Here is a 64320-nt window from a genome sequence, read left to right as displayed (position 1 = left end):
ATATTATATTTTATATTTTTGACTAACTCGATACAAACCACTTCTTTTTAGTTTGATATTTTTTGGTTTTCAAACGTATTTTTTTGTTAAATATATTTATTTTATGAAATGTGTTTTTGGTGTTTAGTTTTTTTATATTTTTTTTAATCAACATATATTATATTTTATATTTTATAATTTTGACTAACGCAATACAAACCACTTCTTTTTTATTTGATATTTTTTTGTTTTCAAACGTAATTTTTTGTTAAATATATTTATTTTATGAACTTGTTTTTTGTGTTTAGTTTTTTTATATTTATTTTTAATCGACATATATTATATTTTATATTTTTGACTAAGTCGATACAAACTACTTCTTTTTTATTTGATATTTTTTTGTTTTCAAACGTATTTTTTTGTTTAATATATTTATTTTACGAACTTGTTTTTTGTGTTTAGTTTCGATACTGTACTGAGCTTAACTAATACCGACCGAATTCACTTCAAATATTCGTTGTTACGCACGGGTTTTACCAATGACTAGGTTTACCGATTTTTGTTATTTTCTTTAAAAAGGTTCAGTTTATGAATTTATATTTAAATTTAGTTCAAGCAGCTTAACCAACCTAACCGAACTTGTACGAATTGGCAAAAAAGTATTTAAACAAATTTGATGCAAATTATTTGATGCGTATGAAAAGGTAAAAGTATTTTCCTCCATATAAATGTCAACATCGAAATTAATTAGGCAATCAAAATTTTTGAGAACTTCATGTTATTTGTTTAATCATTTTTTTGGTTAAAAATTAGTGAACGCTTTCAAAAAAAAAAGAGGAAAAAAAAAAGAAAAAACTTTTATTTTTTTCCATGTTTGTCTAAGAAATCTACTGTGTTCAAGAGTGAAGTTTTTGCCTTTCCAGATGCACCGATATTATTTTCAATATTTTTTTGATCGGCCAGATTATAAGTTTTATTGTCAATGAAAATATCACATTTAATTGACCAATTTAAATAAGTAGGTTTAATATTATTAATATATAAAGTTATCCAATAAGATTAGGAGTGAGAAATACATTTTTTTCTATGAACACTCTTTTGGTAAATAGTTTTAAATCAACACTAAATTGGTAAATAATTTTTCCACCAACACTCTTTTGGGAAAAAAAACTCAAATAACAAGAGAGTGAGTTTTGTATGGAGTAGTTAACAAGATGCGACCATGTGTTTCTGCCCACTTCACTTGTCTAGGGTTTTATTTTTATCTATATTCACTATTAGCCCTTGGTCATGGGTTACGTAACACGAATCTGAATACAAAAATCGTGTTAGTCATGTCAGCTTGAAGATGACGTAAGTTTTTGTATGTGGACATGAATGACACAAGTTTAGCTTGAAAATTTATTTATTTTAATTTTTATGTATTATATGCTAGAACTTATGAATATATAACAAAAAAAAATGAATTTCGTTTAAAACACTACAAATGGTAAGAACTTATTTCAAAAATACTATTCAAATGCAACATTTACGTTATGTTAATAAATAATTAAATATTATTGTTACGATTCTATTATTATTATTATTATCAATAATATTATTATTTATGATACAATGTTACTTATTTTTTATTAGATCGAAAAAGACGTTTACAACTTAATTCGTTACGACATATATTATAGTGCATTATATGGTTGTTTAGGCTATGGCCTTTAGTTTGTAATAAACATGATAAATAATGACTTGTATGATGTGAATTTTGTGTAATAACTGATTCTATAACAACAAATCAAAATAACACTGTGTCTAAATTGTTTTACAAGAATATAAATTTTTATTAAAGATTAAATAAATTATTGTTAAGCAAATTTTTTAATTTCACGGATAACTTGGAGGAGCATTGAATGTGCATTTGTCAAAACCCTATTGGTAACGAATTTATTGCTTTGTCCCTTTATGTCTAGCCATAATAAGATGTTATTTTAAAAAATAGATTAAATCAATTCTAAATTTATAAAACTAGTTTCCAATTTACGTGTCCTATAGGTCAACTTCAAAATCTACACTAATATTTACAATAATAAATTATTAAGAATAAAACACTCAACTACTAAAAAGAAAAACATGTTTACTACTCTACCAAATTTTATATATAAAATTTTCAATTTTGACTGAGTTTGATACTTTGATCAAATAGCAATTAAAATCGATAAATAATTGGTGAGGTATGGACTAGCAATTAATCAGAGCCTAATCAGGATTTTACAATCGTGCCGCCAAACTACAATCTCTTTTTTACAAATGAAATTAAAACAATAAATAAAGAAAGAATAATCGCACTTAAACATCACTACAAGTGATGTTATGGTTAAGTAAACGTATCTATAAATAACTCGTATCATGCAAGTGATACATCAGTAGCAAAGTAACAAAACCGATAAAATATAATAATACCGGGATACACTTGTAGCTAGCCTATGCACAAGTTGTGCAATGAAGTGTGGACATTCAATTCACAGTTTTTAATATCGGATTGATCCATGTGTTTCTTTTAATATATTACGACGTATGTAATAGCGGGTACATGTATCGATCTAGAGACATCGGAATATAGAGTAACTATCAAGTTGTTTAAACATCATGTCACATGCGGGTTCAATCATTTTTCAACTTCTTAATGAACTTTATCGTGAACACACTACACTCATTAAGGAATCTAATTATATATAGTGTTGAAATATTTCTAAATTAATAATACATGCTTTGTGAATTCATCATAAATTCTACGAGGATTAAGAAAATATGACACTAAGGGCGAAAGGTGTGATCATTCAAGGTAACCATTTCCTCACTAATCCTATAATCCCATATCATTTACTTTATATATTACTTTAAAACCACTTAAATAATAAGCAACACTCTCCTCTCTCTCTCTCTCTCTCTCTCTCTCTCTCTCTCTCTCTCTCTCTCTCTCTCTACCAGGTAGTTGTCCAATAAATGTGGTACCTGAAATGCATGTTAAACCCACGACGACGGTGTTCCATTTTCGGGTATAGTACCTGAAATGCCTTTTTCGAGTACGCCTCTCTCCCCCTAAAGGACGTGTCTGGTTTGCCTTCTATTAATAGTTGAAGTTAACTGTTATAAGATACAAGATAGGGAAAAAATGTATATTTATAAGTAGAATTAGAGAGAATGTGTGAATTAGCCGTTCTAAAAAAACTACATGATGGATTAATGTTTTATCGATTCATCTTTTAACTTTTACAACCGGATATTATTCAAATAACATTTTAATTTTTTATAATCATCATTATTGAAGCCTAAAAGTTAACATGTTAATTTAATTTTATAAGTTTTTCTTTAAGCTTTTAAAGAAATTGTAGCCATGATTTTGCTAATTTTGGATGTTGTAATCGTTGAAGAACTATGGCACAGAAATGAAAGGATTAAAGAAGCAAGAAAGAAATTTTATTTCATCTGAATGAAAAATTACAAATACAAGAAACAAGAAATTATATATAGGCAAACATATGCGGCGCATATGTTATACGTTCACATCCCCCTCAAGTTGGATGTTGAGAAAACCCCAACTTGCATAACAAGAAGTGAAAATGAGGTCCTGGTAAGCTCTTAGTAAAAATGTCAGCAAGTTGATCCTTCGTGTTGGTATGCACCAAAGTCACAGTCCCTCTTGCAACTTCTCGCAAACAAAATGACAGTCAGTTTTAACGTGTTTAGTGTGCTCATGAGAAACAGGATTTTAGGCAATATAAATTGCAGCCTGACTATCACATTTAAGCGTGACGGGAGTAATGTTAGAAACATTGAACTCTGAGAGAAGTCTTGTCAGCCAAGCAAGTTCATAGTCACGCGTCGAAGAGATCGGTACTCGGCTTCAGCCGAGCTCAAAGAAAAAGTTGGTTGCTTTTTAGATTTCCAAGAAATCAGAGAGCCTCCAAGAGAAACATAAAAACCACTAACCGATCGGCGAGTATTAGGACATGTTGCCCAATTTGAATCATAGAAAGCTTGCAGATCAATGGAAGGATTATTATTGAAGAATGATCCTTGAGATAAAGTTTCTTTGACATAAAAGAGGGTATAAAGCACATCATTCCAGTGAGGAAACCTCGAATCTCGCATCAATTGACTTAAAAACTGAACAATAAAAGCAAGATCAGGTCTTGTGTGAGTAAGGTAATTAAGTTTCCCAACAAGCTTCTTGTATTGTAAAGGATCATTAAGAACAAGGCCCTCGTGAGCATCAAGTTGCAAATGATGAGGCAACGGAGAATTGTGATAGGAAGATTGGAAGTATCAAATTCAGAAAGCATGTCCTTAGTGAACTTCCTTTGGCACATGATAACACCTTTGGTAGTGTAAAGAACTTCCATTCCCAAAAAAATATCTGAGACTTCCCTGATCTTTGATTTGAAAGTTGAGTCCAAGAAAGTCTTGAGATTATCAATCTCTTCCAAATTGTTCTCAATAACTAATACGTCATCGACGATACAGTGACATAAACCAATGAGGATCCCATAGTCTTTGAAAACAAAAGATGATCATTCTGAGGACCAACATACCCTCTTGACTTTAATGCGGAAGACAATTTCTCATACCATTGTCTAGAAGCATGTTTTAAACCATATAAATGAAGTTTAAGCACTTTATTATCAGAAAGCTACATACCATGTGGTGGCATCATATAGATATCGTCAACTATATCCCCATGAAGAAAAACATTATTAACATCTGACTAAAATAGAGTCCAACTTCTTTTCGTAGCGACAGCTATAATGCTTTTGATAGTGGTCGTCTTGATAGCAGGAGAAAATGTTTCAGTGATGTCCAATTAAATAAATAAGAGACGAAAGAGATATCACTACACAAACAAGTAACATATGATGATTCGATGGATTGAATTCACATTACGTCCACTTTGTTTTCAATCAAAAGTTTTTCTCCACTACACCTCTCTTTAAATTATATAGATTATATGATCATCTCACTATTAAGAATTTAAGATAGTGGTTATTTCTTCACTTCTCAACAAGACAAGTAATGATCACTATACAATTTTATTCTTTTAAAATGACAGAGATTGAAGGGTTAATTATAAGTGTTTAGTTAATGGGCTAGATGGTTAAACCATAAAAAAAGATGGTCAAAGATAAAATTATGGGAAGAGATAAATCAAAAGAAAAGATATATAAGATACTAAAAATACAAAGATAACTGGTTATTTTAAATTTACTTATTTGGTTTCGTAGTTTGAGTCCGTGTGGTTTTAATCTTAATAAAACATAAAAGGGTTGCCTCCCTGAATTGGATCACAAAACTCGGTGATTATAGTGTGTGGTGGATCCAATTGATTCAACCAGATACCACATGTATTTGTATTTGTATTTGTCTAATAAATTAGAGATCACTAATTCTTCTCCCTAGCTAGTTATACTGTGAGGGAATGCACATTATCATAAAACTACTAATCTTAAGTTTTTATCAGATGTAGAAATGATGTAAAAGTTGTATACTCAAAAACTTGGAATATTGATTGTGGTCATTAAACAGAACCTTACTGACATCATGTTTGTGATCATTCTACGACCTCGATTGCCCTTGTCGAATAAAAGTGAATTCAAATTTCTATCGTGAACCAAATGATATTTCGGAAACCATTATAAAGTACAAATGATATTTCGGAAACCATTATAAAGTATCATGGACATGTATAAAGAAAAGTGAAATATCTTAGACGTATGTCGAAATAGTTGTGAAGTATATTGGAACCTCACGGTCATATTGTAACTTCTATATCGAAATGTATATAAAAATAGTAATCATAGTTTTATTAAGTAAACATAAATATCAACCCGAGAAAATATTATATATTAATTTTTGTTGATCATTATACAATTTGCTTATGTAACATTTTTATTTTTAACAACTTTTTTTTTAATTTAATTGCATACTTATTGCATAGAGATGTTATTAGTTTATTGAAAAGTATATGTGAATTGGTGTCACGATCTTATGGACTCTCCTCCCATAAACTTTCATTGTTGTAGTTTGATAAAATATTAAGTTGAATATACATTATAGTCTTCAAACAGAAAAAAAAACATGACGAAAACAATATTTATAGAACAAGTAACGGCCTGCTTTATTGACCATTGAAGTATTTTTAGTTTTATTTTGTAACCGTGACTCACACACCCATCTACTTTATAATCTTAAACAACATCTAAAGAATAAATATAAACATGGTCTTCTCCTCACACGGTAAGCCTACCCGGCAAAGTTGGAATCAATTTTACATGTTTTTAGTTGAATATTTAACATATAAAACTCACCTTGAATTGATGCTCCAAATGGCAATTGGCTTGATTAATTGGAAGTTTAAATGGCCGTATCCTCCTTCCAATCGGCGTTTGAAGCACCGTATCAAGCAACTCGCAAGTTTTGTGATCATTTCTTGACTCGAATTATACATTACAAAACATGTCCCATATTATTATGAGTTCTCGACCATACTAAGAATTTTGTTAACAAAAAATGTGCCATGTCATTATAAGTTTTCGACCATACTAACAATTTTGTTTAGTATTTATAGTTTTTTTTTACATAAAACTAATATTCGTAAATTTCTTATGAGATTCATTCAAGTCCGTTCAAAAAATTCTTATTGCTTGTTCGCCCAACGATTTTATATATGAAGATTGGTTCTAATCGTTGGTCACATTAACAGTTTCAGTAAACGATTCAATCTTACTCTTCTCCAAATAAAGCGTTTTTAAGGTTTTTTTTTGTGAGGAACTCGTAATCATAACATGGCCCGTTAGTCGTGGTAGGTTAGTGGATTGATGGGTTGCGGGTTAAATTGTTAAACCAAACACGGTCCATATTATATTTTGTAAAAATCATCAATCATAAGCGCACACACTTAAAATCATGTAATCACAACACAACCTGTAACATCATGTAATTTTCGGGCCAAAAATGTCAAGTTTTCAAAGTCGATGGACCAATTCTGTCATTTTCCAAACTCCAGGGGCTAAAATGAAAAATCTGATTTCTTGACCCGTCGCGCTACTCGACAGGTCAAGAAAGACAGCCATCGCGTACCGCGATGGGGTGTCTGACACAACGTGACACGTATGCCACGTGACACGTGTGCCACGTGGCATACGGTGGCAACGTTTGCCGCCACGCGTCACACGTGGCAAGCCTACTGTCTGACTCAGCAGACCTATATTGCGGTACGCGATAGGTCTGCCAAGTGACCCATCGCGTACCGCGATGGGGTCCAAAAATGGGTATAAATAGGGGGGTCACGGCATTGATCCTCTCACACCTCAAAAATCACATACATACTCTCTCACTACTCTCTCTCTACACCTCGAAATTCGTGCCATCGATCCACCCCGTTAAACGTGCCTCATTACCTCGTTTTCCGTGCCCGTTATCTTGATATGCGTACCACCTACCGACGACGTTCCAAGTAAGGAGGAAGTGTTGTCCCGACATCCCGAAGTTTACCTCGAATTACTTGCTGAGAAGTGTTGGCGCCTCGAAAAGCGTGCCAAGTGAGGAACAAGAGTTTTCTAGGAAGGAGTGTTGATTGAGCGGCGTCGAAGTGCTGCCCAAGTGTTTAGGGTATTTCTAAGCCGACCAAGGTAGGCATAATGCCCGACCAAAATAATAATAAAATATTGAAAGGGCTATTAACCCAAGTCGATATTATTCTCGATAAACAAAGAAATGAATAACAAAGAAAATAAAGAAAGAGAAATAATATATATATATATGAGTATATATATATTTATAAATATTCTTTGTTATAAAATATATTATTTAAGTGTAATGAGTATACTTAAATAATAAAGAAAGAAAATACGTTTCTTAATGAAGAAGAAACGTCGGGTTTTTATAAATAAACTAAAAGTTTATTAATATTATTTTTCAACTAAAGGTTTTAAAGTAAAAAGAAATTATGAACTAAAGGTTCATCGAGATAATTAAGAGTAGAGATCTTAAAGCCGGATCGTGTATCCGACTAATAAATGTTATACTCGTACTATAGGTGCGAGATAGCAAGAAGAGATCTACGGACGGTGTTGGAAGCCGATCCTATTGAAAAGGTGAATACGCCCCACTTTTACAAATTTGATTTCAAGCAAACAAACGTGTTATGTGTAAAACTTTACATGAGGCTTCGTGTCTCTAAAAACATTATAAATAAGAGTATAAGAAAGCCCTCAGGCTATTGTATACGTTTGTCTGGATCCTTACATATGTGGAATGCGGTGGGCACATCGCACCACGCTTGGTCACGACCTCCAGCCACGATGGGCCGGACCTAAGTTACGTCCGAGTGGGGAATGGCCATGTGTATATTTATGGTACCTAAGTTATGTCATAAACGCTGCGGTGTTTCGCTGAGGTGACCTAGTGCAGAGACTCAAGTTTATGATGATTGTTTTAACTTAATTATTCCTAAGCCAAGATGGGCCGAGACTTACGTAGTCTCGAGGGGTAGTTAAGTAAATAAAATATTTTTAGCGTCAGCATATTCACCAGCATTCGTTGCTGACGTATTTTATTAACATTTTGCAGGTAATCAAGATTAGAGCTTGAAGGACGAAGAAGCTCTAGAATCCGATGGCTCGGATAATTTTGTGTAAATATTAAAATATGATGGTTTTGTAAACTATAAACAAGTAAATATTAAACGAGACTTTTGTCTCGTCTTTTGTAATGTAAATATTTATAATATCGATCCTTATGTTTTTATAAAGACTCCCGTTATAACCCGCTACTCTGATTTATTTACAAACATGGTACCAACTATGGATCATACTCCTAAGCCTAGAATGGGGGTGTGACAGGTTGGTATCAGAGCCATCTATCTTAGCGAATTGGGTATCATAAGACAATACCCAAGCTTCGATTCAATCATAGGAAATATTTACTTGTTTATTTGAATAGGGATAAGATTGGTTGGTAACCTTTTCTTTCCATCTCCACAATCTAAACTACCTATCAAGATGTCTTATGAAGAATTAATGGAATATTATGACAAGGAAGTAAGAAGAGCAAAGAAGTATTACAAATTCCTACAAGGCATCATGAGCAAGGACTACTTTGAATCATTCTTCAACGAAGAACACAAACAAAACCCCAACCAAGTCCAATCTACCACCTAGACAACACTCCACATGAAGTATACCAACCCCCAAGGCATTCAAGCTATCATCCATCAAGCCTTCCAATGTACCAACCATCCGAAATACTGACGTATCATCCTACTGAGATTCCCACTTATCAGCCATCCGGAGGTTCAGTACATTACCCACCAAATCCACATCCTTCATACGCTTTCCTCTCCAACTTACCAATCAAGGAGGAACCGAAATCTTCTTCATCCGACTGGATGCAATGCCACTCCGATCAACGAAGGTGGCATACCGGCACTTCAACTATGGATACTGCTAATTCCCGTGTCAACAATGAAGGACCCTCTCACAAACCCAAGATGAGAATGACGATGCCTTATGAAAAGATACACATGCCGGCAATGACTGAAGAGAAACACGAAGAAGAACCAGAAGAAGAATCAGAAGAGGAACCGGAAGAGGAAACTGATCCCGAGGAAGAATACCCGGACAATCCAAATGAGGTAACCACACCGGAGGAAGAACAACACTCCACCCCAAGCTATGGTTCTGTCGATCCATACATGAAATTTCTCCATGAACTCAAGGGAAAAGCATCATCAAGTTTCCCACCATACCAAGGCAAGATTCCATCCATTGAAGAACAGGCCAATGAAATCCGTGAGCAAAATGAAGCAGCCAATGCATTCTTCAATTTTCTCTCTGATGAGACTGCAACTCCATACCCTGATCCCAAGAACCACTACGACATTGTGATGATGTGTTACCGTGACCCACCTCCAAGATACGGGTATCCGACTGACATGCCTCAGTCCCAGGAGGAGCATTTGGATCGAGCCTTGCACGAAACTGATGACCTTAGGAAGAAGATTGCTGTGAATGAGAAGAAAAATAAGAAGATAGGAGACAAGCTTCTTCGCAAGTGCAACAAATTGCCGAAAGTAGTGAAGAAATTCATGAAGGATTAAGAAGAATGATGATGGTGGCGTGTTTTCAAAAGAAAGAAGTTTATGTGTTAAATAGTTTGTATGATATGTGTGATATATGTATCATATGTACTAAGGATAGGACTTTATATATCGCTTAAACGATATATAAATATGCTGTAAAAATAATATACATATCGTTTATGATATGTATATGAATGTGAAATAAATAAAATTGTATATTAAAGAAAAGAAATATGTTAAATTTCAGATAAAAAAAGAATAAAAGATAAAAATATGTCTCGACAAAGTGATAATTGAGAGGTTTCCCGAAAGGAAGCTGAGAGACGCGAAGTGAAAGGGAAAGGTCCTGAAAAAGAACGAGATGAACCAATTCCCGATAATTACATGAATCAAATACAACAAATGATCAGAAAAGCTGTTCGAGAAGAATCTGAAAATAGATCACGGACTAGACAAACAAAACATACTTAATCTGAAAATCCTTCTCGAAAATCTGTTTCTAAACCCCGTACTCGACCTTCACATGAGGAAGAGAGTGAGCATGATTCAAACGCCGATGAGGGTGTTAGAAAAGAATTTAAGAAACTAAAGATAGGAGGATGTTCCTTTAAAGAGTTTAAGTACTACGGACCAAAAGAATTTCACGGTGACAAGGGAGCCATCAATACCGTAAGGTGGCTTGAAGAGATGGAGACGATTGTTATCACGATCAAATGTACGGAGGAGGAAAAGATTCAATATTCTGCTTTGATGTTCAAAGGCGAAGCGTTAGAGTGGTGGAACACGTTGATGATGAGTAGAGGAAGGGAGGTGATGTATAGTTTGTCATGGAACGAGTTCAAAGAATTGATGTTGTCAAAGTTCTGTCCGATGCACGAGACGGACCAAATCCAAACCAAGTTCTTGACTCACAAAGTTGTTGGAACAAACCTTCATGAGTATAACACGAAATTTCACGAGTATTGTCGCTTAGTTCCCAGCTGGTTACCCCAGAGTCCAGCAAGGTTACACGTTATATATGGGGACTACCTAGGGAAATTCGTGATATGGTGAGATCACACTTACCACAAACCGCTGACTCTGCAATGGAGTTGGCTGGGTACTTGATAGGCGGAATGATCCGCAATAAAGAGGAAGACAAAAAGGTGGTAACAACACATGACTCGAAGAAAGGTGGAGATACCCGCGTCAAGGGTAAAGGAATTGATCAACGAAGGTCTAATTCAAATCTTGGCATCCCTTAATGTAAAATTTGTAAGAAATACGATAGAAGTAGATGCAACTTTGCTTCTCGAGTCTGTGAATCATGTAACCAAACCGACCATGCCACGGCTGATTGCTGGAAGAAGAAGATGACATGTTATAACTGCAAAGAAATGGGGCATCTTAGCTTTGAGTGTCCCAAGAATAAACCCGCGACTGGTGCGGGTGGTAGCGGTCAAAAGGATGAGCCCAATAAGGGCAATGCAAGAGTCTTCGTTCTCGATACAAAGAAAGCGGCCGACACACCGGAAACTATCACCTGTACGTTCCTTGTTAATAACGGTTATGCTAGAGTCTTGTTTGATTTAGGTGCCAACTTAAGTTTTATTGATTATAAGTTTTATAGTCTATTAAACGAACCTTTAATCAAACTCAATAAAACTCTAAGCGTCAATACCGCTAACGGCGAAACTGTTAATGTCACACCCTCAAAATCCACTAACGGAGTTTTACCGTCAGAGGGTGTGAACTAACAGGATCGGAATCATTAGTTTTAATCAAACACCATAAATAAAGTTTTCAAACCACGAAACATTTAAGTTTAAATAAGTGCGGAAGCGTAAATTCATAAACCAAGTGTTGCGTCACGCAAGACGACTTAAAAACCAATTAATAACAGTTTAAAAAAACAAGTTTGCAAAAACGTTAGAGTTCAATGGAATGCATGTTCCTATACCGCGCGCCCGCCTCGGCTACCTGAGAATAACATACTAAAAGTGTCAACACGGGGTTGGTGAGTTCACATATATAAATAAAGAAAATGTTCGCATTTAAGTGTTTGCGTTTTGCGTTTGCGTTACCAGATGATGTTATGTCAATTATATATCGATAGGTAGCTAGCCTATAAAACAAGTATTACTAACTGTTCGACACCGAAGCTGACTGTTTATCAATTGCCTTGCCACCATGTCTACCACGACCATGGAAATGTGTTAGCCAAAATTACACCCACTCGACCTGCCGTCGAGTTTAGAGTTGGGTGGGGTTTGTCAAACCCAGTAGTACTACTCAACAGTGACTCGCTATTATACAAATACTAAACGGTTCGATGTTATGAAGGACTTTAGTTGGTTTGTTTTCCACTTAGCCTTACAAGTGATATATAATTAATAACAAAATCTAAAGCGTTTTGGAGTATGTATTCTCCCCCAAGTAAAAGCGTTTGAAAGAGTAAAAGGGGAACGTGAAACTCACTGTTTGCGAAGAATTCAAAAACAAGTCAACCGAGAGATGCGCGTCACAGAAAATCCTCACTAGCGTTCTAAAACAAGAATGAGATTTTCTAAGTTTTGGAACTATTATTGAGTCTCTAGACTCGGCACATAATACCTATGCATGAGATACGTTTCGTGTTTCGTTTGTGAATTATGTGTGACTCGACAAACACATTGGTGACACGTTTCATGTGTAAACAACTACATAAGTATCAAGTACTAACATTGTACATTACTAGCAATCATTCCCCACAAGGGCAATTTAGTCAAAAACATAGCAATTATCTAGCAACAAGCACGTTTCATGTATTTTCACATAGTTCAGCAGCTAGTTTTATCAAGACAGATTTCTACTTGAAAGATTACTCTATTCAACAGATCATAACATATCAATTAATTCACCAAAAATCGTCACAAAAGCACACATGAGTTAGGTTTCTAGAACTATTTTTATTGTATTTTTATTCCACATAGTTTTCTCACAAAGACCAAACCATTACAGTAAACTCACAGCAGTCAAAATCATGCGCAACAGAATGGTATTTATTATTCCCGTTAAATATTAAATTCAATTAATGTAAGACCAATTGGGTTAGATTCTTAACTCAATATGTTAACTTCCAGAAGTGGAACTAACCCATTTGGTCTTGTAGTTTATGAGATATGATAATTACAATACAGCCTACAGTAGACCTTACAATTCAGACTTGCACTTCAGTTTTGTAAAATAATAAAAGTTAACTTTTACACGTCCAAAAATTACAAAGTTGGACTTTATAGAAACTAGACTCAACCTAGTACACCTTAGTGTTAAGAATTTCGACCAATTACCACATTAACATTCAGTTACAGTCATCTAAACATAAACTTAACAATCTGTCCAGTACCAGTTTACATCAAACTCAACATAACAACAATCTATGAACCATAATCCATGCATATAACACTCTAGACACAATATTTACCAACCATGCATATCAATCTCACATTACACACATAGTTAGGGTTTTTCTTGAAAGTTTAAATCAAAGAACAAGTGATTATCAAACAACAATAACACAACTAGTTATCAATTTCATTAGCAAATCATCATCAAGCATGTAATCAAACCCTAACTCATCTTAATCATCAATTTCGTGAATTAGGGTTTTGGATTAACCCATTCAATATCAAAATTAAACATATAGAACGCATAGAGGAGTTGTTAATACCTTCCTAGCACCTTAATTCTTCAACAAAACTTGAAAGAAGGTTGTATGTATGTGTGTGTGTGATGTGACGGCAGCCAAGAAGAGAGGGAGGGGGGGCGATCGGGTTTGGGAGGGGGAAGGGAGGTTAGGGTTTTTGTTATTATTTAATAATAATATGTTACACAATAGCCCCTCTACTTTTAGTCATTACTTTTCTAGTGTAAACAATTAGTTCTTGCTTCTTGTGTTTAGCATTACACATAACATATCAAGTAACACATAAACCTAACACATAATTATCAATTACTTATTGTTTTGATGTTTGTCGTTTGTTCACCAATGGTTTGAGTCAACTCGTTTGCGTTTCGGTGCAATCCCGAAAGACTACATGCGTAGTGATTATCAAGCGTCATTTAAAACCCTAGTTTAAATGTAATGAGATATGCGTTATAGATCAAGTGATCTTAAGTTTGAATTGACGGAGTTTGAATTAACGGAGTTAACCTGAAATTGTCGAATGTCACATCATTCCCATGTAGAAAGAATTTTCGTCCCGAAAATTTGAGTCAAGTCGCGATGGGTGTCTGAAAAAGCAAGAAAAATTTTCAGTTTGTCATATCATCCCCTAGTAGAAAGAAATTTCGTCCCGAAATTTAATTCATACCTCTGGTGATTTCTGACGGTTTGACGGCTTTCGCGGTTTTCGGTGTTTGGTCAACCCTTCAAAAAGGTGAGGATACTTTTTCATCATTTGGTCCTCGCGTTCCCACGTGAACTCCGGTCCACGTCTCGAGTTCCAACGAACCTTAACGATTGGAATTTTGTTGTGCTTAAGTGTTTTGGTTTCCCAATCCAAAACTTCGACTGGTTCTCCGATGAATCGTAGCTGTTCATCAACTTGCAACTCGTCCAAAGGAACTGCTTGGGTTTCATCGGAAAGGCATTAATTCAAGTTGGATACATGGAATACATTGTGTACGCTACTGAGTTCCGTTGGTAAATCCAGTCGGTACGCTACCGGACCAACGCGCTCAGTTATCCGGTAAGGGCCAACGTATCGTGGATTGAGTTTGTTTCGCTTTCCGAAGCGAACCACACCTTTCCAAGGTGAGACTTTGAGTAATACTTGGTCGTTTACTTGAAATTCAAGAGGCTTTCGGCGCTTGTCGGCGTAACTCTTTTGGCGATCTCGTGCTGCTGCCATGCGGTTTCGGATTTGGACAATCTTTTCAGAGGTTTCAAGTACTAATTCTGGACCGGTGATTTGGCTATCACCCACCTCTGCCCAGCAGAGAGGTGATCGACACTTTCGTCCGTACAACGCTTCAAACGGCGCTGCTTTAATGCTTACGTGGTAAGTGTTATTATACGAAAACTCTACCAAAGGCAAGTGAGGTTCCCAACTTTTTTCCGAAATCCAACACGCATGCACGCAACATGTCCTCCAAGGTCTGAATGGTGCGCTCACTTTGCCCATCCGTCTGAGAATGGTATGCTGTGCTCAAATCAAGGCGGGTGCCTAATGCACTCTGTAGTGACTTCCAGAAGTGCAAAGTGAAACGGGAATCTCGATCAGATATGATTGAGACAGGCACTCCGTGTCTAGACACTACTTCTTTCATATAGATGCGAGTCAGTCTTTCCATTTTGTCCGATTCCTTGATTGCTAAGAAGTGCGCAGACTTAGTCAACTGGTCAACGATCACCCATATGGTATCGCATCCCGTTGGTGTTTTTGGTAATTCCGTGATGAAATCCATGGAAATGTGTTCCCATTTCCACGTTGGAAGTTCCGTTGAACTTCGGGCCCCTGATAAACGTACTATACGAATTGAAGTGGGATAAAGACGCTGGCCAAGTTACCCTAATCTCTATGATAAGGGCTAACAAATTTTTAAATCAAGGATGCTTAGCATTCATGGCCTACGTCACCGAAAAGTCTAAACCCAAAGAAATCAAAGACGTTCCTATTGTTTCTGACTATGTCGATGTATTTCCCGATGAACTTCCCGGCATTCCTCCCTGATCGTGAAGTAGAGTTTAGAATCGATCTTATTCCTGGTACTGCTCCGATCGCCAAAGCTCCATATCGCCTCGCGCCAACCGAGATGAAGGAACTGAAGAAACAATTGGACGAGCTTCTCGAGAAAGGTTTTATACGACTGAGTTCATCACCATGGGGAGCGCCAATATTATTCGTCAAGAAGAAAGATGGATCCATGCGGATGTGCATCGATTACCGAGCTCTTAACAAAGTTACAATCAAGAATCGATATCCACTTCCTCGAATCGACGACTTATTTGATCAACTTCAAGGTGCTAGCTATTTTTCAAAAATTGATCTTCGTTCCGGCTATCACCAACTTAAAGTTCAATCCGAAGATATTCCGAAAACAGCCTTTCGAACAAGGTATGGCCATTATGAGTTCACCGTTATGCCGTCTGGACTCACTAATGCGCCATCTGCGTTCATGGATATGATGAACCGAATATGTAAGCCTTACTTGGATAAATTTGTTATCGTCTTCATCGACGACATACTTATTTACTCTAAGTCTAAGGACGATCATAAAAATCATCTTCGAACCCTACTCGAAATCCTTAGAACCGAGAAGTTGTACGCCAATTTCTCGAAATGCGAGTTCTGGTTGCACGAGGTGCAATTTCTTGGTCATATCATTAACGTCAACGGTATTCAAGTGGACCCCGCTAAGATTGAAGCTATCTCTAAGTGGGAGGTTCCCAAGTCGCCAACCGAGATCCGAAGTTTCTTGGGATTGGCCGGCTACTATCGTAGGTTCATCGAAAACTTTTCACGAATAGTTGTTCCCCTAACTTCTTTGACTCGTAAAAACATTAAGTATGAATGGGGAACAAAGCAACAAGAGGCATTCGATATACTTAAACAAAAGCTTACCCAAGCTCCTATACTGGCTTTGCCAGAAGGTAACGGAGACTTCATTGTCTTTAGTGACGCGTCCCATTCCGGATTGGGATGTGTATTAATGCAACGAAATAAAGTAATCGCCTACGCCTCTCGTCAACTCAAGGTGCACGAAAAGAACTACACGACTCACGATCTAGAGTTAGGCGCCATAATCTTTTCACTTAAGATATGGAGGCACTATCTTTATGGAGTTAGATTTATAGTGTACACCGATCATAAAAGCTTAAAACACATCTTTGAACAAAAAGAGCCTAATATGCGCCAACGACGCTGGATGGAAACTCTTAACGACTACGACTGTGAAATCGTTTATCACGAAGGTAAAACCAACGTTGTGGCCGACGCCTTAAGTCGTAAAGAGCATGAAAAGCCAAAAAGAGTCTGAGCGTTAAGGCTAGAACTTCAAATCGATCTTATCGACCAAATAAAATCCGCTCAAATTCAAGCAATCAATGAAAACAAGATCTCCGATGAAAAACGTAACGGCACCATTGACTTGTTAGTCAAAGGTGACGATTGTATCCTTAGAATGGAAAACCGGATTTGGGTACCAAACATTGGGGACTTACGTGAGAAAATTCTAAACGAAGCCCACAAGACCAAGTACATGATGGACCCCAGTAGTGACAAAATGTATCAAAACCTTAAATCGAACTACTGGTGGAATGGGATGAAAAAAAACATCGCTTCGCATGTTGCGAAATGTCTAACCTGCTTGAAAGTCAAGGCTGAACACCAAAAGCTTTCGGGATTGCTTCAGCAACCCGAACTTCCCGTATGGAAGTGGGAGTTAATAACCATGGATTTTATAACCAAGCTCCCGAAGACGACTCGACAACATAATGTTATATGGGTGATTGTGGATCGTTTAACAAAATCCGCACACTTCATTCCTATCAACGAGTCATACTCAATGGATAGACTAGCGCGTATTTATGTAAACAACATTGTTGCTTTGTATGGAGTACCTTTGTCTATAATCTCTGATCGAGATAGCCGTTTTACATCTCACTTTTGGAAAAGCTTCCAACAAGCTGTTGGTACAAAATTAAACCTTAGCACTGCCTATCATCCACAAACCGATGGGCAAAGCGAAAGGACAATTCAAACGTTGGAAGATATGCTCTGCGCATGTGTGATAGACTTAGGTGGAAGTTGGGATGACCACTTACCCCTAATGGAATTCTCATATAACAATAGTTATCACTCGAGCATTCAAGCCGCACCATTTGAGGCGTTATATGGTCGAAAATGTAGAACGCCCGTGTGCTGTTCTGAAACCGGAGACAATCAATTGTCTGGACCCGATATAGTCCAAGAAACCACCGACAAAGTTCTTCAAATCCGCGAACGAATTAAGACGGCACGTGATAGCCAAAAGAGTTACGCCGATGTCCGTCGTAAGTCGTTAGAGTTTCGTGTCGGTGACAAAGTCTTATTAAAAGTCTCGCCATGGAAAGGCGTCGTACGTTTCGGCAAGAAAGGCAAACTAAGTCCTCGATTCGTTGGACCCTTTGAAGTACTCGAACGAATTGGTACCGTCGCATATCGTTTGCGACTACCCGAGGAAATGCAAGGGATACACGACGTATTCCACGTCTCGAATCTACGAAAATGTCTAGCTGATGAATCTCTTTCGATGCCCCTAAAAGATGTAGAAATTAACGAGAATTTAAAATTTATCGAGAGACCAATTCAAATTGAAGATTCGAAAATTAAAGAAACTTAAAAGACGAAAGTTGAAAATCGTGAAAGTAAGATGGGATTCCCGAAGAGGACCCGAGTACAGATGGGAACTCGAGTCCGAGATGAAAAAGAAATACCCCCACTTGTTCTCGTAAACAATCTCGAGGACGAGATTTATTTCAAGGTGGGGAGGATGTAACATCACGTAATTTTCGGGCCAAAAATGTCAAGTTTTCAAAGTCAAGGGACCAATTCTGTCATTTTCCAAACTCCAGGGGCTAAAATGAAAAATCTGATTTCTTGACCCGTCGCGCTACGCGACAGGTCAAGAAAGACACCCATCGCGTACCGCGATTGGGTGTCTGACACAACGTGACACGTGTGCCACGTGACACACGGTGGCAGCGTTTGCCGCCACGTGTCGCCACATGGCTCGGCGCCTGCCACGTGTCACACGTGGTAAGCCTACTGTCTTACTCAGCAGACCTATATCGCGGTACGCGATAGGTCTGCCAAGTGACTCATCACGTACCGCGATGGGGTCCAAAAATGGGTATAAATAGGGGGTCACGGCATTGATCCTCTCACACCTCAAAAATCACATACATACTCTCTCACTACTCTCTCTCTACACCTCGAAATTCGTGCCATCGATCCACCCCGTTAAACGTGCCCCATTACCTCGTTTTCCGTGCCCGTTATCTCGATATACGTACCACCTACCGACAACGTTCCAAGTAAGGAGGAAGTGTTGTCCCGACATCCCGAAGTTTACCTCGAAGTACGTGCTGAGAAGTGTTGGCGCCTCGAAAAGCGTGCCAAGTGAGGAACAAGAGTTTTCAAGGAAGGAGTGTTTATTGAGCGGCGTCGAAGTGCTGCCCAAGTGTTTAGGGTATTTCTAAGCCGACCAAGGTAGGCATAATGCCCGACCAAAATAATAATAAGATATTGAAAGGGCTTAATACCCGAGTAGATATTATTCTCGATAAACAAATAAATGAATAACAAAGAAAATAAATAAAGAGAAATAAAATATATATATATATATGAGTGTATATATATGTATAAATATTCTTTGTTATAAAATATATTATTTAAGTGTAATGAGTATACTTAAATAATAAATAAAGAAATACGTTTCTTAATGAAGAAGAAACGTCGGGTTTTTATAAATAAACTAAAAGTTTATTAATATTACTTTTCAACTAAAGGTTTTAAAGTAAAAAGAAATTATGAACTAAAGGTTCATCGAGATAATTAAGACTAGAGGTCTGAAAGCCGGATCGTGTATCCGACTAATAAATGTTATGCTCGAACTATAGGTGCGAGATAGCAAGAAGAGATCTATGGACGGTGTTGGAAGCCGATCCTATTGAAAAGGTGAATACGCCCCACTTTTACAAATTTGTTTTCAAGCAAACAAACGTGTTATGTGTAAAACTTTACATGAGGCTTCGTGTCTCTAAAAACATTATAAATAAGAGTATAAGTCAGCCCTCAGGCTATGGTATACGTTTGTCTGGATCCTTACATATGTGGAATGCGGTGGGCACATCGCACCACGCTTGGTCACGACCTCCAGCCACGATGGGCCGGACCTAAGTTACGTCCGAGTGGGGAATGGCCATGTGTATATTTATGGTACCTAAGTTATGTCATAAACGCTGCGGTGTTTCGCTGAGGTGACCTAGTGCAGAGACTCAAGTTTATGATGATTGTTTTAACTTAATTATTCCTAAGCCAAGATGGGCCGAGACTTACGTAGTCTCGAGGGGTAGTTAAGTAAATAAAATATTTTTAGCGTCAGCATATTCACCAGCATTCGTTGCTGACGTATTTTATTAACATTTTGCAGGTAATCAAGATTAGAGCTTGAAGGACGAAGAAGCTCTAGAATCCGATGGCTCAGATAATTTTGTGTAAATATTAAAATATGATGGTTTTGTAAACTATAAACAAGTAAATATTAAACGAGACTTTTGTCTCGTCTTTTGTAATGTAAATATTTATAATATCGATCCTTATTTTTTATAAAGACTTCCGTTATAACCCGCTACTCTGATTTATTTACAAACATGGTACCAACTATGGATCATACCCTTAGGCCTAGAATGGGGGTGTGACACAACCCATTACTTATATGGATCAATCCAAACATGACAAGTTTATCAAACAAGTTAGATATAACACTTCAAAACCTAATTATTTTTGTTTCGTGTTCACCACCTCTAAGTATTTGAATATTAATAGACTAACCTTTTAAATACATTGTCATAATCTACTCCCAAAAAAGGGTTTCAAATATATAGGTGTTGTCACTTACCATAGAAAGTATTTAGGCTCCAAAAGGTGTTTAAACAAAGAGGTGTTGTCACTTACAATAGAAAGCATTCAAGCACCAAAAGGGATAGAGCATAGATGAGGCCTAGTTAATTGGAGAACTGGCAATTGGGGTTTATCTTATTTATATTCTCGCATAACATGGGTGTTACATTTACAGGTAGTTGTGTCAACAATGTCAGGTTGACAAGTTATCGTGTTGTTATGCTCGAGTTAACTAGTTAAAATTACACAGTTAAAAGTAAAATAACGTCAAACCTATTTCACATATTAACAAGAAAGAGTGGCCCACATATGTATCTCCTAACAATACCATAGCGAGTTGAGTGCTTTAGTTGTGAAGAACATATATTATGTTGGGTTTTAAAACCTTTTTTAAGTGTTGATGGTTGACTAGTGGATTAGACCATTTATGATTTACCCCTGTTTATTTAACTGAATTGGTTTATTAAAAATGCGTATTATTTTTTATATTTTATAAAAAAAATCAAAACCAAAGATTTCAAAATAAAATTGTGAGACAAAAAAAAACACTCTTATCAAAAAAGAGTGAAAATGTGGATTTTATTAATTTTAAAACGAGTTTGAAAGTTTAAATTTCAAAAAATACAAGAATCAAATATGGGATCTTTGGTATTTATGCTTAATGGCATAAAAATAAACAAATATCCGTTTGTTTTGTATATAATCGGGGCCTGCCTATATGTCAGCGAAAATAAGTTAGGACTTTAGGCCCACATAATTAAGGCCTCCAAGTAAAAAAAAACGTTATATATAGATATATTATAATGTGTAAAGTAAATTCAAAGTAATGTATTGGTATGATGGTTGATTTGGTTGTTATTAAAGTATATGTTATGAGTTTAAAACTTGTAATTAGGAAAAAAATCTTAACAACTGTCATAAAGTCATGAAATTTTATTTTGATTTAGGCCTTCACATTCGTTGAGTCGGGACTGCATATAATTAGCTAACTGAACTCATATTTATTATATTGAAATCGTGAAACATGTCTTATACTATAACACGTACATCTATTTTTAAACGGATTAAAACCTTTTAAAATGAAAAAATTAAATCGAGAAAAGGGGGTAAAGTTGAAAAACATTAAAAATGAAATAAAGGGACAACGGAGATAGGATAGTATTTCACTTTTGTCACATTTTGACCATGCAAATCAAAACCACCAGGTGACCCCACATATTATTCCTACATATGCAATTAAAAGCTTTACCATGTCACATTTTCATGGATGGCCAACATAAAGCATTTTTGAAAATGAGATCCACTCACATTTAAATCTTTTAAAACTATTAAAAAAAACATGTTATTTAAATCTAGTCATTTGTGTGTGTGTAAAAATAAATCTCAAATAGTTCAAAATATTTTACTTTCTTAAACAAGTATGTTCTTGCAGAAAAAGGAATGGTTAGGAAATTAAATTATAATTCTTAAGCTCAAACTTGTTAAACAAATTATATTATTACTATTGGATGAGTCTAGTTATGGACTTAACGATGCTTATAAGAGTAGAAGGGTAAGTTTACAAAACTTAGTGATATGGAGGTTATTCATGCTGCGTTCAAGTTAGTATCACATATTCAAAATACATATACAACACGTATAATTAATAACTTCAAAAGAAAAAAAGTAATTCTAATTTGTCAAAATTAGCATATCTATTCATGTTCATGCTGACAGGTTAAACTTATACTTCATAATTTTTATGCTTTTAAATTTTAAATTCTGTTTACAATAATAAAATAAAATGATAACCATAACTCGTTTATTTGATCGTATGCATCATGTATACAATTACTTTTGATAACATTAACTTTCTTTTGAAATAATAATATCCATTTTCGATATGTTCTTCATCATTGACAGCAACCATGACCAAATACCAACCAACCTTCATAAATGTGTTTTGGTCACTTTATATTGTTTTAACCACCACAAGGATCACCAATAAAGACATAAAAATAGGAAGAAGATAAGGGGCATTTTGGTAACTTGAAGAACAGAGAATTAATCTGTCACAACAATGACACAAATTTATGAACCAACCAAACTACAACATTCAAAACAGTCTGGTTATTATTAAGTTATTTAATGCATTTTGCCTCAATTTTTTACAGTTTCTTTATTAAATAATCTTAGCAACCTAAAGTATAAAAGCAAGTGGCAAGGTTTTGTGAAGTGGGTTAACAGTCAAAGAGATTTGTAAGAAAAGACTTAACTAAAATAAAATTTGAATTATTAATCATTTTTGTTTCAATGTTCCCAATTCCTGTAATTTTTGGGTATAAAGATTGACACAACAATAAATTAACAACAGTAAGGAAATTGGATAATATTATAATAATCAAGGTAGTTTACAAGGAGCTGTATTGTCTTTAGGCTTGTAATTTCCGAGCAATTCAGCGACACTTCTGCAACGACATTGATTTCCAGGCCGTGTTACATCACCGTATACTGCCATTTCAATAACGTCGAGCTCTTTATCTGCAAGCCGAATAATGTCATATTTCAGCTGAGGGAATAGTATAATAAAGCCAGAGTTTATTGCCTCTATTAAACTAAGTTTCTATTAATATTTTTTTTTAAAAGCTTTTATTTTCATTTAACTGGTATCTTAGTTGAGCTCCACCTGAAACATTAATAGTTTTTAATGTTTAGTGCTGTCTTTGTCTGTTGAATATGCTAGTTTAATCAGCATATATTTGTAGTTGTTGACTTTATTATATTCAAGTAAAGTCCTTTCAACTGAGATCATCATCAATCATTACAATAATAATTTAGAAGGTCTTCAACCCATTTGGCCCGTTTAATTCAATCTTTTATGGGTTAAGTTATCCTACATAGTCTCCTAAATCTAGGAAGGGGACAAAAACACAATGGATCGCAAAATATAACACAATGCTAAGAAATATGACACAATGTTGTTGAGGAAAAAAGACACAATGACGGAAAAAAAAAACACAAGGAGCAATGATAAATAAAAAGACACAATGATCTGAATAAAAAATCTAAAATCTCTAAGCTAGAAATTGAAAAGCAAAAACCTAAAATTTAATATCATAGAGTTCGATGAGTCGGCTCCAAGCCGCTAGCTTGAGTTCAATCAGAGTTCGTTTGATACCCTTCCTACGACTTCCTGTTTTTTGAAGACTGTGTATTTTAACCTTTACCTTTTTAGCGAAACCTAGTTGACCTGACAGAGAAATAAAATACAACCAAATCGACCCACAGAAAGATGTGGAGAATGAACGAATGATCGATGTAAATAAGTTCATGCATCTTATCTGAACAAAGTTTCATTAGGCAGAAGGGATATTCTATATGATTTAAGACCTATGTAATGTTACCAAACCCATGATGTAGTATAAACTCAACTATCGAAGTGGACGTGGAACCACAAAATAAGAGGTAAAATTGGAAACGCGTCATATTTGAAAACTTTGACCTTAAACTAGCCTGCTTAAATGAAATAAAATGAGGGTAATCCTTACAAGACTCTAAATCTTCCCAGAATTTACATGTTTGATAACTTTGACCTTTGGGTTCCAAGAATTTGCTATTATCTTTCAGTAATTCATATAAAAATTGAATCACTGGATCCAAAACTTCCTTAGTTTTGAAAGCATGTTTACCGTAAATCAAATCCAAACAATATTCAAGATAAAATACTTCTCATACTCTGCAGTTTGCATTCATTGACAAAGCCATGAGTTTCTTTTCCTCGTCAACATTTAAACGCATGTGGTATGCTTACATGCATTTACAAGCTCAATACTAAACTGACCACCTTGAATTCAGTTATCAAACATCAACTAGGATCCCGTATGCCATTTCTATGAAACAAGCCTGATTGAGGCTCAAAGAATTCGGCCCATACTCAATGTGAAATCACCCCACAAATAATAATAAAGGCGCAACCCAATGTCTAACCAAACCCAGAGGACAACCCCATGACACTCACCACCCCATTTACTCACTAAAGAATTTGCACCTCAATACTAAATTGACCATCTTGAATTCAGTTGACACTCACAAAGAGCATGCGACCAATGAAAAAGGTAAAGTGTAATCGAAACTTGAACTGTGGCATGCATACGCATAATCTTAACAATTAAAACTAAGTTTATAGCGTTTTAATGCAATTAACAATTACCATTTATGATTTCAGGGCTGATCTTCTCTTAACAGTTTATTATGGTCTCAGAATCATATAAAAATGGTTTTAATAGGTTAAAAGCACTTGACATGATACTATCCAAGTGATTAGAGTTAGACCGTTAGACGTTAAAATCGCATTTATCGGGTAACTTAAGTCATTTTAACAAGTTAGGGACTACAATGGTTAAAACTGACAAAAACACGTGTCAGGACTGTTTTAGACCGAAAATAAATACATCTAAACTAGATTTTATAAAACCCAACTCTTACACGAGCTTGAACCACCCTTACTGTTCAAAACCATATCACCAAAACAGGATAACTGGATAAGCAATCATTTTATTATAAACCATCTCATAACTTACATAAAGTTTATATAATCATTAACTCTACGGAGCCACACACGTATGTGGGTTGTACTACTTGACATGGGTCATAAGTGCCCACCTCTACATGGTGCTTCCCTAAAGGGACCGAGGATACTAGACTTTTGGCCAACATATAATGGGCCACTTGCTGTTACTGTTGACATTGTATACACAGTGTTGACAGTCGTCGCATACACCACAATTCGTAACATATATGTGTAGATTAGTGATGTAATATTGACAGGATTAACATTTAGACATTTATTTACTACTGTTTGCACTTTGCGGCCTCGGGTGCGGCTTAACTGGTAAACACAAACTTTATCTGTATATATACACCCACTCTACTGTTTCATCATTGTTGACTTATGTATCCTGTTACAAACTCACTAATTTTTTAACTAATGCATATTATGAGCATGTATTTCAGAGCGTTGACTTTGGCAAGACTATGAGGTTAGAAAAAGCTAGAAGAACAGTGTTGTAAAAATTGGGATTAATTGCCGACTAATCAGTGATTAATCACTAATTGGTACTCTACCAATGCGATTTCATATAATCGGACCAACAAATCGATAGGCGGGCGAAACTGGACCATCAGTTGAGAAAACTTATAGACTTGAAATTCGACATGCAATGTTAATGATTGTGTTGATTTGACATTTGTGATTTGTTTATGGTTTGACGTGATCTCATGATTAGTACATTCATGGATTATTGTAATTTGAATTAGACATCAACACCTCCCATGATGACATTTTAACACTTTCCACTGCCTTAAGTTTGGTACCAACTGGTCACGTGAAGCCTTGGGGAACCAAGGTGTGAAAAATTGGTATCAAAGCCGAAAGTTTTAGCAAACTACATACTTTATATTTATCTAGGCTTTAAATGTAATACATTAGGGACCAAGACTAATAGGACTATGACAACACAAGGCTATGACTTTACTAAATGCTTGATGTCTTCTTAAGGGTTTGACTGCTAAGATTCTGGCCATTAAGTAGTAACCATGACCTGACTAGAGGACAACTATACGTTATAAGATGTTGACTTTTACACTGATGCAGATTATGACTAGAAGTCTGCAAACAACGACAGAGGTAAAGAGTTGTATCAGGGAGCTGGATCATCCAGCTTTAGGCGCCAAGTGCTCATAGGGAATGTATTTAGATTCCCACCTGCTGTTGCAAGATGCCTAAGGCTCCCATATCATTAACACACCAAGGAAGTCGGTTCGGCTGGCAACATCACTTACGGACACCATAAGCAAGCTCCCTATGCATGCACCTGCTGAGGTGGAGGATCTTGCCCAACGTAGCTTTCAAATCGGCCACTTGCAATGGTATGACCCATATCCCTCTAGCAGCCTGCGAGCTAGCTTCACCTATCATCCCACTGCGAAGGATCCATATCGCCGTCCAGGCCTTATCCCATGACACCTGATCAGTATGTTGGGTGTGCAATCCGAGAGGCAGGGGAGGTGCGACACCAACTAAATGAGAGAGAGTACAAGCTGTTGGGGACTCTGAGGATCATATCCAACAAGTAGTCAAAGTCAAGGGCTGAATATAGATAAGTCGAAGTCAAGAGGCGAGTTTAGTGAAGAAAATTCTGTGTGACCTTTTAGTATAAATAAAGCTAGATCATTGCTTATTGTCCATTGTGTAAGCTGTCAAACTTATTTATTCGTATCGTAATTTGGAGAGTAGGCCCACTCGAACAGGGCCAACCGCTATCATATTTCTAACAAAAATCTAGCCTATTTTAATCCTGTTAATCGAGTTTCTATCAGACTTATTACATGTGTTCCACAAATTACTGTCTACCATGTAATAAACACCAAGTGATTCCACTCGTGTCAGACCTTATGACATTGACTTTATTTCTGTATTGAACATCAAAACGTTGAGAAACTGAATAAAAACTATGTCGCAATATTTGATCCACGTTATTTTGGTCGAATATGTTAAATTGAGGTGAGTCCATTTTAGTTGAATGAATTGGTGCTGAATATGAAGATCTGGTTGATTCATCTCCCTGATGCTTTAAGTGCGTTTGAGTTTATGTAAATCCAATCCTGAGGTAATCACATTCATTATCATCTGCATTATTATTTTATTTTATTTTTTTGCAATGTGGTTTTATACTTGTTTTTTATCTGCAGGGAGACGAAGTTCCTAAGGTTTAAGCAATGCATATATACAAAGTAGTAAGGGTGATAACAACTAGGGCTCATAAACAACAACTGGTATATTTAATTAAAGTTAAAATGATAGTATGATGCAGAAAAGACAGACCAGTGAAATGAATATCACACGAGTAACCGCGCAGGTGAGTTTTACTTAAATGATTCCTATCCGCTTTGTATCTGTTAACCCTAGTTTGCAGAATCTGACAATTCTCAACCACCGATTCACCACCTACAAAATCAATCACACAATGATTAAATCCGATCCGGTTCAATTATTTACAAATTTACAAACACTGAACTGAAAACAAAATGTAAAGAGGACCTTTGGAGAAAGGAAGAATGTGATCGTACTCAAAGCAAAGGCAACCCTGGCAATTACAGAAGCGCTTGCAGACGACGTTGCCGGCCGCGTCTTTACGCCACCGTTCCGGATGCCGCCCGGGGACAATCTCGGCTTTCGCCCAGCAGAGCTTCTTTGCCATGGCGTCGAAGAATCTCGGCCTATCGTCCTTCCCACGGTGGGGTGATGACGGAGCAGGAGGATTAGAACTCATGATTAGAGGATTGGGGAAAAATGATAATAATGGAGTTGAAGCAAGGAAGAAGGTGTTTGGACAAAATGCCATACACTAACTAATGTTGGAATGGAAGTAATTTCCAACTTAATAGTCAGTAACGTGTAGGTGACTGGGTTGAACCTATTGGGCCTATGAGATTCATTATTATGTAATGGGTTTATGGGGTTACAATTAGAGTTTATTATATTTGGTAATAAGTTATGTTAGTCTATATAAACCGATGTATGGTTAGGCATTATAGAGTGTGGTGTGAGGTGTAACCGAGTTAGGGTTCATCTAGAGACACACACAAGATGTAACCGAGTTAGGGTTCATCTAAGGTGGAGTAGATGTAACTGAGTTAGGGTTCATCAAGAGTCAAACCGAGTTAGGGTTTGAGGGTTTGTAATCAGTTTTTTGAGTAATATTTTCTGATTAATATAAACGAGAGTTATTCGTTTAATTCGTGTGTTGATTATCGATACGGGACTTGACCGTATACTGCAGATACAGACAGACCGTATGATAACATCGGGGTATACGGGTACAAAATACGAGTTCGTGCATAACATCATGTAAAATGGTTACAAATTGTGAAAATGGTGTTTTGTGTGAAATTTATATTGTTCGTATCATCTCATACTGACTCATAACTTATATGATGGGGTGATATATATGACTCTACGGTTTTACCTTAATTAAACTTAAACTATTATTATACAGCGAAAATAACTGAGAAACTGATGACTCCATTTTGTTTTTGTCGATAATTATTGTGATGGTACGGGTATGATATGTGCATGAGCAACCAAATTAAATCAAATGAGTCAACATTAGAAATTAACCTTTTTTTAAATAACATTAACTAGTAATTAGCTTGTATTCATTTAAGTAGTTAACACAGAAAAATCTATTCTCCAAAGGTGGTCGTAATTTTTTTTAAACGACGACTATCTTTAGTATGACCGGTCGGCTTGCGGCCGATCCTGATTTGGAAACCCCCAGAGAGTTTCTCTCAAAGAGCATAACCCCTTGTTCCGGGTCCTTCCCACATCCTTAGAGAACTTTCTTTCATGATACTCACTTAACAGTTAACACCAGTTACGCCGCTGCAATGCCACAAGAGTCAAAACCTCCTATATGACTAGGATAAAACCTCCTACGCAGTTAACACCAGTTACGCTAATGTAATATTTAAAGAGATGGGTAAATTGAGTAAATTTGGATAAACAATGGTTCATTTTTTGTTTATTTTTTAACATATTTGAATGTGGTTGTGAGTGAAAGAGAGTATAAAGAATAATGATGTAAAAAAGGTATTATTTAATTCTATATGAGAGAAAAAATGTAATGCTTTTTAGTGTAATCATAGAGAAAAATAAAAAGACCGATGTGAATGCTCTAACACCATCATCACCATTCACCAACCATGAACACTCCACATCGCCACCATTGACAATAGCAATAAAATACAAACACAACCAAAAAACCCAAACACAACAAATCCATCATCACCATTCACCAACATGAACACTCCAACATCATCGCCGCCATTGACTTTAGCAAGAACTCACAAACGCAGCCGAAATACAAAATCTAATTCGACATACGACATAGTCGTGATAACATGTCCAAACCAAATGTCATAGCATATAATATGGAAGACATATAACCGAAACATAAGCCATTATTCTAGACATGTACATACTAAACACTATACGGAACAAGATTGCATACCATTCAAACCAACCTAAAGGACACATTTTTTAATCAACTGGGCTAAACCAAGCTTAACTTTCTATTACGCTCAAACTCAGTTAAACAATCATTAACGTATCTATACCATATATAAGGTCCGGCTTCGTCACCTCTACCAACCTTTGACTCCATACCTACATACCTAACTCTTAACGACCATAGAAACAACCTTTGTATTTCAATACCTTAAAAGAGTAGAAATTTTAAAAAACAAACACAACACACAGACACCATTATCATATTTGCAGCAGCCCTAACCCAATATCATAGCCGCTGCATGCTTTCAATAAAACAAATCCAGAGTACATCAAAAGGAAGTAAAACCTTAACATATCCAAACAGAATTACAACAGAAGCTTCTGCTGCTACTGTTGCCGGTGGCGGTTCAAGAGTTTACTTGGGACCGATGTCCTTGAGAGCACAAATCTGCTCCTCACCCATTGCTGACATCACACTCACCACCAGATCCTTTCCCTCTGCAAATCCATCCTTGATCTGCATTCATGATAACCAGTAGAAAGTCAGTAATACAATAGTTCATATGTAACAACACTCGTTTGTATTAATCTGATATAAATAACATAAGAAAGTTGTATGGCGTGACATTAACATACCTGTGTCAGGAGAGCATCATCAGTTGGGAGCTTCAGATCATCCTTGGTGTTACCATTTTCAGTCAACAAACTCACCTGAGACAGCATGATCATAAATGAAAAATCATAACCAAAATCCAAAATATTATTAAAGAAAATAAAGTCATGAATGAAAAGTACAAATCCATCCTCAGAAATATCAATTAGCTGGTAATCAGTACGGCTAACATGAGGAACCTGCAAACCACATACAGGAACAGACCGGTTAATTCATTATTCAAGAAACGGGATAAAATCATAAACAGACAAAAAAACAAGAAGTAATTACATCACAATTGTGGGAGGAGGGCACGATATCTTCAAGCTTCTTCCCATTGAAGATGTCGATAGCAACAAAATGACACTTAGCATGACCATGCTTGCCAGTCTTGGAGGTAGAAACTTCCACAACCTGTTACAATTTTGGTAATTTTATCCAACATCATAAAACCATAACTCTTTAACATGTTTAATACAAAATTAACAATGTTTACAAACAAAAAAAGTCAAGTCTGTCATGCGCGCGCTCGGATTTTAAGACCAAAGTTTTTATTAGAAATTCGAAGTTTAAAAGCATGGATCTTTTTCCCTAAGACACTAAAAGCTTAAGATTCAATGGCCACCAAAAGCTTGTTGATTTATTTAAAGTAAGTTGCCATTTTATCCTATCTCATCCTGTGATTGTACAGTACAGCCAATCAATGCATCAATTTAAAAAAACAAACCCCTAAATCAACATCACAAACATTGAAATTGAATCCAAGTAACAGATCTAGGTCAAAGTATCCCTATTAATAAAAGAGCAAATGAATATGAATAAAATAATTAAAAATTAAAAGGTAAACCTTGCAAGCTCGATTTTTGATGACGATGTGGCCGCCCTTGCGGATAGTACCGGCTTGCTGAGGGTAGGTCTTGGAAGCACCGGCGTCGGCCTTGGATTCAAACTGATGCTCTTCGTCCGACATAATAATAATAATAATAATAATAATAATAATAATAATAATAATCTAATCTGATGGATGGATCGATTGACAAGGCGATGAATGGAACTGAAGACAAGAGCAGAGGGGCGGAGCGTGGTGAGCTGAGGGTGTCTATATATATGTGTGTGTGTTTGTATCGAGGGTTTACTCACTACTGCTTTTTGTATGTTAGTACCTACTTTTTAGTTTTGCCATCACATGCTACATTGGCATGAAATCAATCAAAAATTTATTGATTTTTCTTGTCTCCCATAACTCCGACCACCACCGAAGATAAAAGAATAGTATGCTTTGTCAAGTGCAAATTCAAGAACAAATATCGCCTCGATGATCATCAGAATCATAAGATAATCAATTTGGTTTTGTTAGTGAGAAAGCAGTAGTGATTGGTTGTTAAGCAATAAAATTAGTAATAAATGTTATAACTAAAGACCAATTGGTCCAATGGTAGCCGGAAGGTCATAGGTTTGAGCCCAACTTAGAGCATTTTATTCCGGGTTAAGTAAGAAGGTTTTCTAGTTGTGGTGGACTGTTTATTCAATACCATTTCAAGTTAATACTTCAATCAATCACACACACACAATTAAATAAATAAAAAAATTAAATCTCAAATAGGCAAAACACTAAAAAATTATAAAAAGAATATATCAGTTATCGTAAGAATAAGCTTCCATAAAAGATTATTCAGGAACAAAGACCTACCAATGAATAAGTCATAAACACCAAATATTAACACCACAAATGCCAAATCACAAGAAAACAAATATGATTCTCTTGTCAAATTTAGTATTCTTCAACTCGAGTAGCATCACGAGGCGTCTCGTAAGCCTCTCGAGGCCGTGACTTTTTCACGCCGGCCGTGAACCACACTTTATCGGACCGATAATTCTCCACCACAACGCTCGAAACTTTAACCCAAACCACCACTTTGGTCTTCATTCCTTCAATCACCGTGAACTTTCCCCTTGACACAAGCCCTTTGACCCGAGTTGCATACCTTATGACTGATTGGTCCTTAAAAATCACCTCACAAGGTGAAGGTAAGTGCACCACGAGCTTTAGCTTTGACTCGTCAAACTCATAGCACGTTATGTTTTGTGGGAATAATCCCAGTGGAAGGTTGTATTCTCTAAGGAAATCGGGCAACGGTTTCAACGGCTTTCCTGTGAAAAATATCAGTTATCATACAACAACAATTTTTCAACTCACAAAAGAAATTTGGCCCGTTTATTTATTTTCATTTATTTTTCTGGTCGCGTGGCCCTTGCAATATCCTGCTAATGAGTGAAATTTGCGCTTAGGATTTTTTTTTTTTTTGGAAAATAGTTAAATTGTTAGATGTAACTACCATAGTTATCAAATGCGATAAGTGCTCGAAAGCGTTGAGGCTGGGCCTAGCGCCCAAGCGATAAGCGCAAATAAAGTGTCCGATTTAAAAAAAAAGAGCACATTAAAAAAACAGAATTCTAACTAAAATAGAACATCTTAATAAGAAACATATATTCATTCTTGAAATAGTTCATAGAACAAACAAAAACCAAAACATGAAGTACCAAGTACATCTTAATAATTAGAAAAACCTAATCATCAACACATCTATCATAATATCCAGTAATTCAACAACTCTATAAGCATTCATTTTAACTGTCAAGAACAACAATTTGATCCATCCTCAATTGAAGCATTAGAACATCTATCATAATATCCAGATTTCCAAAAATTAAAAAACTAAAACCTAATCACAAATTCTGAATATTGTAATCATTTAGTAACTGAAGTAAAATGATATTTAATACACATGGGAAGGTTGTGAACAAATTACGGTGCTTTAATAGTGGAGTTTTAGGTACTGCTAGAGAATAGCAAGATGTTGTTTAAATGGTATTTAATACGCATGGGAAGGTTGGGAACAAATTACTGGCACTTTAAATATCTGGGGCATGCAACTCGCAATTAATTCGTTTCGCGCTTTAAATGCGCTTAAGCGCAAAAGCACTCGATTTTAACAACTATGGTAACTACAAAAACTATATTATTATAGTAAGTTCTAATTTGAATTAAAATGACTTAAGAGATTTTATGCATTATAAATACGCCCTGGGCGGTTAAACCGAGTCACTGGGAGAAGTAATTCATTACCTTTTAGCTTGTCAAATACCCATTTTGCCTTCTTTTCCACAGTATTTGAGAATGTCTGCAAAGATGAAAGCAAATTTTAACTTAACAATATAGAAAGATTTAATGAAAAATTCAAAAATATATATTGATCTTATTGGTGCATCACTACAATTCACAAACTTCTGGAAAGCTCATGTTTATGAGTGTTGATCAAAAGTCATAAGACACACATTAGAACTGAAAAATGAATCAAAGTCTCAAAGTAAGTTATATAAGGTAAGTGTCCAGGACTAACGGTTTCTGTTCGCCACATCACTCCAAGGCCGAAAAGGTCTGTCTTAATTACTGAGATGATAATGAAGATAAGCAACAACTTTAATCAACCAACTCCTACTACCTCCTTACATGTTTCACCTATTTCTATACCTCACATCACAGATTCTAAGAGAGAATGAAAAATGTAACGACAATGAATAGAAAGAACATTGCATAATAATAACGAAAAATCCTACATTATATTCCGTAAAACAAAGCGAGCCAGCGAAAATCCATTGGGTTAGATCATATTCCAGTTTGACAAAATTACCATTGATATGAAAATTAGAGATAAATAAATGCATTAATATAAATACTTTTGGTAGTTAAATTGAATTGGGAAATTAGGAGAGTGAAAACCCTAACGGTATTCTGGTAATGACATACAAAACAATGAAACCCTAACTAATGGAAGTTTAATAAAACCAAAATTCAGATCTAATTGAAAGAACCTAAAATGTATAAACAATTAAATACCGTAAGATCTTTTGAAATGTTGTTGATCTCTTCCTTGGCCTTGTTGGAGACCCAGAAACTGCCTGCTTTGATGCTTCCAGCCTTAGTCAATGCCTTCTCCATTCTTAGATTAGATCTACGGCTGTCGACGAGATTTATTTCATTCACTCTTTACCTCTCTCTCTCTCTCTCTCTCTCTCTGTTCCATAGCTTTATTATCCAAGAATTTCACCAGAATTTCCAGCTGTCTTTTCATTCATGGTCCGTCAACTTTGTAATGTGTTGTTTTTAGTCCCTTAATGTCACTTTGAGTTTTAAGTTGTTTTTTGAACGACGTTAACATGACTGGGTGGTCGCAAGTTGGCTTGCGATTGACCCCAGGGTTTGGAACCCGCAAAGCGTTTCTCCCGAAAAGCATAACCCCATAGTTCTTGGGTTTTCCCCGCGTACTCAGATGAACCTTTTCCATTGATGCCACTTGACATTAGTTGCGTTGCCACAAGAGCCGAACCCCTCTGACATAAAACAAGTAGTATAAAACCCCCTGTATGGCTTAGATTCGAATTGATGACCTTCCGAATGAAGTATGGTTCTTATCCTCATTATCATAACCACTTAGGCTAGCCCAGAAGATTTGAGTTTCAAGTTTACAAGGCTCTTATGTTATTTTTATGTAATAAAAAATAAAACTAATGTAAATTTAAAGAATGCTTCAAATTTTTGTGTACTCTTGATTTATTAAAAACTCAATTCTAAACACCAAATTGTGAAGTTGAAATGATGTTTTATAAAAACCTAGACGTGTATTGTATAATAAGTTGATTACCTAAGATGTTTTAAGGTTGAATGTTACTACGTTAGCCTGTCACCTAGATTGATTGTAAATTATTCATAAACAACTTATTTACAGTTTTACACAAACTATTATATACCAAGTTTGTAGGTAACACGTCTAGGCCATTCCAACAATCCAAACACTCAAACGTCAAATTTTAAAAAATCTAACGTATTAGAAGACTATTAGTCGATAGATCCATATGTGGGGATTTTTAAACCAACTTACCCAAAAATATTCAAAATGGAACTTTAATTTAAGAGGGGAAAAGGCAAAAATAGCCCAATAAAAAGAACATCAATGTTACAATCCCTTTTAGTTACATCCAACAACCATCAAATTGACTCTTTACCTCTTTTCCAAACCACTCCAAACAATACAAAGACAATGGTGTAACCTTAAATTTGTAAACAAATTAACTCCGAGTAAATAAATGAGAATGCTCCAAAATGTCTAAAAATTGACGCAAATAGACACATGTGAAGACTAGTACTTCCAAATATATAAACATCTTATCTTATGTGTTGATTACCTATTATGATATGATATTTGTGTAATCTTTTCTCAGGTTTTGTATGTTATGCATTCTCTTTCATTTTTCCCATGAAAAGCTCTTCGCATTCCAAAGCGTATTATGTTTGTGTGAACTTTCATAATCTGAAACAAAACAACGTGCTTATACAAAAGACACTAGTTGTTTGTTACTAATTAAACAATTTCGCCGAGTGTTTGAGAGTTGAAGGCCCATGCTTCAATGTGAGTATAAACAATCAAGTTATGTTACAGTAAACTTGGCTATTGATCCTTCAGTTTAAAACAATGTTGTAAAAGTAGGTTTACAAGGCCGAGTATGTGATACCCGGCAAAATAAAAAGTATTACTATATTCCATAAACGAGATTAGGACATGTTTAGGCTGGATTAAGTGAAGACTAAGACCCATAAGTTAAATATAGTATTTTAAGCTAAGAATGAAGGGAATATATATATTGTAAAACATGTGAGAAGTGAGACGGAATAAAGAAATTCCGGTGATAAATAACGGAGAAACGAACGTATTCGGTTAAACGTGTGAAAATTTAACCCGACATTCAAGAAGGTGTCCAGGGGTGAATCCATTTGAATATTTTATAGGATCGAAAACCAAGAACACAGGCGAAAACGTGGCTCAATTCTGAGTTATAACGAAGCGGGAAAATGCAAATTAGTATTTTTGAACACGGTTGTTAAAGCCCATGTACCGATGAGCTTGTAAAAGCTGATATTATCTCCGTAATTGAGGTTTATTATTTGGATAAAATAAACCGAATAGACACCATAATTTTGGATGAGTTGTTTTTGGTAAAATCAACTATGCTATGTTTATTAAGTTTGGAGTAACACAGAACCGACACCGGTAAACGATTGATAATAACTTATTAGCGGATATAATAAGTTAACGAGACAAATTTAAGTCGAGAACGAAATAATTATTTTGATGAAATGAATTTGGAAAATACAACGTCACTCGAAGTAGCGGGATCGTTGAAGCGAGAAACCGAAACACAATCGTAAAACTCGTTCCAAACCGCACCTATATAAGGTGGGTCACCCCACTTTTTATCCATTTAACAACATATTTTCTGAAATCTAGAGAGATAGAGTAGAGAGAAGGCAGAGAATTCCGGTGGTGGAGCGGGGAGGTCCGGTGGTGGTGCGTGGCGGTCCGGCGGTGGTCGGTGGTGGTCCGGCGTAGTGGTCTGGTGGCGGCCGAATTCCGTATTTTACCCGGAACCATTTTTCGACCTCCCGAACGCAATGGTAAGCTCCGATCGTCCTAATTTTGAGCTTAAGTTTGTTAAAAACAAGTTTTAAAATCTGGACAGATTGTATTATTCTTGCATGTCCACAAAGATCGGTCTATAACCGAAGATCTAACGGTCCGATCATATTGATATTTTTACAGAGGGTTCATAACCCATAGATAATCATTTTGAACGGTGGAGATGAGGATTGGAGTTGCTTAGGCTGGGTTTCTAAACCCGTTTTATTGTTCAGCTCGCTGGGCGGATTTTGAAAACACATCTCTAAAGAAATACAGATTCTCGGAGATATGGCCATCGGACGAGCTGAAATTTTCGGTGAACCTTTCTAACATATAGATATTTGATTCCACCGAAGGGATATATGATCAGATGTTTAGATGGTGAGTTATAAGATTAGTAAGTTACTGGTCAGATTATAGAACGAAAATAGTTTCTTAAAACGAGTTGCATGTAGGTTTTAAGGTGTCGTACGGACAATCCGAGACCGGAGAAACGTTCGTGAAGCAAAAAAGAACACGTTGATGTATCCGGATCGCATTGCATGCGGGTTTTGAGCAGATTTCTAGACTCGAACCGTACGCGAGGAGGTATATCGTTTATATCTTTAAGTGTTGAAAGAATTGGATAACAAGAAAATTAATATAAATATTGTTATCGGAAATGACTTGGACAATGAAAATCTTGTTAATAATTATTTAGAAAACCGCTAGATACTATCGAGTGATAAAAATGGTACAACTGAGACTTGGACGATTTCGTGCGTTTATAAAAATTTATAAACACAATATTTGGACTGAAATAGTTTACTCGGATAGTGACCACAATTAATATTAAAAATAAATATATATACTTTTAGAAAATGTAAATTTTTATATAAAATATGAAAACAAAGTTTTTATATAAAGAATATTAATATAACACGTTTCGGTATAAATAATAATAACGATTATATTATGTTTTGTAAAGAAAGTGGTATATAATATATTTGTCAGAATTCAAACACTCGTCTATTAATAAAAGAATATTATATTTTAAAATAACTATATATACTTTTATTAAACAACGTCCAAGTGTAGTTTCAAAATCATATATTAGTTTTACAACGATTATTTGAAACGATGGTGTTTCAATATATTATAAGATATTTTAAAACATTCGATAAAGCTGAGATTTTTCCTAAACAATAAAAGTTTGTAATTTAATTATTAAAATTACAATAAATAAGACACGTAGGGATAAATAAATTAAGTTATGATAGGATTCCATTTGTATATATGTTTATGTGTTAATATACTTGGTATTAAACATTGGAATCTGGTTATCATTTGGATGACCATTAATAAGATCTTGACGTTGATTGGCATATTATCACACATAAATGTTATTTGAGCTGAGGCAAATGTGAGTTTTCTCGTAAATCCCCACTTTTAAATGTTTTAATGATTTATAAATGTTTTTGGGGGGGAAAGTATGTAAAGAAAATGGCTATATATTTTACAAATTGTGTTAAATGGGATGAGTCTTTATAAAAGGAAAAACCGTTAACCTAGGAAAAGGGCCTAAAAATATTGGTAGATCTATCGGGGCGACGCCCCCCCACTCTTCCAGTCGCTCTGGTTGAAAAGGTGGAAATATTTTGATTTTGGTATGTTTCGAGTTTATTATAATGATAGTCATACATGTGTTGTACTCTTTGCTCGTTTACAACTAACACGTTTTGTTTAAGAAATATATAGCTATGTTTGGAAAAGTGGAAATTAAATTCACATTGAAAAAAACAGTGAATAATGAAATTTATCATTGAAAAGAATGATGAATAAATGTGAGTAAAGTTGAGAACTGTTACATCCTGGTTTTTAATTGAGAAACTCACCAACATTCGTGTTGACAAAATTATTTTAACATACTTTTCAGGTAAATGAAGAAAATGGATGCTTCGTGAAGGATTCAGGAAAATTGTATTGTGCGTTTGAATGAATGATAGTTGGACTTGTAATTTAAAATAGAGCCGTGCATGTTTGACACGTGTAAAACTCTGATATTTAATAAAGTCCAACTAATGGTTCATTATTTTGAATATGATTGGCTGAACAGCATCTGTCACCACCCAAATTAACAAAATTAAGTCTTCCGTTGCCAAGTTAACAATTTTGGGGTGTGACAGAGTACACTTCGAGTACTCACTATAAGGTATGTCGTCGAGGAGATTTTCTTTAACTCCGCCTAGTTACTAAGAATCGGTCAAAGCTGGTCAACCTTAGCAAGAACCGCATCTAGTCGATGAACCTGGACCGAGTGTGACTTTAAAAAAATAAAATATAATTCGTATTTTTATAATATTATGAACAAATATTATTTTTTTACTTAATTATTAGCAATTGTTAAAGTAAATTATTATTTAAAAATGTATTTCTCTTATTTATATTGATATTCAACTATTTTGTTATAAATATTAGTAAACTTATGATATTTGACGTATATATGATATCCAAAAAATAATTTTTTTATATTTACTATGTCCGAGTACTCTCCGAGTACTCCCCGAGAACTCCTAGTACACCCAACTCCTCGATCAGCCGCTTAGGATCTGCGTAGCGACTTTTACAACCTTGGTTTACAAATAATAAAATAATAAATAAAAACAAACCTTAAAAAGTAAATTTAAACACTTGGATATATAAACCAGGACCAAACCTATTCTAACACCAATACTAAACAAACAAATAACTTAATAACCTAACTAAATAAAACTAAACATTTAATTTATGCCTCTAAACTAATTTTCTTCACTCTTTATCCAAATCAATCTATTATCCAACCCAACTAAAACTCCTTGTTTTCGTGGCATTGGCGCATGATCCATCCAACTACCTACAGAAACCTTAACGGTACCCTTGTCACAAACACTCCTTAATATCTTAGCATCCTCGACGTACATCATTATGTGTACTACACACAAAAAACAATGGATCTCAAACCCCGACATGAAGTTACATTGGCATGTCTTCTTATCAAGTTATGCGCTTCCTCTAAATCGTTAACTAGATCCAAAACCTCAGTTATGAGGCTAATGCTGGGGAATTTTGTGATGAACGCTTAGATAATCCGAGAGTCATATGCACTTTAAGATTAATTTTTTTTTGGTGATTCTTCAAATACTTAATCGGATAAGACTCAGACGAGACAAGAATTTTATAACTGGATGTGTGAAATCGGAAAATCCTTTTTGCAGATTAGGGTTGGTAAACCGCCTTCGTCAGTTTCCATTCTGAAATTATGCTTTATAAAAATGTGCTTATTTTGACCTAGGATTTTAGTGTGACAAAATCTGAAAATTCGCTTTCTAATTAATTTTTGATAAAACTATAGTTGCGTCGTCTGCCTCTCAAACTCTGCTAGAGGTGCTGCCAAGTCGATCAAATTTTAATTCGTGTGTACCTTGGCCCGCCAAGTCTATAAAATTTTAACTTGCATGTAACCTTTTGACCTGTTAGCAAACAAAACTTTATTCCAGTATTTATACCCAAAACTGTTTTTTTATAAGTTTCCGAAACAAATCTTCACTGGTTCTAAAATGCCAAAAATGCCCTTTTAGATGGAAGTTGTTCAAGAACTGCTATTTGACATAAAAAAAAAGTCAAAATGTTGTTTAAGACATGCTGTGACATACAAGACATGCAATTTTTATATACAAAAAAATCCTTTTTTTTTCCAATAACTAAACTTATACTTAAAATATATCCTAAATACCACAATGAACATGTCTTTAAGTTATAATTATAATTATAATATTTATGTTAATTTTGACTCTTCTCATGCATTTGATCATAAATATATATTTTCTACCTAATGTACAACTATTTAATGCGCTATTGTACTATCATTTACATACACACGACAAGTGGTTTTGTTAAATTTGCGGATTGGATCGGTTCAAAACTAATTTCACCCAAACTGGTTTTGGGATCAATTTCAGGTCTTGACCCGGTTTGATCGTGCGGATCTACTCTCAAGTGCATCATAGCCCTATCAAATAATGTTTGTCCCAGATATATATCAAAGTGTAACATTTACAATACAAAAAAAACACATGTATTGGAAAAAGGAAAATTAATAACAGAATCTAGTTTGATATCAGAAAATTTATTGAACTAATGTTCAACATGATCTAATGATTCAAATACAGCATATGAACACTAAACATAAAACCATGATGCATCTTCAAGAATCAGAATCGTACTCTTCAACTTCCGGTTCCTCCACACACGCAACCGCAAACCACAGCGGCTGATCCACTCCACGAAACGACCACACTTGAATCTTCGACTTTATCTTCAAAAACAACTTATTCTTATCAACCGCTCGGTTACATCGTTAACCACCACGGGCGAACGGACTGCTTGTCTTGTTACCTTTATCTTCTTCTTCTTCTTATCACCTTCCTCGGACATTGACAACTTTCTCTTCTTAGTTGTCTCGTAAACGTTTGTCTCTAGGCCTAACTCCTTGTCACGAAAGTATTTCAACATGCCATTCGCGAGTTCGTGAATCTTTCGGAGATAATCGTTGTCTTCAGTCGTTGACCTTCGGTTGCATGTTCTTGCGGGTACATCTTCAATCATCAGAACTGTATCCGCCATGAATGCTTGCTACACTTTACGATTAAGAAATTAGGGTTTGATTTCTAGTGTTTGGATAATAATAATATTGTGATTATCATCGATGGTGTACATGTACTTATAAGGTGGTGAATAGATGTGCGTATGAAGAAAACAAACCGAAATATTAGGAATTTAATTAATGAAAATAATCATAATCTTAAGTTAGAGATTTGTTTCCATAAACAAGATCGTAAAGAAACAATATTTTATGAATAGTGTACAACTACTTATTGCGCTGTGGTATGATTTGTTAAACGAGATTTTAGGGAAGATATATGGTTTCCGAATATAAAGAACGTATTTCTTTTTTATCATTTAAGTCAAATTTAACCGTTTGACTTTAAATAATTTCAAATGATTTTTTTATACAATTTTAGTTACATGTAAATAATAATAAAACCTACAAGGCGAGCACATGTAAAGACATTTTTGAACATGCTACTATATTATCCTTTACATTTTTTGTTACGGTTTCTATAGCGAGTGACGGTATCATACTAGTATCTTACCAGTCTTGTGACGAAACGAACAAATATCGATTAAATTCCCGTCACGCCCCCAATGCAACGCATATGCTTAATCCCACAAGTTTAGTAATTACTTTTAAGCCAAACTCAAATCCACCATCTGGGCAAGATCGTTTGGTAACTAGAGTGAACCTACAATTCACAAATCATATTGATCATCAGTGTAAACAAAAACCGAATCATAACTAAAAATCGAACGGTTGAACGAAAAAATTAATCATAATCGACGGTTATGGTTAAATGAATCTGATTAACTGACCATTCGCTTATGGTTAAAACACTGCAAAATAATTTTTCGACCAAAAAAGGTCACTGAATCAGTCGCTAAAAGTTCAATTGCAAAATCGGTTGTAATTTCAGTCGCTAAAACTTCAGTTGCAAAATCGTTCTCAATAGTGGTTGCTAACACTCGGTTAGAAAATCGGTCGTAAAAAGTGTAGTCGCAATATTGGTCGGTAAGGGTTTGGTCACAAAATCGGTCGCAAAAATGATTCAGTCGCAAACACGGTCACAAATTTGGCAACCGAAACTATGGTTGCAAAATCGGTCGCAACAATATTTTCGGTCGCAAAGTATTTACCGACCAAGGTATAACCGATCGTCGAAACCAGTCGCAATAGGGCATTCGCAATCGATTTGTGACCGAATTGGTAGTTGCAAATGCCCAGTTTTCTAGTAGTGAAAGTAACGTGTCGTCATTAACCGAAATTGAACCAAACCTTTTTGGTTTGTTTTCGAAACTTTACACCTCTATATTCATTTTATTTACCTTTATTTCTAAATTCAAACATTTAAACTCATGCTAAAAATGTTTATAACATGATTTGGAATCGACATATTTCATATTCAAAACATCATAAATTGAACTTGAGACACCAACTTAATAACCTTATAACTTTAAAAAAGAAAAAAAAACCGACATTTTAAACCAACCTATGATTAACCGACCACTCGATTATGATAACGGTCTCGGTTATGGTTAAGCCCCGTGCCGTAACCGATGTATGTTTGTTTTTGGTGACTTGTTTCCCTCTGATCTGATCTGATCTGATCCCACCTCTTTTTGTAGAGAGAGAAACCCCTGCCTTGATTGATCTCATCGATGTTGATCTTAATATTATATTTTATAATATAATTATCACACACAATAGATTCCTTGATTGATTTTGTAAACCTTGTAGTATCTATATCTAATCTAATTGCTTCGATTTCAACAAAACAAAAATTAGGGTTCTTCGTTGCTTATTTGTTGGTCAGACAGAATTAGCCTCAATTTTCTTTGATTGTTGTTAATGAATGCTCTCTAGGGTTTCATCGCTAATACTTTTCATTGTTGCACTGTTTCTACAATTATTAGGTACTCTATTTACTTTGAATTCATCCCTGGATATTTATTTGGATCATAATAATATTATGATTGACAGAAGAAATACTTTATTTGTGAACATCATCTGATCCTGTGATTGGGAGTTTTATAGTCTGTTACAATAATAATCCTTTTGTTGCTAAGTAATTATCTCACCATTCTGGTTTAAGTAAATCTATTAGGTGAATCACTACTTGTTTTACATAACTATTTATTTTATCTGTAATTTAGCTGATCTGCTTGTCAGCAACTTGATGTTAAAAACTCTAATCGAGCTCGAGTCAGCTTATGAGCCTAAATGAGCTTTTTATTTTGTATAACTTTTGTTTAATATATTTGTATAATAACTATTATTATATAACATATGATAAAAATTAATAAAATAATATATACTAGATTATATATAAAAATTCTAATTATTAATATATATATATATATGTGTGTGTGTGTGTGCATAGTTATATAAGTAAATTAATTAAATAATAAATGAGCTAAACCCGAGCTCAATCCCTCTTAAATCAAAACCAGCCGAGATCGGGCTTGGCTCGTTTACACCCCCCAGTCAGAGTTAAAACAATATGTATCTGTACTTCTGTATTTATGTAGTTCTCATGTTTTCTACTTAAAGTTGGATACTTTCATGTCATGAAGTTAAGTTTAAGGTTTTCTAATTTGCAGGCATTGATTTGATGATCTAGTAGTTTCAAGAATAAACGTTAGGGTAATCAACAAGTGGAGATATACTTCAAATGCCATTATGAGTCCCTCTGGACCAAAAGTTGACTCTACAACATCCAATCAAGCTTCTTTTGACTGTTCAGATGATGAAACCTCTGAAAGTAACAATGGAGATGAAGCTTTTGAGTGCCCCATTTGCTGGGAATCTTTTAATATTGTAGAAAACGTGCCCTACGTCTTATGGTGTGGTCACACCCTATGTAAGAACTGCGTACTCGCATTCCAATGGGCTGTGGTCAAACTACCGACTCTTCCAGTTCAACTCCCGTTTTTCATATCATGTCCTTGGTGTAACATGTTATCATTTCACCTCGTTTACAAAGGGAATCTTTTGTTTCCCAAAAAGAATTACTTTCTTCTTTGGATGGTTGAGAGTAAAAATGGTGATCAGATCAAGTCTCATTCATCTTGTGCGGATCATACACCCGTGTCTTCTTGGTCATGGAACCGCAGTTGGCCCGCTAACCAGACTGCCCGGGCTAACACCACAATTAGCCTGTGCACCACCTGTGAGCCGGATCATGGTCAAGATTCACGTGCTACTGATTCTACCAGAAATAGATTGCACTCGTTTCTTAGTAAGTCATTGATCTATTTTGTCCACTTGACGGCTAAGTTCCCATTCGTGTTTATATTTCTTCTTATTGTTTTATATGCCATACCCGCGAGTGTGATCATCTTAGTTGTGTATATTCTTGTTACGATCCTGTTTGTGGTTCCGTCTTTTCTTGTTTTGTATTTTGCATACCCGAGTCTTGATTGGCTGGTTAGGGAGATTATCAATTAGGGTTGCATGCTGCAATTGTTTGTTGTAATTTGTGACCCATTTTATTTATATAGATTTGAATATGCAGTCTGCACTTGAATGTTTAGATGCCATTTTAGTTATGTTTTTGGCAGGCATTTGGTTCTTTATGTATGTGTTTGGTATAGTTAATATCCCTATCAAACGTTTATAATATAAGCATATTAATCAATGTTGCTCTTGAGTTTGTTTTGAGTTAATTGTATAATGTGTAGTCTATACACGGGCGAAAATGTAAGATAGCACAAACCTATACACGGGCGAAAATGTAAGATAGCACAAACCTATACACGGGCAAAAATGTAAAATAGCGCAAACCCAATAAGGGCTATCGGTGTCGATCGTGTCGGTTGAGTGGTTGGATTGTTCAGTTGAAACATGACTTGTATATTTATCCGTGTCATAGTGGCATATCCGTTTAAAGTTGTTTTGTGTTGAAGTCCAACCCATTTAATATTCATTTGTGAATGAGTAAAACGTAGTGATTTGGTAACAATATAAACAACTAATTACTCTTTTATAATTGGTGTCAGTTAACTTATATGTTGAATTCAATTAACAAACTTAGTTTTATATATTTGACTCGATGTAAGGTTAAAAAATGTTGAAGAATGGGTAGTTAGAACTAGGAGTTAAGCACACGGATGATCTCTATGTTATTGTCATATTACGGTTTTTGTCTTTAAGTTTCATTATTATACTAGTCCGCTAGAGTGGATGTCCATTAATATTTATGTCAAGACATCCTGTGGCTACTTTTTTTAAATATAATATTCTTTGAATTAGGAATCCATCTGTATATAGAATACTAGTTTATATGCCCGTATGACATACGAACTAGAAAATTATTTTTAAAATATATTAACAAACATGACCAAGGATAAAAGATGAAAAAATATTCAAAATTTGTTACAAATTTCTAACTACTTTTTTGTAGACAATATTTGATGTATTTGATCAATGTCTAGGATAGCAACTTTGATGTCAACTGCCTTGTTCTCAAGTTACCCTTTACTTAATTTGAAAGCATTCGGCAACATTTTGACCTTGAAAGTAGATTCGCAGCACCTGCAGGTTATAATGAAAAAGGGAACAAAATCAGTTACCAATGAAACTGAAGAGGTAGGTCCCAGCAAAGCCCAGTTGGACCCGCAATACTCACCTAGAAGAGGGACGTCTGCGCAGAAACCAACTGGATCCGCAGGACCAACCATGCTCAGAGACGTGACGTCCTTACGCGCAGTACGCAAGCTGGTCCCGCAGGAAATGCCTCCCGATGGTGAAGGACTCCGCCTGTTCCCGCAGCCTCGGATACAAGCCATCAGGGAAGGCCACCCGCGCAGCAAGGCTACACGCACAAGGCACTTAGCTCTCAATCACTCAGTGTCACCTGAAGGAATGAGCGAAGCCGGGAACAATCCCGCACAAGGGCGGGAGGGGGAATACTCCCGCCCAAATAAGCCAGTCCGTACGATACAGGAAGATCTTCTGTACTGTACCTGACGAGGTATGGGAAAAAGATCTGACTAAAGATACGACAGCTTATTGACAACAGTATGGCGAGCAGCATGCTCCTGCACTGTATGTCACTATTAGCCGCTGCCTACTCACCAACTACTGCCATACCACGTGCGTAGCCGTCAGTTGGTGGAACAGGAATAGTATACAGCAGGCCTGGTCGCTATCAGCCGCTACCTACCCACCAACTACCAGCAGGGCACGTGCGTAGGCTACTGTTGGTGGAACAGGAACACTGTTGCAGCCGGCCATACCTCTTTGGAAACCTACCTTCGGCTATAAATACCACAAATGGTATGACCATCTCATCTTATCATATCTTATCACATTATCATCATAATATACCTGATATCTGCTCTAGCAATCTCTTAATATACTTTTATATTTAAAGAGCAATCTAGTCTGATTCTCACGCCGGAGGGTGGTCACAAGGAGGAACCCCCCCCCTTCTCAGTGACGAGCTCACGGTGTCTGTTTTGCAGGTTATCAGAACCATCTTCCAAGGGTCTAACCCCTCGTGGGAAACATCGATCTAACCCCCAGGTTACCAGTAATCTGTCCGGGGCCCGGTTAGTGTTTCTTCAGAAACCAAATCGGGTGATCATAGCAGATTTTAATTCTGTTTTTCAAAATACCATTTACTTCTTCAGCTCTGTATTTGTTATTTATGGCTTAAAATTATATTAACACTGCAAGTGTGTTTCGGATTGTTTATTTTGACTTCCTTATAGCTTATTTGATAAACTGTTTGGGTAAGTCAAGGTAAGTCAAAAATATTTTGTAGTTGTGAAACAGTGTTTTCGTGTAGAAAAACTTTTAGATTGCTTACTTGATTAACTCCACTACATCGGTTCAGATTTTTTAAATTGCTTCACCAACATGGGATAATTCATATATTCATAAGAAAAAACTGATTCGAAATTCTTTTTATGAAAAAGTTCCTTTTAAGCCTCTGAAACCAACCCAGTTGTATATACTATTTGTAGGATACCCATCATAAGTAAAAAGCTAAAACGAAAAGTTATTATTATTATTGCAATAACGTAATTATCTAATCAAATTTAATCCATTTACTCACAAGGAAATGTAAAAAAAAAAAAAGAGTTAAGTGTCATTTTAGTACTTGTGGTTTGTCCAATTACGCAACTTTGGTACCGATTTTAAATTTATTGCAAATGGCTACCTCACATTTCTCAAACTTGTCATTTTAGTACTTTTTTCTAACTCCGTTTAACTTTGTCCGTTAAATGAGGGGTAATTCGGTAACTTTATTATTTTATTTATTTCGTTTCTTTTAAAACTGTGTTCTCCTGTTTTGATTATCTTACCTTTTTTTTCTAACCCTTGTACTTCAATCCTTTATGCCATCTTTTCTTTAAATTTTATGGATAACATCTACTAATATTTAAAACATGAAAAGAATAGAAAGAACATGTCAATCTTCAAGCCTTCATCACCACCATGAACACCTGGCCACCTCCACCCTCGTTACCACCATGGACAGTCGGCCACCTCCACCATAGCCTGTGACGAGAGAGGAGGACTACAATCATATTTCTCTTTGTCTGTCACCACCACCACAGTTGCAGGTTTTCCGGCGAGAAAACGACCACAAGAGTTGTCGATTCCGACACCCTATCTCGTTTCCGGAACTAGATTAGAGTTTTTAATGAGTATGTGGTGGTTGTCGGCTAGATCTGGTGTGGAGAGAGAGAGAGAGGCCGGCGATGGTGGCTACCGGTGATGGTTATGACCTACGGTGGTTAATAGTTGTTGATGGTGGCATCACAAATTGAGCTTCAATGTTTGTTTAATCTTCAATCCGGAGTAAAAGGTTCTATGTTGGTTTAATCTTCAATTTGGAGTAAAGGGGGATTTAGGGTTTTGAAAGAATTAAAAGGGGAAAGACCTTTAAAAGAAAAGGAAAAGAGTTAATTGCCATTTTAGTACCTGTGGTTTATTCAATTACGCAACTTTAGTACCATTTTTGAATTTATTGCAAATGACTACCTTAGTTTTATAAAACTTGCAATTTTAGTACTTTTTTCTAACTCCGTCTATATTTGTCCGTTAAGTCAGGGGTAAAATGGTAATTTCCTTTTTATTTATTTTCTTATATTCTTTAATCAACTAACTCTTTTGTATTTTTGTAACCCTAAATCTAAACATCACCACCACCAACACCACCTTCCCACATCCCTAAACAGACCATCGATGAAGGGATTAGATCCACCGAAACCCGATGTAACCCGATCATAATTTGACTTACCCGTGAGAAAAATTTCAAAACCCTTAGACTAATGTTAAATCTCCAAGACCCAATAAAACCCCAAATTCCACCAAATCAATGGCTTTGGACCTAAATCTGATAAAGCCCCTTATTTTGTTTAATTTAAGTCACCATGACGAAGAACTGTAGTGGAAGACGGCCGGAAGGGGAGGGATGTGGTAATGGCCGAGTTTGGTTATGTCGGATTTGAGGATGGGAGGATTGTGGTGGTGCCGGCGATGGTTGTGGTGGTGGCGGGGTTGTGGTAGTTAAATGACGGTGGTTATTGCGGCGTGTTGCAGTTAGAGATGGGCAAAAAAACCGGTTGGTGAACCGGTTCAACGGTTTAAACCGAAAACCGGTTTTTACAAAAACCGGTTTGACCGGTTTAGTAACCGCCGGTTCGTATATCGGTTACAAGTTCTAGAGAAAAAACCGGTTACTGAACCGGTTATGGAAAAAACCGGTTAATTTTAAAACCGGTTATTATGAAAAAAACCGGTTATTAACCGGTTATTTTAAAAAAAAAACCGGTTAACCGGTTATTAACCGGTTCTAACCGGTTTCTAAACCGGTCCTAACCGGTTAGACCGGTCCGAGTTTTGCACCAAAAAAACCGGTTAATAAACCGTCCGGTTATTTAAAAACCGGTTTTTTTCCAGGCCAAGAAAAACCGGTCCGGTTATTAACCGAACCGGTTTTAAAAAAAAAAACCGATTTGTGCACCTCTAGTTGCAGTCGTTTTGTGGTGGAGGCGGGGTTATGGTGTTTAAATGGTGGTTGTTGCTGCTAGCGTTTTGCAGTGGTGGTTCACCGGAGGTGGTAGATATATTACAATGGTCACTGATCTTTCGGGGTCATGCCCTATATACGAGCAAATCATTTTATATCATACATGAAACCAAAATTATTGTGATGGTTGTTTGAATTATTGTTGTGGATAGAGACATACAAAGAAGATGGATTGGTGGTGTGTGTGACTCATGATGATGATGGTGTATAGGTGTATAGAGAGTGAGAGAATATAGAAATAGAAAGAGATAGGAGAAGAATGATTTGATTAAAAGAAAATAAAAAAGTAAGAAAATAATGAAGTTACTAAATTACCCCTTACTTAACGAACTAAAATAGATGGGGTTAAGAAAAAGTATTAAAGTTGCAAGATTTAAAAAACTGAGGTAGCCAGTTGCAATAAATTTAAAAATGGTACTAATATTGCGTAATTGAACAAACCACATGTATTAAAATGACACTTAACTCAAAGGAAAATATAAATAAAATAGTGAAGTTACTAAATTACCCTTGATTTAACGGACAAAGTTATACGGGGTTAGAAAAAAGTACTAAAATGGCAAGTTTGAGAAAAGTGAGTAGCCATTTGCAATAAATTTAAAATCGGTACCAAAGTTGCATAATTGGACAAACCACAGGTACTAAAATGACAATTAACTCAAAAAAAAACTGATTAAATATTTTAATTTTCAAGAAAATAGAGCTTCAGTTTAACTTTTGGAGTAAGCTTCAAGAATCTGATTAAACATTTATTTTTTTTCAAAAGATAGTTATAATCATCAAGTTTTCTAACAAATACTACAAGAAGCAAACTCTTGAAGTTACACTTTTTGAACAATCTAGAAGAATTTTGAATATATAAAGGGAGAATTCCCAAAATAGTCCCATAGCAGAGAGAGATTCTCAAAGTAGTTCAAAACGTTTTGCATTCCCAAAATAGTCCTCCGAAATCTATCTCTCACGTGAGATTTGGATTCGTGACGTGAGATTTGGTTGTCCTATCACAGTTTGACATGTGTAAAGGTAACGTGAAACTTTCAACGAAATCTGTCTTCGCCGAGAGTTTTCAACCCAAAATCATTTTCTCATAAATTCATCTCCTTTGATGCATTTTAGGTGAATTTCGTCTCCAACGAGAAATTTCAAAAAAGTTGCAAAAAAATGATACTTTTTCAATGAATTTAATCTTGTTAGATGATTTTCATAATAGTTTTAAAAATATGGCAAGTGTTAAGAATGTGGTGAGTGGTGGTGGTGGATGATGGCGGTTGTGGTTGATGATGGCGGTGGGTGGTGGTGGTGGATGATGGCGGTGGTGGTTGATGATGGCGGTGGGTGGTGGTGGTGGATGATAGCGGTAGGCAGTGGTGGTTGATGATGGGGGTGGTGGTGGTTGATGATGACGGTGGGTGGTGGTGGTGAATGGTGGTGGATATGATTTTCAAAAAAGTTGACAACTATTATTTTTAGGCAAAAAAAGATAACTTTCATCTAAAAACCATTGAATTTAAATAATTTATAACAAAATCTATCTTTTTCTAACAACTCTTCTTTTATGCAAAAAAAGACGAAATTCACCTGAAATGCATCGGAGGAGATGAATTTATGAGAAAATGATTTTGGGTTGAAAACTCTCGGCGAAGACAGATTTCGTTGAAAGTTTCACGTTACCTTTACACGTGTCAAACTGTGATAGGACAACCAAATCTCACGTCACGAATTCCAATCTCACGTGAGAGATAGATTTCGGAGGACTATTTTGGGAATGCAAAAAGTTTTGGACTATTTTGATAATCTCTCTCTTCTACTATTTTGGGAATTCTCCCATATATAAAGTATAAGGCTTGACCTTAAAAGTCAAAATATTATTATATACCTTGACTCTCTTCTGCTTTCATAGCAGTTTTTGGTTTCTTTCATTTTAGCACGATTTGACTTTGAACTCGGTTTATTTCAATACTTAGACCGCACATTAGCTGGCATGAGTTCAAAAGGCATAATCCCTTCAACACCAAAATCAGTAAATTGAAAGAAAAGTGACTCAAATCAAATTCCAATACATATGATAACAATAATTGCTAAAGCATTCGAGGCTGTAAAAAATACATAAATCTTACTCGAGAAAATCCCTCCAAAGTCCATATCATGCTTTGCTGAAAACGAAGACCTTTCCAGTATTAAATCTAGCACAACCGTTGACCAATTAGATTATGCGAAAGTCACCACCATTGTTACTTTTTTAAAATAAAAATATTAGATGCAGAGACCTACCCAACTGTTTTGTGGTGATAATCTGCTTCAATTCCAGCAGTTACATCCATCTGCGTGTTAGAATCCTAATTAGTTTTGAAAATAATATATTTTTTTACGAAATTAAACTTTAGTAATTAAGAATTTGCATCTTCAAGTGTAAAAAGCAGATAATATATTATGGGATTTTTTTGCATGTCCTTCAATAAAGTGCTGCAAAACCAGACAAACCAAAATTCTAAGTATTATATCTAATTTTCCGCATTCTGGTATCAGAGTCTCATACTCGTTTTTTAAAAATGGGATTAGTAACCCAAAAAATTAGATGAGTCTTAAAATAGATCATAAAGAAACTGATTGTGAAACATCAAACAATCAAGAAATAACTGAAGTAATAAACTTTAGAGAAAACGAAAACGGTTTTGCTTCAGACTACATGATTAATTTTAATCAACTAGAAAAAATTAACAACCTTAAATTCAATCTTGACACAAAAACGGTTTTTAATCAACCTAATCACTTACAGAGTTTAGTCTCAAGAGCTTTCTCTAGAAAAAATAAGATTTTCTACTGCTTCAATACTGAATAACTTTCAGTAGATATAAAAGATACCTCAGGAGAAGTGTATCTACCTCTTCTAACTAAAGGAGAAATAGCAAAAAGACTTTTGACTATGAAACCTGAGTTAAGAAGAACTATGAATATGGTGTATATAGGAGTAGTAAAAATTCTTCTAAAGGCACAATTTAGAGATGGAATTAATTTTCCTATAAAAATGGCTCTTGTTGACAATAGAATTGTTAACAGACAAGATGCTCTTTTAGGAGCAGTACAAGGAAATTTAGCACATGGAAAATTTATGTTTACCATATATCCTAAATTTGCCTTACATCGAGATTCAAAAGATTTCGATAAGACATTAAGTTTCATACATCAATGTGAAAGAACCGACCTTATGGAACCGGGTAATAAAGTATTTACGATTTATTATTTAATCTCGTATGCTCAAATAGTACTCATTCAATTGAGTATAAAGAAAAATAGAATATATCAATCGAAGACATATTCTCAGAAATTGGAACTGTCGAAGGAAGTAAATTTTTTGAACCTTCACAGTTACAAGAAGATTGGGCAATTAATATTGCTCGTAATAAACAACCTCTAGTGTCCCGACCTAGACACAGTTTTACTAGAAACTCTTTACGAATAGGAGAACCCAGTTTTATTGAATCACAATTAATAAGATCTATGTCTGAAAAGGTTGACAGATATGGTAAAATTCTTGAGGAAATAGCTGGGAAATGACATCATCGCAGCCAATCCTTAAAAATTTAGAGCTTCTAAATAAAGAAGTAGGTACCATAAACATTGATTGTATCTTTGACTTTAATCAAAGAAAAGAAATAATCGACAATTGGAATACTGAAATTAGTCTGATTATCTAGTCTAATTCAGAAGAATTTTCCAATGCTAAGGCCTTATTGTTATTAATAGAACACATGTCAGCAGGAATAGTCCAAGATTTTATTAAAAGTACAACTTGGAAGGAAGAATTACATGGGGAAGATCTTTTTGATCAAATTATTAATGCCATGTATATTATGTTCTTAGGTCTTGATAAAGATCATGAGAACCAAAAATTGCTTGAAAAAGCAAGACAAACATTAACCCAATCACAACTTTGTGATATACGTCTTTTAGATGATTTTACTTATCTTTTTGAACAAAACTTGTATAAGCTAAGCACAGGTGAATATCATTCTTGGATAGAAGATTACCTAATAAAAATTCCTATTGTTGGCGAAAAAGCCAAAGAACGATGGAATAAAGAAAAGAACGATTTAACAAAGCACTCTCTAGGATTTGCTACAAGAATTGTTAAAGAAGAAATTGTCATTTCCTACAAGCAAAAACAGTTAAAGAAATTTAACAAAAGATGTTGCAATAAACTTAAAAGTTGTTGCAATAAACTCATTGAACAATTCAATTATCTTTTGATAAACATAAAAACAAAAAATATTTCAAAAAATATAAGGTATGATTCATCTTCAGATAATAGCAATAATAGACAAAGATGAATAAAATAAAAACTTTTAAATGGGGGGATGAAGATGAAGACCCAAACTATATACCTTTTTGCAAAAATCTTCAAAAGAAAAATGAATTAGTTTATTCAAATGTAACTAATCCAAATTCCATTTATATCAAAGGAAAAATTTTCCTAAAAGGATATAAAATAATAACTCTACACTGTTATGTAGATACAGGGTCAAGTGTCTGTATAGCAAGCAAACATTTTATACCTGAATAGCTATGGGAAAATACTCCCAAAGACATCAGCGTAACAATTGCAAATCAAGATACAATTAAAATAAATAAGGTTTGTAGAAACCTCATAGTGTATTTCTCAGGAGAACCATTCCCCATTCCTACAATTTATCAACAAGAAACATGAATAGATTTACTCATTGGAAACAATTTCTGTCAACTATATGGGCCTTTCACCCAATGGTTAGATAGAATATCTTTTCACCTTAATCAAGAAATGATTTTGATAAAAAAGATAACAAAGGCTTTTCAAGTTGGAAAACTAGGATTTATAGAATCAATGAAAAAGGATTCAAAAACAAAACAAATCCCAGGTTCTAATATAAGTAAAGAAGTTATAAAACCAGAGGAGGCATATTTCCTCGAAAGGTATTTTCTTGAAATACAAAAATACCAAAAAATAAGAGAATTACTTGAAAAAGTATGCTCAGAAAATCCTATTGATCCGGAAAATCCAAGAAATGGATGAAAGCATCTGTAGAACTTATTGATCCTAAGACTGTAATCAGGGTAAAACCTATGAAGTACAACCCACAGGACAGAAAAGAATTTAGCAGACAGATAAAAGAGTTACTTGACTTAAAACTTATTGTCCCAAGTAAATCACCTCACATGTCTCCAGCATTTTAGTGGAAAATGAGGCTGAGAAAAGAAGAGGAAAAAAGAGAATGGTAGTTAACTATAAAGCAATTAATGCAGCTACCAAAGGCGATAGCCATAATCTGCCTTGCATGCAGGACTTAATAACACTTTTAAGGGGAAAAACTTATTTTTCTACTTTCGATTGTAAAAGCGGTTTCTGGCAGGTACTGTTAGATGAAGAGTCTCAGTTGTTGACAGCATTTACGTGTCCTGATAGTCATTACCAATGGAAGGTAGTTCCTTTTGGACTAAAACAAGCACCAAGCATATGTCAAAGACATATGCAAAATGCTTTAAGAGGTTTAGAAAATTATTGTACCGTCTACGTTGACGATATCATAGTTTTCTCTAACTCAGAAGATAAGCACTATTTTCATGTTTTATCAGTCTTAAAGACTATAGAAAAATATGGAATTATCTTATCAAAAAAGAAAGCCAATCTTTTCAAAACAAAAGTAAAATATTTAGGTCTTGAAATAGACCAAGGGACTCATTGTCCGCAAAAACATATCTTAGAAAATTTACACAAGTTTCCAGATGTTTTAGAAGACAAAAAACATCTTCAACGATTTTTGAGAATTTTAACTTATGCTGAAAGTTATATTCCTAAACTTGCAGAGCTTAGAAAACCACTGCAGGTAAAATTAAAAAATGATTATGTATGGGGATGGAAACAATCCGATACAGATTATATTAAAAAGATAAAGAAAAACTTAACCAGTTTTCCAAAACTTTATCTACCAAAAGAAAATGATTTTTTAATCATAGAAACAGACGCTTCTCAAGATTATTGGGGAGGGGTGTTGAAAGCTAAAACTGCCGAAAGAGAAGAAATATGTAAATACACTTCGGGAAGCTTTAAACAAGCAGAACAAAATTACCATAGTAATGAAAAAGAATTACTAGCGGTAAAAAACACTATTTCAAAATTTTCTATCTATCTAACCCCGGTAAAATTCTTGGTAAGGACAGACAATAAAAACTTCACTTATTTCCTTAAAACAAAAATTTCTGGAGATAATAAGCAAGGCCGTCTAGTCAGATGGCAAATGTGGTTTTCTAGATATTCCTTCGACATTGAGCATCTCGAGGGAACCAAGAACGTGCTGGCTGACTGCCTGACATGAAACTTTCAATAATCGTGAAAACTATTCACACCTTTTTTCTCCTAGTTAAGGAGCTAAAAACCCCTCAAATTGGTATAAACAATTCTTTTCCATAAAAAGAAAAAAAAACTCATTGAAGAACTAAAGGCATTACGTCTCAAAGAAAAAATTCTTCTTATAGAATTAAAGTCTATTCAAGAAAAAATAGCACTCTATGACGAAAGTCTAGAAACAACTGCTAATACAGAGCAGGAATCCGAAAGGAGACAATCTGAATCTATTCCCTTTCAAACGGAAAAGGGTAAAGAAAAAACAAGTCCGTTTACTCCTGTTGCTTTGGAAAAAAAGCAAAAGAAAAGTTAATGAAGAACTAAGATCTTCATCTAGTCCAGAAGCAAACGGCTCTGGTAAAGACAAATCAAATCCGTTGATGGCTGACAGTTTGCCAAAAACTGAAGAGGTCTCACTTAGACCAAGTTACTCTCAAATTACCCAGAGACCAGAAAATCCCAAAACAAGGTTTTATGTCATTTTTTATGGTGAGCATATGGGGATATACGAAGACTAGTCAACAGTCAAAAGCTACGTAGATGGAAGCAGCCATCCATTCAAAAAGTTTGGGACGTTAGCACAAGCCCAATAAGAAGCCACCCGCTATTCAGCAAATTTTGGAAAGAGGGAAATACCTTTGAAGGTAACAATTTTTCCTGAACCTTTAAAACCAGAAAACAAGAAAGAACCGTTGAGTTCAGAAAAGCTTCACCATTTCTTTCAAAAAAAAAAATTCTGAGAAAAAGGAAGAAGAAGAATCCTTAGAGATTGTATCTCTTGATGAATTTAGATCATTATGGTCTAAAGCACGGTCCTTAAGTCAAGATAAATTTGAAACCGAGCACATTTACACAGAAGATAAAGCTACTAAAAGGTTAATTGTCTTTTGTCCAGGCGCAAGCCCATAACTTATCTCCTCAGCATTTTCTGCTGGGTTAGCTAAGTATATTTACCCTTCCTGTAATTTACAAGAAATTAATTTAATGGCCGAATGAATGAAGAAAGCTATCAAAAACTTTCGAAAAAAGATTGCAGCAGCAAAAGATGCTAACATCTTCATCAAGTGTACCTCTACACTCCCATATTGGTATCAAGGAAAGACTTTCCAAAGTTACCATCATCTGGAAATCGGTCTTGCTAAAACAAGAACCGTAAATCCATCCAAAGTCATGGAAGAAAAATATGAAGATCCAAGCAATTGGGTTGAAATAAGAGTCAAGAGTTTTCTAAAAATACTTGAAAACTTGCAAAAAATAAAAGCTGGAAGCTTTAATAAAGTAAACTATTACAGTCACCACTGTGTAATTACCAGCTTTTATAGTCTTCCACTACCAAAGCACGAGAAAGAAGCTTTAGAAAAGATGGAGCAAAGAATCATCTTTAATAAAGTAGAAGCAGTGCCAGTCACAAAAGAAAGACTATGTCAGGAGCTTCAGCGCACTTATGAAAATCATAATTGCGAATACTGTCCAGACAGTACAAAAGAAGATAATAGCTCTCAACTTTACAGCTATTACTCGGATGAAGACACCAGGGAACTGGACCCAACACATGGGTATGTCGATTAAAAACGTCATGCATGACGAAATTAGAAGGGCATTTTAGTCCATTGTATAAATCTTCTCCTCCTATATAAAGGAGAATGATTCTTAAGTTTAGGCATCTCATTCTTAGTCGCACTCTTACCTATCTTTCTTTTCTCTACTTGTAATCATGTATAGTAGTGAGTAATCTCCTTTCTAGGAGAGTATTATGTAAGTACCAAAAAGTTCTTCCCTCGGGAAGAACAGTTGTGAAATAAATATATCAATTCTTATTATCCATCAAGTTCATCTTTAAGAATTTTGCAAAACCTGGAGCCCTGGAGCCATAAGAGTACCGTTGAGGCAGGAGGCCGTAGGGAACAAATTGTTTGGGTTGGTCACTGGAAAAATTTAAAAGGTTCAATTAGCTGGATAAGAAGAAGATGTATGGTTTATTTTATGATTGTTAATTTACTTCAAAAGTATTTATTACTTGAAAAATTTAAAAGGTTCTTTCAAGTGCTTTGGTAGTGGAAGACTACAAAAGCTGGTAATTACACAGTGGTGACTGTAATAGTTACTTTATTAAAGCTTCCAGCTTTTATTTTTTGCAAGTTTTCAAGTATTTTTAGAAAACTCTTGACTCTTATTTCAACCCAATTGCTCGGGTCTTCATATTTTTCTTCCATGACTTTGGATGGATTTACGGATCTTGTTTTAGCAAGATCGATTTCCATATGATGGTAACTTTGGAAAGTTTTTCCTTGATGCCAATCTGGGAGTGTAGAAGTACACTTGATGAAGATATTAGTATCTTTTGCTGCTGCAACATTTTTGCGAAAGTTTTTGATGGCTTTCTTTATTCCTTCGGTCATTAAACTAATTTCTTGTAAATTACAGGAAGGGTAAATATACTTAGCTAACCCAGCAGAAAATGCTGAGGAGATAAGTTCTGGGCCTGTGCTGGGACAAAAGACAATTAAACTTTTAGTAGCCTTATTTTCTGTGTAAATGTGCTCGGATTCAAAGTCATTTTGACTTAGAGACCGCGCTTTAGACCATAATGATCTAAATTCATCAAGAGATACAATGTCTTGAGATTCTTCTTCTTCTTTCTCTTCAGAAATTTTTAATTTTGAGAGAAATGGGGAAGCTTTTCTGAACTCAACGGTTCTTTCTTGTTTTCCTGGTTTTAAGGGTTCAGGAAAAATTGTTACCTTCAAAGGTATTTCCCTCTTTCCAAAATTTGTTGAATAGCGGGCGGCTTCTTGTTGGGCTTGTGCTAACGTCCCAAACTTTTTGAATGGATGGCTGCTTCCATCTACGTAGCTTTTGACTGTTGACTAGTCTTCATATACCCCCCTATGCTCACCGTCAAAAATGACATAAAACCTTGTTTTGGGATTTTCTGGTCTCTTGGTATTTGAGAGTAACTTGGTCTAAGTGAGACCTCTTCAGTTTTTGGCAAACTGTCAGCCATTAACGGATTTGATTTGTCTTTACCAGAGTCGTTTGCTTCTGGATTAGATGAAGATCTTAGTTCTTCATTAACTTTTCTTTTGCTTTTTTCCAAAGCAACAGGAGTAAACGGACTTGTTTTTTCTTTACCCTTTTCCGTTTGAAAGGGAATAGATTCAGATGGTCTCCTTTCGGATTCCTGCTCTGAACTAGCAGTTGTTTCTAGACTTTCGTCATAGAGTGTTATTTTTTCTTGAATAGATTTTAATTCTATAAGAAGAATTTTTTCTTTGAGGCGCAATGCCTTTAGTTCTTCCATGAGATTTTTCTGTTTGTGGAAAAGAATTGTTTATACCAATTTAAGGGGTTTTTAGCTCCTTAAATAGGTGAAAAAAGGTGTGAATAGTTTTCACGTTTATTGAAAGTCTCGTGTCAGGCAGTCAGCCAGCACGTTCTTGGTTCCCTCGAGATGCTCAATGTCGAAAGAATATCTAGAAAACCACCCAAAATTTTTTGTTATAAAATTTTTATTTTCTGGGTTTTTGTCTTCTTCCCCCCTTTTAAAAGTTTTATTTTTATTCATCTCTGAATGTTTGAGCTGTTGCTACTGTCTGAAGATGAATCATACGTTATTTCAAACGAATATACTTGCATATAGTCATCAAAAATATTTTCCGAAGGATAATATACTTCAATTTCTACTTCAGAAATGAATTTTACCTTTTCTGGAAACTTTTGTCTATTAGGACATTCGTTGGCATAATGTCCCTCTTCCGAGCAGATCCAGCAACGACATTTCTTTTTTCCTTGGGGACAAACCTTAGGTTTTTCTTTTGAAAAGTATTTTCCAGGGATGAATTTTCTTTTCTTGGGTTTCCAAAACCTTCTTTTAGTTTTGTATTTTCTTTTATATTTCTTTTTGAAATATTTGTTTTTCTCCTCCTCACAACCAAAAGATAATTGAGGAGTATCAGTAATTTTATGGCAAAAATTTTTGTTAAATCTTTTTAACTGTTTTTGCTTGTTGGAAAAGTCGCAGTAAACAACAATTTCTTCTTTAACAATTCTTGTAGCAAAACCTAGGGAGTGCTTTGTTAAGTCGTTCTTTTCTTTATTCCATCGTTCTTTGGCTTTTTCGCCAACAATAGGAATTTTCATTAGGTAAACTTCTATCCAAGAATGATATTCACATGTGCTTAGCTTATATAAGTTTTGTTCAAAAAGACAAGTAAAGTCATCTAAAAGACATATATCACAAAGTTGTGATTGGGTTAATATTTGTCTTGCCTTTTCAAGCAATTTTTGGTTCTCATGATCTTTATTTGTAAGGAAATCAAGACCTAAGAACATCATTTATATGGCATTAATAATTTGATCAAAGAGATCATCCCCATGTAAATCTTCATTCCAAGTTGTTCCTTTAATAAAATCTTGGACTATTCCTGCGAACTTATGTTCCATTAATAACAATAAGGCCTTGGCATTGGAAAATTCTTCTAGATTAGACTGGATAATCAGACTAATTTCAGTGTTCCATTTGTCGATTGTTTCTTTTCTTTGATTAAAATCAAAAATACAATCAATTTTTATGGTACCAATTTCAGTTGAACTACCATTATTTTTATCGGAATTAGGTATACCCTTATGATAGGGCATAGAGAATTCATATTTTGTATTCTCTTTCCTGTAGGATGGCTTGCGGTTACTACTACTAGCAGCGCTGGATTGATTCATTCTATATTTTGGAACTTCTTCTTCTGAAGAATCTTCTTCTTCAGTTTCGGGTTCTTTTAAAGCAAAGATTTTTTGTTTATTTTCTGGAAAATATTTTTCTTTTAATTCTTTATTTTCAGAAAATTTCTTTTCGCACTCTTGACCGCTTAAGGTCATGAGTTGAACGAGTTCTTGTATTTGTTCGGCTGAATAATTTTCCAGTTGTTCGTCAAAAATTTGTTCTAATCTTTGTGTGATAGAACTCATTTATTTACAAGACAAAACAGTTTTATTATTTTGAAGATCTTGTATTTCTTTTCGAAATTTCGTTTTTGTTGCATCAAAAGATCTAGTTTTTTAAGCTTATCACATGGATGGATGCTTAAGTCATTTTGAAGCTCATTTATTTTTTGAAAAATATTTTGAAGATTAGAATAATTCATTCTAATTTATGATTTATTTTCCGAATAGGGGTTCTCATCTGACTTTTATTAGTCATTTGAGGTAGATCCGAAAGGCCATTCCAAAGCATTTGGACTTTTAGAACTTCCTAATGACGGATTTCCAACATTAAAGTTGGGAAAAGAGTATTTTTGAAATCTCTTTTTCTCTTCAGAAGTATTTTCTGTATGTTTTTCAGGTTTTGGCGTTTTTTCCTCTTTAATTTTATCAATTTTGTCTAAGACATCTTTGATAATTTTTGCTGCTATGGCTTCTAGACCTTCATTTTTATTAGACTCATGCTATAGAAATTGTTGCTTTTCTAGCCTTGAGATTATTGATCTTCTTTCTAATAGCCAAAATTTCTTCTTTTAAAGCTTTTATTTTTAGAGTTTTTGTTTTATGACTCGTCATAATATCTACTCTAACTTGCTCTATTCTTATGAGAAGAATTTGTATTGAAGCTTCTTCTGAAACGATTTCTTCATTTAGAAGCTCTAAATTTTTAAGGATTGGCTGTGACGATGTCATTTCCCAGCTATTTCCTTAAGAATTTCACTATATCTGTCAACTTTTTCAGACATAGATCTTATTAATTGTGATTCAGTAAAACTGGGTTCTCCTATTCTCAAAGAGTTTCCAGTAAAACTGTGTCTAGGTCGGGACACTAGAGGTTGTTTATTACGAGCAATATTAATTGCCCAATCTTCTTGTAATTGTGAAGGTTCAGAAAATTTACTTCCTTCGACAGTTCCAATTTCTGAGAATATATCTTCGATTGTTATATTCTCTTTCTCTTTATACTCAATTGAATGAGTACTATTTGTTAAAGCATACGAGATTAAATAATTAATCGTAAATACTTTATTACCCGGTTCCATAAGGTCGGTTCTTTCACACTGATGTATGAAACTTAATGTTTTATCGAAATCTTTTGAATCTCGATGTAAGGCAAATTTAGGATATATGGTAAACATAAATTTTCCATATGCTAAATTTCCTTGTACTGCTCCTAAAAGAGCATCTTGTCTGTTAACAATTCTATTGTCAACTAAAGCCATTTTTATATGAAAATTAATTCCATATCTAAATTGTGCTTTTAGAAGAATTTTTACTGCTCCTATATGCACCATATTCATGGTTCTTCTCAACTCAGGTTTCATAGTCAAAAGTCTTTTTGCTATTTCTCCTTTAGTTAGAAAAGGTAGATACACTTATCCTGATGTATCTTTTATATCTACTGAAAGTTCTTCAGTATTGAAGCAGTTATAAAATCTTATTTTTTCTAGAGAAAGCTCTTAAGACTAAACTCTGTAAGTGATTAGGTTGATTAAAAACCGTTTTTGTGTCAAGCTTGAATTTAAGCTTGTTAATTTTTTCTAGTTGAATAAAATTAATCATATAATCTGAAGCAAAACCGTTTTCATTTTCTCTAAAATTTATTACTTTGGTTATTTCTTGATTGTTTGATGTTTCACAATCAGTTTCTTTAAGATTTATTTTAAGACTCATCTAATTTTTTGGTTACTAATCCCACTTTCTAAAAAACGAGCACGAGGCTCTGATACCAGAATGCCGAAAATATGTTATGCCGTTAAGCAATTTATAAATGTCTGTAAACCAATTTTTTAAAATTAACAATCATAAAATAAACCATACCTCTTCTTCAATTCCAGCAGTTACATCCATCTGTGTGTTAGAAAGTTAATCCTAATTAGTTTTGAAAATAATATATTTTTTTACGAAATTCAACTTTAGTAATTGAGAATTTGCATCTTCAAGTGTAAAAAGCAGATGATATATTATGGGATTTTTTTGCATGTCCTTCAATAAAGTGCTGCAAAACCAGACAAACCAAAATTCTAAGTATTATATAAGATCTAGTACTTGAATACCGACTGAGACATTTGCAAACAAATGAAAATACATTGTATGATACCAAAGTTGTATCAAGTTTCAATTTCACTATCCACACATCAACTAATCTGTTTAGGCTAAGAACGCAAACAAAACTAAAAGCAAGTGAATGCATCACAAATACATATGATATACGGATAGACGATATATGACTATTAAAAAATTAAAAAAATTATTCAATTGAAATTATAAAATATAAATAAAAAACTACTCTAGGAAGAGGGAATATTTCGTATGGCCCGTTTATAACTTGACTGAAACTCATTTACAACCCGCCAACTTGTTCAGACTAATGTTCAGGTAGATGGGTTATATGACAGGAAAAATAAAAACAATTCCATATGTTCCATGAATTAGAATGTTTGTTTTACATGCCTGAATATTATTTTAGATAACTAAATTGTGAATTTTGAAATTAAGAAAAACCTTAGACTGGTTTCCGTATTTAAAAATTAAATAGTAACCAAAACTAACACATTTCTTTGCATAAAATTAGTAATCTTAAAAATTACTAATTTTATGTAATTTGAATGTAAACAAAATAATTATCTCAAATACTTTTAAAAAATGCAAATGCGCAACACCAATATGTTACCAACTTTTTCAAAAATCTGGCTACAAGAAACAGAAGTTGTACAATGTGGCAATGTGCAACCACTACCAAACTCATGTGAAATGAAAAAAAAATTCCATCACAAAAAATAATATGAATCTTATCTATTATGGCAGTTATGAAAAAATTATGACAATCTTTTTAATTTTTATCAAATTTAATCATTTAACATTACTCTGATCAAGTAAATTGAGTTCACCACCGAGTGCTTCTAAAAGAATTCATGCAACATACATGATACCTATTCTTTAGTTGTTTCTGTATTTCATTTTTGTTTTCATGTATACACTCAACAACTGTTTAACACAATAAAACAACCACATTAGAATAAAACATTTGTGTAAATTGAAAATAGAGCATTATTATATATGAGTACAAAAGTTTGTTAAAAAGCTTTAATAGTCAGTTTAGGTATGCATTGACAATTATCATGCTATGTTGTTGTTCTTTAAACAAAAGATGAATTAGAAGTGGACAACAATATGACAAACACGAACTGAGAAACAAATGTGGCCTAAACATGAATTGTGCCTTCTATGAAGATGATTAATAAATTTCAGACCTTCATTGACTGCATATACTATATCAAGGATCTTTATCAAGGATTCGAACATGTCACTGAAAGTCGGTTCACTTACAACCCTTAGTACGA

The 64320-nt window shown here is 34.9% G+C and overlaps 5 protein-coding genes across 5 annotated transcripts; 1 reads left to right on the top strand and 4 right to left on the bottom strand.

The window, feature by feature from the left end:
* Positions 1-23036: 23036 nt before the first annotated feature.
* LOC143529899 (uncharacterized) lies at positions 23037-28086 on the bottom strand. The gene is made up of 3 exons (XM_077025583.1): positions 27812-28086; positions 27596-27718; positions 23037-23253 (listed from the first exon to the last, which is right to left on the bottom strand). Exons 1-3 carry the CDS (start codon positions 28041-28043, stop codon positions 23114-23116), a joined length of 495 nt encoding a protein of 164 aa, XP_076881698.1. The 5' UTR covers positions 28044-28086; the 3' UTR covers positions 23037-23113.
* Positions 28087-30051: 1965 nt separating this feature from the next.
* Positions 30052-31447, bottom strand: LOC143529898 (eukaryotic translation initiation factor 5A). Its single transcript, XM_077025581.1, has 5 exons — positions 31282-31447; positions 30726-30848; positions 30578-30634; positions 30419-30493; positions 30052-30299 (listed from the first exon to the last, which is right to left on the bottom strand). The coding sequence occupies exons 1-5, from the start codon at positions 31402-31404 to the stop codon at positions 30198-30200; spliced, it is 480 nt and encodes a 159-aa protein (XP_076881696.1). The 5' UTR covers positions 31405-31447; the 3' UTR covers positions 30052-30197.
* A 634-nt stretch (positions 31448-32081) lies between these two features.
* On the bottom strand, positions 32082-34468 carry LOC143529897 (uncharacterized protein At5g01610-like). Its single transcript, XM_077025580.1, has 3 exons — positions 34333-34468; positions 33562-33616; positions 32082-32585 (listed from the first exon to the last, which is right to left on the bottom strand). Exons 1-3 carry the CDS (start codon positions 34432-34434, stop codon positions 32206-32208), a joined length of 537 nt encoding a protein of 178 aa, XP_076881695.1. The 5' UTR covers positions 34435-34468; the 3' UTR covers positions 32082-32205.
* Positions 34469-43914: 9446 nt separating this feature from the next.
* LOC143529896 (uncharacterized) lies at positions 43915-45287 on the top strand. The gene has a single exon (XM_077025579.1). The coding sequence runs from the start codon at positions 44262-44264 to the stop codon at positions 45027-45029; it is 768 nt and encodes a 255-aa protein (XP_076881694.1). The 5' UTR covers positions 43915-44261; the 3' UTR covers positions 45030-45287.
* A 16378-nt stretch (positions 45288-61665) lies between these two features.
* LOC143529884 (uncharacterized) lies at positions 61666-62199 on the bottom strand. The gene has a single exon (XM_077025568.1). The coding sequence runs from the start codon at positions 62197-62199 to the stop codon at positions 61666-61668; it is 534 nt and encodes a 177-aa protein (XP_076881683.1).
* Between the last annotated feature and the right edge of the window lie 2121 nt (positions 62200-64320).

This window comes from Bidens hawaiensis, unplaced genomic scaffold (assembly GCF_021521415.1).
Source record: "Bidens hawaiensis isolate Kalapana, Puna unplaced genomic scaffold, B.hawaiensis_p1.1 tig00008762_1, whole genome shotgun sequence".
Taxonomy (NCBI): domain Eukaryota; kingdom Viridiplantae; phylum Streptophyta; class Magnoliopsida; order Asterales; family Asteraceae; genus Bidens; species Bidens hawaiensis.
This window is presented reverse-complemented; position numbering and strand designations above follow the sequence as displayed.

Coding starts and splice junctions, on each gene's coding strand:
- LOC143529899 (XM_077025583.1), bottom strand. CDS start 28,043: ATGAGTTCTAATCCTCCTGCTCCGTCATCACCCCACCGTGGGAAGGAC. Junction 27,719..27,811: donor CATTCTTCCTTTCTCCAAAG/GTCCTCTTTACA, acceptor TTGATTTTGTAG/GTGGTGAATCGGTGGTTGAG. Junction 23,254..27,595: donor GTGTGATATTCATTTCACTG/GTCTGTCTTTTC, acceptor TTCGGCTTGCAG/ATAAAGAGCTCGACGTTATT.
- LOC143529896 (XM_077025579.1), top strand. CDS start 44,262: ATGAGTCCCTCTGGACCAAAAGTTGACTCTACAACATCCAATCAAGCT.
- LOC143529897 (XM_077025580.1), bottom strand. CDS start 34,434: ATGGAGAAGGCATTGACTAAGGCTGGAAGCATCAAAGCAGGCAGTTTC. Junction 33,617..34,332: donor ACATTTCAAAAGATCTTACG/GTATTTAATTGT, acceptor TCATCTTTGCAG/ACATTCTCAAATACTGTGGA. Junction 32,586..33,561: donor GGTATTTGACAAGCTAAAAG/GTAATGAATTAC, acceptor TATTTTTCACAG/GAAAGCCGTTGAAACCGTTG.
- LOC143529884 (XM_077025568.1), bottom strand. CDS start 62,199: ATGGCTTTAGTTGACAATAGAATTGTTAACAGACAAGATGCTCTTTTA.
- LOC143529898 (XM_077025581.1), bottom strand. CDS start 31,404: ATGTCGGACGAAGAGCATCAGTTTGAATCCAAGGCCGACGCCGGTGCT. Junction 30,849..31,281: donor TCAAAAATCGAGCTTGCAAG/GTTTACCTTTTA, acceptor AAATTGTAACAG/GTTGTGGAAGTTTCTACCTC. Junction 30,635..30,725: donor CCTCCTCCCACAATTGTGAT/GTAATTACTTCT, acceptor TGTGGTTTGCAG/GTTCCTCATGTTAGCCGTAC.